Below are 72,089 nucleotides of genomic sequence, written 5' to 3' on the forward strand. Positions count from 1 at the left end.
CTAGACAAATTAGAAATCATAAGAAGTGAACAAAATATGTGGAACAAAAGCAGAAACAAAATTATCTATCATGTCCGTAAGTTTCTGCCTATGCTTGCCATCATATTTTTGTAAGCAACAGTGAAGTTTTGTAAAGAATAGAAAGTATCTTTTCATTATTATATTAACTCCATGTTCTCCTGCAGCATGTAAGTTGTACTTGCAGGAATCTGCAGTGCACTGCAGAGAAGGTGTCAGTGGGAGAAGAGCGGGGGAACTGACATCTAAGGTAGGCAGCATGGTACACATGACTCCAGCACAGACCTGCCTCACTGTCAACTGTCATGCTCTGCACACTGTCCCTCCTAGAAATCGTTTCTGGCTGGTTGTGTGAGGGATACACTGATTCTGGCGTGCGTGGGCACAACACAGAATTACTAAAGACATTTGCGGCCACCTAAATTGAAATTGAGATGCTTAGGATACTTAAATTCATATAACCGGAAAGCATCCCATGAAAACAATTTGCCCAATTCCCCACAAACTCTAACTTCACTAATGTCACAATAATAGACTCAAGAAAAAGACTGCAGAGCTCAAAAATTCTTCCACTGCTTTAACAGTGTGGTGCTGAGGTGTGTATTGTCTCACACATACACCATTCTGTCTTTGGAGTGGTACAATGAGGCATAGACTTAGTCACCAAGCTATATGTTTAGTACCTTTACTTAAATTCATTTTAAAATACAGGCAAGAGATTTTTTTCAAACTAAATGAAGTAACTATAACATCCTAGACCCTTAGAATATGCACACAAGCCTTCCTTCCTCATAGAGGATGCGTTACTGAGCCACTACTGCAAATGGAAAAGTAACTCCCTGGAGTCCATACGTCCCACGGAAAAGTGGGAAATACCATATTCCTTCTTTGAGAGATTCATGCTTCATCCTAAAATCTTCTCCCCTGTTGTTTTGGCCAGGTTCAAAAGAAGGAAAATGGTGGAGAGAATGATATGTAAATGTAAGAAAACAGTCACTTCTAATTAGGTAAAAGTGTGTAGTGATGCTACTTAGTAATGATACTACTACTATTTAGCCGTAGAAGTTGTGTTAGCATCATTAGTATTGATGGTGTACTGTAGGAGGAGGAGCAGTAGTATCACTCTGATTATCTCATAGCAGTAGTGGAGATTAAGGATTTGAAATGTTATCAAGATTAGCCCAAAGTACTTCTGGATTTCCTTGTGTTCATGAGATTTTGCTTAACTAGGAACATTTACTTTCAACTTCTTTTTCCCTGTGCTTGCTTCTACCCTTTCTGGTCATTGACAGACTCATTTTTTTTTCACTTGTACACAAGATTATACACTGTCAGAGGTCAGAAAAGTGGGCAATTTGGAAGCTTCATTTTGAAATATTATTTGTCTGTTGACCTTGTAATACTATCATTTTATAACTGTATATGATAGCAGCATTTAATACTCTGTCTGAACTGACAGATAAAATTCAAGGCACAAATCAGTAAATATCCAAGGACTTGGTCACCATAAAGACAGCCTGCCTCTTCAAGAAGTGCCCAAACTAATACTTCCTAAAGAAATCTGCATGGGCAATTAGGAGGGTTTCATCATGGTAGGTCACCAGCTCTCAGACCGATTCCATTTATAATTTGCCACAGTGGGAACTTGGCAACCTTGAAAGGAGTATGCAAGAAGCTTTTCTTTGCTTGTCTAAAATGCCTGGTAAATCGTATAATGTTAAACATCAGAAATAACATTTTATTTGACGATATGGGTTGCTTTGGCAGCCTGCAAGGCAACTTCTGCTCCATACTATACAGACAAGAACTCCAAAAATATCAAAATGCTGATTATTGTCTCAAAACAGGTTAATAGTAATAATAATAATAATAATAATAATAATAATAATAATAAACAGGCTTATTCATAAATATTAGTTAGATGTGAAATCTGATTATATCTTCATGTGCATCCCATCTACATACTGCACAGCCCTTTGCTGAAAAATAAAGGTGAGTGGCATGTGCTCAATGAAGCTGACCCGTACAATGAAATGGTTTATGAGAAATGACGATATATGATGAGAATACAAAACTTGATAATAGGTTTATTTATTGATTGAAAATAAAATTCATGAACTGTGAAGCTGAAAACTGCACCAGAGGGAATTGTTCCAAGAGGACATTAGGGGAGAGAGAGAGAGAGAGAGAGAGAGAGAGAGAGCACACGCACGCGTGTATTACACATAAACTAAGTTAAAGGTTGCCTAAAGGCTTCTGATTCCACAAGCAGAGCCTCTAAGGAGAGGATCTGAAAGCCTTTAATGCTACTAAGGCTTTGTCAGTAAGATATTTGCATATTTTGCCTACAAACCCAAAATGCTATATTAATACATTTTTATTTACCTTTCTGCTGCTTCCAAAAGAAACCTCGCAGGAAGCCATTAATGACACAGCTTCATAAGAGATAATTTTCAGAGAGGCTTTGCAGGTAGTGACTGAGGGGGAAAAAAAATGTGTGTCAAATTTAGGTTATTAACAACATAATCCTTAAACAGACAGTATCTCAAAGACTAATTCATCTTCAAATTTGACTGTAAAAACTGCATGATCCTTTGCTTTGTGCGCATGTGAATTTATATCATATGTCTTTTTTTTCTCTTCATGTTTATTAGGGGAATGTGGTTAGAAAGTGAAGCAGGAGAGTTTAGAAGCACTGGGCTGGAGGCTGAAAAACACAATTTCATCTTCATGCTACCACACCTCCCATTCAAATTTGGGTCCTGTTCTTAGGCTTGCAGTCCACCAGCAAAACTGCTGGGCGCAGTGCTTTATCTCACAGTACATGTGCAAAGCCATGCATCCTGCTCAAAGCAGCATCTGCCTGCAGAGGACTATCTGGGCAGGCAAGACTGCTGGGGAGCTCTCTGCAGGGCATCCCCAGCAAGTCACAGCCCAAAGACTTTTCTCGCTTGGGGTGCATGGAGGGGAGCATTTGCCTTCCCTGGCATTACATGTAGGAAAGCTGGATTTCCATAACAACTCTCTGTAAACACAATCATGCTGGAATCTATTTCATCTGGGTTTCTTCACACAGAATTGGACCTGGAGTCCCTACTTTGTCCATGTTTCACAGCAGTAGGTATTTGGAACAAGGCTGCTGTATTAACTTAAATAATCCTTTTCATTTAGTTTAGTGCCTGGTTCTCAGTGGACAAGCTGAATGAGAAGCAATTGCTCTGAAAACTGTGGCAGCAAGATACAATTTTAACAGCATGAATTGTTAATCACAATACAGCAAAAGCAGTCATGGACTATTCTCAGTCTCAACCTTTTCCCTACATAAGCATGATGTACCAAAACCTTTGTGTCGTGTCTTTCCACACTGAGAGAAGGAAAAAAAAAAAAGAAAAGAAAAAAAGAAGTCATTTTTCTCATGTGTATTTATAATATTCAGTATAAATTTCTTTTAAATTTTCCTGTTGTTGGAGATACTTTTTTCCTCCCTCTACTTGGATCCTTTTAAGATCTATAATTCATTAGAGGTTTCCTCTTCCTTCCTGTACTTTTCTGCTCTGGATGCTCTATTTATAGTTTCTGTAATGTCAAAATTACACTTTCAATCTCTACTGAAAGGCTACAGTAAATTACAGTTATAGTTTTCTTTTCAACTGCTGTTGTGTTGTTCTGGTTCTTTTCTTCATAAATCGAGCAAATGTTGCATCTGGAAAATCCCAAAGCAGGCTGGGGCCAGCAGCTACTGTTCCGGGGCACCCCTGCAACACATTTAACCAGGTCTCTTCTGAAGCTAATTAGCAACAAACCCTGAAGACTATTCATAGACCATGGCATATAATGATACTGGGGAAAGTAAGAACAGGAGATGTCTGAGTAGGGTTCTTCAAGTTGGGACATTTCCTGAAGCAACAGGGCAGAAGACAAAGCCAAGGAGATCAGAACTTGGCTGTGTTCTGTGGCTGCTGCTACAGTCCTGCAGGCCTGGGCCTTGCATGCCACCAGGCACAGCTGGCTCTGTGAAGTGCTCAGGGCCAGAAATTGTTTCTCTTTGCTGCTCCTCACAGGTCGTTGCTGAGGTTTAAGCGTTACTTGCAGTCCTGTAAAGCAAGCAGACAACTCCAAGTGACACAACCGGGCTCAGGGCTGGGGGAGAATTTAGGTGAGCCTGCGCAGCCTTGCCAGTGGGTAGTTGCTGGCAACCCCAGAAGGTGATTGAAGCCAGACATGGGCTGTGCTCTGCAAATGTCAAGACTCATAGAGATTATTGTGGAAGACTATTTACCTTACTCAGTAGCCACCTAAGTCAGTGGTGAATCCAACACCCCCAAAGGACTATGTGTCCTGCCTCCAGGGCCCATCAGGAGCAGAAAGTTTATTTGGATACAAAGATCTTGGCACGCAATGCACCTAGGTACCTACTGCTTCAGAAATAACCAAGTCTTTGATGCTAGTGAGTTGCCTATTGCTCATGGGCATTTCAATCATAGAATGAATCACAGAATGGTTTGTGTTGGAAGGGACCTTTAAAGACATTCTAGTCCAACCCCTGTGCCCTGGGCAGGGCTCCTTCCACCAGACCAAGTTGCTCAAAGCCCCATCCAACCAGACCTTGAACACTTCTGGGGATGGGGTTTCTTAATTTGGGTCAATTGCCTCCAGATTTGTTCTCATGCCAAAACAGCCATATAAAGTTTGGTCCGCCATTTTGCTCAACAGAACACACATACTCTGCTTAACCAAGATTACTTAGGGTTTTTTGTTTGTTTGTTTGTATTTTCTGTGTTCTGTATTGCTTGCTTTTTTGTTTTTGTTTTTGTTTTTCTTTTCTTTTTTTTTTTTTAATCAGAGATATAGCACAGTATTCACTTCACTGATTTAACACCTTCACTGAAGGCATTTGCCCATAAGCAAATATAGCTGTAACAACTAGAAAGCTTCCTGGCCCTTGTAAAGTCTGAATAAAAACAAGGTGGTTCTAAGCAGTTGCCAAGATTTTATTCAGTTTGCTTTAAACTGTTCTTTGTCAATGGACACAGTTTTAGTTGAAGTCACAGAAAGTTCTCCAGTGACTCCTCGTAGTTCTCTAAACTTGTGTTTCATTTTAACATGGATTTATGGTATTTTCTATTTATGTTTATATCTCTTCAGCATGAGAAATAATTTAATAGAAAAGGAAAAAAAAGTACATATTCTGCTTACAAATACAGGTACCACAGATAAACAGATACACAACAGATATAGCTATGTACAAACAGACAGCTGTCATAAAAATTTGGCCTCTTGCACACGCAAAACCCCACTGGTAAAATAAAGAAAACCTCAATTTGCTATAATAATGTCCAAAATAATTACTTCATCTGCTTGTGAATTCATTATATTAAATTGTTCATTTGATTTATCTGTGTTAATTATTCTTTAAAGAACCACTAGTAACAATAATAATAAAAAAAGAGTGGATGAGTCATATGCAAATGCGATGTCTAAAAAGTAGTCATCATATTAGAAAAGTATTAGCTACTCATAAATGGTCAAGTTAAATATACTCTGTATAATAGAGTGAAACATAAGCCATTTCAGGCAAGTTCCTCTGCTCCTAATAAGACATATTTTAAGTAGATCTGATATCCTAATTGCAATATTTTCCTTCAGGGTGACAATGTGTTGTTTAGGTTAACATCCCCCTTTATATTTGTTTTCTTTCTCATTATAATGTGGAAAAATAAAATTGAAATGTATTCACAGTTGCACTTGTAAAAGCTTTGGAAGTTATGCAGAAAGATTTTTGGAGACCTTCTCTCCCATCGGATTTCACTAACACACACATTTACCACTTCTCTTCTAGTGGTTCCTTTCAGATGATCAGCTGCATTAATTTAACTCCTCTACTGTGATTTGTATTTAACAGAGACTAAACATGGGATAAAAGGAGCTTGGTGACTGCTTCTGCCTTTTGCTATCATTTTCTTGGTCTGAAGATAATGGTGGCAACACTGACAACATTAAAAATAAATAAATAAATAAAATGAGAGTACTTCAAGCTTTCACTCTAAGAAACAAAAGGCAATTATCCAAAGACAGAGAGAAAAGGAGAGGTTGTTGAAAGAAAGCTAAGAAGTGGAGTCTGCTGAGAAAAATGTCAATTTTAAAAAGCATCTTTTTAACCTAATTCTTTCCTATTGGGCTCCTATTGCCATTGTTCAGTTTATTGATGTGGCTGACACAGCACCATGCCGTGCCCAGTGTACGAGGGTCACCATGACTTTCAGTTCTCCAGGCATGCTGGACCACCAGAACCAGCACCTTTCTGGTGACCAAAGGGAAAACCTGGGACCTGGAGACCCCCTGTACTGCTCCAGGTGCGGATGATTTCGATGTGCAAGCCCAGAGAGGGAGCTTTGTGTGCCTATGCATGCATGTGTGAGAGTGTGCACAAGAAAGGTTTTGCCTGCTTCCAGTTGACTACTATAAAAATGAAATATGTCATTAAATTCCTGACACTTACACCCACACACACCCTGGCCAGGTCAGAAGTACCCCCAGACCCTGGCAATCCCTCTGCGTTGCCCTCAGGTCCTTTTACCTGAGCAGCTCTTGGGAGCCCAGACCTCATGGGAGAGGCTCCTATCAAGGGTCTTGTCTCCACAAAATGCTTCCTTTGTTGTTTGTTTTTTTTATAATTTGAGTTTTCTAAACAGCAGGCAAAAGGCATTATTCAGTTCCTGCACACCAAAGAAAAACATGTGGCTAAAGTACAGTGTACTTAATAAATTGGCTTAAAAACAAAACACCTTAGTGCACACATAAGTGCCATTAAAAAAAACACATAAACACAGAAATTGTTTCAGAGGTGTCAAAGTCACTCAGGAGGGGCTGCGTTGGAAATGACAGGGGCAGGCTGGGGCATTGCTTGGCCAGTCTCCAGAGCCTGGGGGCACAGTCCCCTCCGGGACTGCTCACACTTGAGGTTATGAGGGAGGGCTACACCGCATCCCAATGAGACAGAGGACTGCATCGGGGCAGTCTGAACTGTCCTGGACACCCTGGGGACCTTTCATATTTGTCTCCCCAGTGCCTGCAGCTCCACAAGGAGCAGGAAGAGGCACTCTCCACATGACTGTGTGGTGATGGGCGCTGGTATGATTGTTTAACATTGTGGGAAATAAAAGCCATAACAAAAGGAAAAAGATTAACTGAAGGAAAAAAAAAATCTTTTTATAAATACATCAGAGCATCTCAGATTCATCACTGTGATCTATAAATTAAGAGGCATTGCCTAACACAGCTTGTACCACTTGGTGGCAACACTTCCATGTTTGATTTATTGAACCTTCTCATAATCATTCCTCTGATACTTGAAAGAACAAGGGTAGGCAATGATTTGTGCAATTAATTACTCTTGAGAACAAAAATAAAAGTTTTGAATGACTTTCCTACTATTGTCTGTCCAGGAGTCATACCTAACAGATTACACGAGCATGTTGCTTTAGATCCTACACATTTCTAATAGGAAACTTTTGCATGCCACGGAAACATCTCTGCACAACCTTATAGAGCAAGGTCATCTTAAATACCAGCAGAAAATAATTTCTTCCAATGTGCAACCAGAGCCATGAAAAAAAGAAATGACTAGTTGCTTGCAGCGCATCAGGTGCTCCGGAATGACAGTGTAGATGGCTATGACTGCACAAAGTTCTCCATTTCAACAGTGTTTTAAGATTGCAGGTACTATGCAAATGTCATTCAAGCTGTCGGTCCTGAAAGCTGCAATCTTGCACGTTGCCCACACAACAGCTATGCCATGGCCCTTTCTTGCAATCTAAGTTTGGTCTGCAAGACTAATTTTTCAGGCAAAGGTCATTCAGTGTCCCTGCCCACTCATCTCTGGGCCCCTCTTGCTAAACCTGATGTAATGTCAATAACATCAATAATTGCCGGAATTGCTGGATGTGCAAGAGAAAACTTCTGCTTGCTATAAGGGAAGAGTCAGCAAACTTAAGAGCACTGGACCTGTACATACAGTTTGAGGTGGCCACTTCTGCTTCTTGTCAGGACTGGCATGTGCTGCCCCAAGGCTATCAAGGGGCAGGCAGGGTAGTTTGGGAAAAAGCAGTCCAAAAACATGCAGCAGCCCCGTGTGATACCAGATGGAAAGGCAGTGGGTTTCCATCCCATCCAAAGAGATGACCCAGCTTGGAGAGGATATACACTCTCCTGAGGCTGGAGAAGACCCCACTTCCTCCAAAATGGCCCCATCTACATTTTCTGGCCATGATTTGCTGACAAGGGGAATGAAAGGAAGCCGAGACGCCAGCAATTTTCGTGTGTTCCCTGGGTACATTCACAGAGACTAAGCAAAGGAAATACAGTAACAATAAAGGGGGAAATGTTTGCCTTATGATATTAAAATATTTATAGCAGCAAGAAAACTATAGGTCTGAACCTTATATAAAATTTTGATGGACTGCCAGTTCTAAAAGTCAAAGAAAAGTTTGCAAGAATGATCCATGGTATTTAATATTAATTATGAACACATCTAGGCTCAAACACTGGTATTCCAACTGCTTGAATTTACGATCACATTAGTCAACGCATGGTCATTCAGATGTGTTGAAAGAATTAATGGCTCAAGTGAGAATTTACTTGCAATATACTTGGAAATTAACATAGCTTTGCAAAGGGGAGTAAAATGTTCAACAGAGGTAGCAAATGCTGACTTTCATATGGCTACAGGCATTTTCTCTTTAATCACAACATTAACTTGGGCAGAGAGTGAAGATTCCCACCTTCAAAATCTCACATGTTCTCAAAGGATAAAGTTTGATAATCCGCTGTATATATTTTTCACACACATGCACACACATACACACACACACACCAGGATTATTTCCATTCATAAAGAATGATTAAAGATGGCCGAAAATTCAATAGTTCCTAGAAAACAGAGAGCCCAACCAGCTCCACAGCTGCTGCTCTGAGGAGGAAGGAACATGGGACGTGATCCCTGCTCAAAATCTGCTCTCGGCTCTACCTTGAGGCTAGATCCAAAAGGAGTGAGTGGGAAGCTCTAAATGTAGGTCTCTGGCACGTGCTGTGACCCTTGGACACCCAGAGCCATGTATATGCTGGTTAGCTTAATGAGGAGTGTGCATTAGCTGAGCTGTGTGACCGATGGTGGCTCTGTTGTCATCCCCCATCCTGGGGGGATTCACACCCCAGGCCTGGCCAGGACGTGCTCCCAGAGGAGCCCTGTTCATAGGACTGCACCCTAGCTCACAGCTCTGGCCTGGATTCAACCCTACCACATCCATGCATTGGGATTGCAGAGCAGGGAGCTAAAAATAAAGCAATCAGCTTTTCCCAAATCAAGGAAAGAGACTGCAGGTGAGGGCCAACAGTGGGAGCCAAGTACAAGGGGAAATAAAATATTTGAAGAAAGAGAAATCAAAATAACTTTCTGTATTGATATTTGTTTTTAAACTAACGACATAATTATCCTGTTGCAAGCCTTGGCTGCAGAGAAAAACATCTTGTTGGGAGCTAAATTAAAGAATTAGCCAGTGTTTAGCTTCTCATAGATAAAGGAGCATAAGCTTTGAAACAGAAGTGTTTGCGGTGAGCTTTTGAAAACTCTCTGAAGGCAGCTGAGCTTAAGTCTGTTAAGCCTGTTCCCTCTCCTATTAAATGTCTGTTCAGACATATTTTTTTTCTTCCTTTCTTTTTTTTCTTTCATATGAGAGAAACCACTGGTATGTCTTAAGAACAGCCATTTCCTCCCTTGTTTGGAGCACTGCTATGCATGGAGTGATGCTGTACCTCACAGGGATGAACACAGAGCACCCAGTGAACCATTATAAAGGTGGGGCAAGCGTCAAAGCTTGCATGATGTACAGTGTTTAGTAAATAAAAATCAATCCACTGTCGCTGCTTGCCATGACACCACTCTGAGGTTACAGTTTGACCAGACCTGGTTGTCTTTTGCAGATGCAGTTACCCCACCTGTCCTGCCTGGTTCAGCACCATGTCCCTGGCAGAGACAAACTGTGGCTGCTATCGAGGATGCCCATGCCCTTTTAAGATGATGACCAACCTCTTGGTCATGTGTAGGGTGAACATTAATCCAAGTTTCCCTGCCTGTGAACTCCTTTTCCTTGCTGGGATATCTTTTATCCGTGAAATGAAAACTGTGCTTATTATGTGAGTGGACAATCTGAATGTTTTCCAGCTGCTGGTACTTTTCTGATGAGGCTGCTGGGCAGCTGGTGAGCTTGGCTGTGTCCCCAGCATGTGTACATCAGGTGCAACACTGTATGCAGTGCACCCATGTTCAATAACAGAAACACAGCCATGCCTTGCCAGGTGGATGTTACGGAGCTTGTTACGGTCAGGGATCTCAGAAAAAAATGTGGGAATCCCAAATTCATGCCAACAAGTACTTCAGTTTATTGCTATAACTAAATGAGAAAAGTATTTCATTTCTTAATTTTCTCTTGGCCACTTCTTATTGTAATGGATTGGGTCCTTGTTGTGGTGTAAGGGGACAATGAACCAGGAAGCTTTTGGTTTTCACTAGTCTGTGAATTCTAGGAAACGACTGTGTGTATTTGTCTCTGCCTGAGTCCCTAAGATCATTTTGGCCCCACCATCAAAGTGGTCCTCCTATTGTGGCAGGCAACCCACAGATGCCCTCAGTGCAGCCCAGCTCTACACTCAAGGGTCCTACAAAATGCTGTGACAGCCACTGCACTGGCTTTTAAACACAGAAGGGCAAACAGCAAGGATGTTGCCACTTTATCCCCTCTGTATACTGCATGTAATTATCTTGTATAAAAATGCTCTGCTCTGCATGTGGACTACCCAACAAGGCGGTGTGCTTAAATGCAGCGTGGGAGCTCCAATTCTCTCCATGCTTCAAGGAGCTGTTTTTCCTCCCTGCCAGAAAAAATGTCTCTAAATCCTCTTTTCTTACTTTTCTGGAAATGCCTTCAATTCAAGTTCAAGGAGGAAACCAAACCTTGATTGCTTTCTCTTTAGCTCCCATGAATACAACGTGTATTGAGACAGGAAGATTCTTTCCGACATAAAATGTGAATATTCTCTCCTTTGGGGTAAAACACAGCACCTTTGGTGAATTGCATGTCATTAGAAATAGCACAAATAGCAGTCCAATGTGATGCCTTTTTTTTCCTTTCAGATTAAATATGGAAGTATTATGCAGTTTTCCTGGATCTCAAAAGTTTTTGAGCTTCTTTGCAGCTTTGCACTCTGATGGTCCTTTCTCATCAGTGCCACGAGGTCAGGTCAGACATCCTGCTGACAGTTTTCCTGAGCAGGACAGGGGAAACATGCCATCCCACTGCCACATTCTTCTAAAGCAAACAGCCCTGAGATGCCAGGTATGAGCAGTAAAATCTTTGGAAAGAGGACTTCAGAGATGTATTTTCCAGAGCGGTAAGATCCAGCACAGGCAGCCTCCTGTAAAAGAGACCAGAGCTGTGCTTTGCACCAGAGACATTTGGTGAGCGATGAGCTGCAGCTGATTTAAATCCACAGACTGCAACCAAGTGGACATAGCACCCATTTTATTTCCTAGTTTGTGTGCTCCTAGGTGATAGGCAGTAATGCCATGCTGCAAAACAGCTGGCAGAGGACTGGGCAGGAGGGTGAAACACATGGAGCTGGGGAGGCCTGGCTGCCTGGAAGCACTGCCGTGTTTTACTGCAGCACTACACCAGCCCACGCCTTGTCCCTTACGAGAACAGCTCTAGTAAGTTTTAGTTATATCCTGAGCAGATGCTGTGCTTCTGTATTTTTCTAACTGCCTCTCCTTCGGTTTACCTAAGCCAAAAAAAAACCAAAAACACACACACACACAAAAAAAAACACACTTCAAAGATGTGCCTTTCTGGAGCAGTAAATGCTTTTAGCTATAGATCAGCTCCTATGTCAGCCCTGGCAGAGGGAATTAGTCCCTTCTGTGCACTGGAAACGTAGCATATTTTTCTTCTAGTAGCAGTAGCAAGGAAAAGAACCAGGAAGGTTACCTGAGCCATAACAAAGGCTTGATGGAAAAATTACTACTGTCTAAATTATTCTTCTTTCAAAAGATGCGCTATGTGGTTTTATTTTGCAGTCCTTTTAGGAAAAAGAACTGCTTTTTATTATCAACATTAGTTGCTAGCAGAGGAGCGACTTTCAGTTTTCTCAAATTAATTCCCCCTGGAAATCACGCTTCCCTCTGGCTGCACAGAGAAACAAACACTCGCTCACACAGCCCTCTGAGACTGGCAGAGCCTTGGATGCTTTCATCTTCCCACTTCCCCCAAGCAGTGGCTGCTGAGTCTCTGTTAGAGCACCGTGGAGATGTGGCTGGCTCCTTGTGCTGGTATTAGAGCAAGCAAGAGGGAACGATGACAGTAACGTCACCTTTCATAAACTTTAAGAGCTCAGCATCCTTTGTCAGGGAAGGGCCCACAAGCTCTCCACCAGGCAGGACAGCTCGATGTACCTGGGGCTTGGCTTCAGTAGCAGCTTTTCTCCACTGCAAAAGCCAGTTCGTGGCTACAGCAGGCAGCTGGCTGCAGCTGAGCTGCAGGGACAGCATCGCTCTGCAGTGAACACAGGAAGGAAGCGAAAATAAAATTGAAATAAAACCAGCTTTTTGTCATAAGTGAATCCCAGACAGATGTTGGCCTCTTTGCTGTGAGAGGCGTTCAGTGTGCCTACACAGACTGGTACCCAAGGAGCATTTGCCTCACCCAGTGAAGCACTCGTGGGAACCAGCGATGCTGCCGCTGCCCTCACACAGCCCATGCAGGATGTGTCTGTGCTCACAGATGGGCATTTGGGGTTCTCCCAGGGGCTGGGAGACATGTGACTGACCTGCACCCAGAAGTGAAGGTCCCACTCCTCTGGCTGTGAGGAATGCAGCAAGAGAAAAAAACTGGCCTCTGCCAGTTTCCACAGCCAGCAGCACGGGTGAACTTTCCCCAGCTGCCCCAGGCTCTCCCACAGCCCCAGGATGACTTTCCCAGCCAGGGCACACTGGCAGAGGGTGGCTCAGTGCCGGCAGCTGCTGTTCCAGGGTGCTGGGCAATCTTCTCCATCACACTAGGGAGCCCACGTCACTGTCCTGCAGTTAATTCTTGCGTCTGCCCTCACCTATTGCTGTCATATGTCCCATTAACAGACAAGCACAACCAAACCAGCCTGCCACAGCATCACCAATAGCACTATAGGGCAAAGTGGGGGGCCTCAAGTGGTTCCTCGAAGTGCTTTTGAACAGTGCTGTCCCTTCAGCTGCTTATTTGCTAGCTGAGGAGCTGCAGATTTCTCAGCTGAGATTCCTCAGGGCTGCACACAGCATTACAGTGTTTGAAAGATCATGCAGCAGCAATGCTTCATAGCTCATGGGGCATAAGGGAACAGTCCACTCACTATTCTGGAAGTTATTAAATAGTAAGAGTAACATCAGAGAGGCAAGGCTTGTAAGGTGGAATAGTGATTTTTATTTATCAAAGTGACACAGTTGGGAAAAAAGGGACATGCTCTGGTCCAAAAGCCTTTCTGTTTAAACACATTGGCTCCATTGTTTGGAGCTCTTTCTCCCCCAAGTGCTCTAGTTTAGAGCTCAGTTCTGGTTTTGCTACTCTGATGTGTTACAGCACAAGACTCTCAACAGGTACGAGCTGAGAAACTGTTAAAATTAAAGGAACTAAGAATAGCTGTGTGCAATCACAAGCAATATTCAGAGCTCTGTTAGCTCAGACTAATCCACTCTGCCTGGTCTTTCTCAACAAGCTTCTCACAAGCCACCCATACAGCAAGCCAGCCAGATCACCACTTACTTGCCCCAAACCCAGGGACTGGGTAGCTACGCTCTCACCTGCCTTCCTTCATGGTGAATCAGTCTCTGAGCTGTTGGCCAAGACTGAAGAACCACAAAATGCCTCCTTGCCCACCTGCAGGAGAAGATTTACCCCTTAGGACATCCAGGAAAGGAGCAGACAAGCATGTTGGCACTGGATGGGTTGGTCACCCAGCTTGCTGTTGCGACAGCCCTTCACCTATTTTCTAGCATCTCCAACATTGCTTAAAATAAGCAGACAGATAAAATGATCCTCTTTTCTGATAGGAAAAAAGTTTCTATTTGTGCTTTGTGATGGGAGTTTTTCTAACTCCCTGAAGGGGAAATATTCCACAGAGATGAAACTATGTGGGAAAGGAGAACCCATTTTTGCTACTCCCTCTTCCACTGTCATACTGCTTTGTGATTTTCACTGCAGCCTCCCATACAAGATGCATTCTCAGGAGGCATGGGAATTCTCAGTGCAAGTATATTTAGCCATATCCCTTTGGGTAGGTGGGGGAGGAAAGAGACCCCTAAATAGCTGTAAGATAACAATTTACTATAAACATATTCGTTTGGTCCAAGTTCAGAGAAAAGACAACGAAGTCCTTGGCAGCTGGATGGCCAAGGGCCAGCTTCATCAAGTGAAGAGCAAGCTCAGAAGAGAAACCCCTCTGCATTCCCTGGGTCTTCCCCATATGCTTTAAGCATGCCTCAGTGGAAGTGAAACATTTAAAGGAAGTGGCAAGTTATCTTGAATTCTCTCCCCTCTTTAGCAAAATAAGTAAGTCAAAACAAGCTCTCCACCACAGAAAGCCTGCTTTTACTTGGGGTGTGTGAAATCCCACCTTCCACAATATTGCAAAAGCACCAGAAACTTCCACCACACTTCAACAACTGAGTGAAGATGTCTTGGCTTTCACTCAGCTGCAACGCCAGTGGAAGTGGTGAGAAGGCTCCCCCATGGCTGCAGGAGAAAACTGTGGGCTTCTTCCTGGAGAAGTAGCAGGGAAAATAAAACCTATCAGATGACAAAGGGAGAATAAAACCTATTGTATGACAAATGAACCATGAGAATGTTGTCTGGTTCAACAAGACTGTGAAAACAAATAGGCATTTCAAGAAGAGGGTCACTAGCAAAGTAAATAACTTCAGAGTAGCAGGGAGTGACCAAGGGAATGTACCAAACTGATGGTAGCAAATGGAGCTCTGCCTTGGCAGCTGGGGACAGTGGCAGCTCTGTGCAGTGCCACCATACTTCACCCAGCTACATGCCACCACCTGTGCCCACCACATCCCTGGCCACAGTAAGACAAGACCAAAAAGATTTACACAGGACCACATTTAACACAACCCAGTGTTTATTGACTCCTGCCACTTTTTTTTTAAAGAGTAACAGGAACATAAAATGTGATGCATGATAAAATACTACTACAGGTTTCCATATCAATCCAATGCAAAGTGCCAGCATTGTTGACCAGCATACAACCTGACAAGAGAAGATGTAGTTATAACTCACTCTCAGATATCTGCTGGGAGTACATCACAGTCAAAGTAAAACTAGTTATTTGCCTGCAAATAGATACATTTTCTTCTAGATGCAAGTGGTGTTAGAGCCAGCTATTTTGCAACAACAAATATATATATTATATATAATATTCCAACAAATTTTAAAAAACTCAATAGTAAAGGACTAGAACTGTTTAAAGAGAGATAGAGAAGAAAACAGAGTGAATCTTGTTTTTAAAAACTACTTTGTTGAGGCCATTCATCACAGAACCATAAGTAATCTAGAGAAAATGAGATTAGAGGCTACTGTGCCCAAAAGGCCAGCAAGTTTGGTTACAGGTTTAATACAAATAGTCTCTTGATTTTCAGTACTGTCTCCTGGCCTTTTTCCTCACTGCACAACAAACCCCACCTGTTGGAAATTGTGGCTTAGTGGCTTCGTGTATTTTCCAAAGCTCCTTAGTTTGAATGCAATTGCACTTGGAAAGGCAACCGTAGTTCTTAAAGAGCCACAATAAATTCAAATGTCATGCACATGACATGTAACATCTTACAAGATAGGAATGTTGAAGGCACATTACCAAAAGGACTAGACATTAAATGCCTTAGAGGAAAATACTCTTTTTCACAACTGTATGACAAGTGCTGTTTAACCACAGGTGTTTCAGCTACCTCGCCATGAAGACAAAACCCAAAAGAAAGTCTCCTTGAAATGCCCTCTGTACCGCAGCACACTGCTGCCCCCACGATTCTCCAAGCAATTACGTTCTCGCAGAGCAGTTTGCAACAATTTCAGAGACAGGTAAGAGAAATCTACGTTAAAAACATCACAACTGGATTCCTACATGACCAACTCCCTACCACCACCACCACCCCCCCCCCCCAGTTAAGCTACAGCATCTTCAAGGAGATCATGCTACTGATCTGGAAATGGGGCAGAGGTCTGGAATGGAGGACAGGAACTGGTTTCAGCGCCCTGTGCCCTCAACTTTTTCTGTTTCATTATACATGTTAAAGGAAAAGGCAATGCTCTCTGCCACGGGATAATTACTTTCCCTCCTCTATCTAGGCCAGGAAGACATAGGCTAATAATGAAAACATGTAGTTTATTTACAATAAATGCACCTATATTGTTCCATCCTCCATCCACGACACACACTGCTGCCCACTGCTGAAGACACATGGTAGCTACAGTGGTAACCAAAGTACCTTTCTTTCTCAAACTTTATACAAGTCCTCTCCCCTTCTGGCCCATCATTTTTCCATTGTTCTAGGCTCCAATGAGATTTTTATTAACATCTCTTTCTAGTGCACTGTTTTAAAGTTTCTAAATACAAAGTAGGACTTGCTTTGCTCTGTTTTAGCTGTCTTTGCTCCCTTTAAAATCATGTAGGAGCTTAAAACTTATGTGCCATTATTAATTTTGCATAGTAATACAACAGGCTGGGATTTTTTTTTTCTCCTGCCTTTTAAATAGTAATTCCCTGGCTGCCCCTGTCAGAGAATGACACCTACCATCTTTCAGAGGGCTACCTCTCACTTTCGGGGAAGAGACCTAACTTTCTCCTGCAAACATTGCAGAATGAGAGTTTCAAGTTATGGTCAAGTTTCCTTCAAGTCTATGATGTGTTATTTAGTTGCAAGCATAGCAAAATAACTTTTTAACATCAAAGGACATTTATTAAACTACTTGTCTTTTTCTAGTTTTGAGTTATAAGAGTGTTTGTCACAAGCTCCCTCATATTCCTCTCTTAAGGTGCACAGTGGTCAGGCTGAATGAAGTCCAGTCCATACGACCACAGCTGGATCTCTGGGAGAAGCCAGAAAGGATGAGGGGTTTCTTAGCACTACTGTATTTACATTCAAAATTCAAAAACAGGCTGAAGGATGTCCAGCTTTTTCTAAGACAGAACTGCTTAAGAAATACTCCATTTCTATTACTCTTTTTTTTTTTTTTAAACATCCAGGAATTTATTTCTTTTCTGTCCTATGTAGCTGTTACCCTTCTGTCAGTACAGGTTAATAGCAGCCATTGCATGCTTACTGCTCATTCCCTAGCCGAGGTGCAACAGACTCAAGCCCGTTACCAGCACGGTGTGCTGGACTGGTTCAGGGACTGGCAGCTTGGGCAGACCACCTTTGCCACTGTGGGCAGGTGGCACAAAAATACAAGACACCAAAGAAGGGATCTGGAATAGTAGGGCCTGATGTACACTGACAACCTGAGACAGAAATAAATGCAAGTGCATGTGTATCAGTGAGCGTATTAGGCTGAGAACAATTAGTGTGAGTGATAAATACATCCACAGCTAGCTCTCAGCTTCATTAAGAGCTGTTCTGAACTGCATAGTAAGTGCTGGTTGTAGAAGCTTAGGCAGATAGGAGATGGACTCGATGAGCAACTGCTGAGTTAATAAGTTCTGAAAAATAATGGAGGAAAAAAGTGCTCTGCCAATTGAATAACTCTAATCTGTTGTATCTCTCATGGCTTGAGCATAACAGAAATAGTTACCTGGCATAGAAGACCAACTGAAACGGAATCACTGTTTCATTGAAATTACATACACATGCAAAAATAAACAAATGTGTTAACTAAGGATAAGCAGCATAGAAATCAAGTCTAAGTCAACCATTATTCATGTTTGTCAGACTGCCAGACATCTTTTCATTTCAGATTCACATCTGTCATACAAGATATAGTAGATGGAGAAATCATTAAAATGACAAACTCCGCATACTGTTGGCCTTTAGTGCCAACACACTGTGTGCCATCAGCCTTCCAAGTTCAGACTTTTGGGAGGTAATAGCTGCTTTACCAAACAGTGAAAATAGAAAACAAAACCAATCCAGCTCAGAACAGAAAGGAAATGGTTTTACAAAGCTGTGGACAGATGCATAAGCACTTCCCCCTCCAGCCTGGGACAGAAAGGGCAGTGCAACTGCACAGCTCTAACACGACTTTTCAAAAAAGTGATCAAACTCCAGGAAATGCGATGACTGAATACAAAAGTCTGTTTGGAAAGTCATGCTACAGGAGAGCTGAGCCAACGTTCTGCACAGCAAAGCAATGAGCAGTCCATCGATAGGCTCAGCTAGGACATACCATAAATGACACTCTACAAAAATCCACTTTAGTATCACATTTCCAATCTCTCTCCTTGCCATCAGCAGTCTGCCACAGATTATAAACTTGTAAAGCTCCTTCCCGTTGAGCTAGATTTTTCTTTTTTTTTTCTATAAAGTGCAAATAAGACTCAGGTTTTTCCCACTAGTTCCAATGATTGTTATCTTGCTTACAAAGTGATCAAAAGCCAGTTGGCTGAGCCACTACCTTTTTTTTTTTTTTTAAATTAATACCCTGGTTATTTTTTCCAGCAAAAGGTAAACAGAAAACAAGGGTTCCTTCTGCCAGATGCAGGGCATGACAGGAGGCTGCCTTAAGTACCGTCAATGTAAGATGCACACACTAGACAGAGACACAACCAGTGCATTCTTGTGCATAACAAGAACGTGTCATGATCCACTGGAAATGGAAGTCATCTTTGGGATCTTATTTCTTCACAAAGTTCAGAAACTTCAGAAACAGTTGATTAATCTTCATTAAGAGCTGCTTCTCTTTTCCTTGCGTCTACATCAAAAAGATACAAAAAGATGGTTAAGTCAGAGAGTTCTGGTAGTGTTTATCCAAAAATCAAACAGAATAAAGTTGGTTTATTTTCAATGGATAGCACTTCCCATTTGAGACTCTTGAAATAAGTTAATTACATGGACTGAATTGTTGTACAAATCAACATGTTAACAAGTTAGTCACACTGAGGTTTTGTATGTTTACCCCACTGAAGCTGAATACAAGTCATGCAGTATGCAAGTAGCCAATAAACTTTCAGACTCTGGACTTGCAATAATTTTTTCCCCCTCTCTTGGCCCCTTGCTCATGATGGGTGAAGCCTCTATCTGCTCTGCCTGCCAGCTACAGAAATGACAGCAGTCTATTCTGAAAAGTATTTGACTAATTATGATTTTGCTAGTCTCCAGCTGTGTAGCACACATTTGAAAAGAGAGGAATACTCTCAACACTCCATTTTGAGGAACTGCCTGTGGCAGTCCCTGAAGACTTAACCAGCATACCTTTGAGCATGAACATAGGGTATCAGAGCACATCTAGACACTCGTCCACTACTTGCATGCCAGTAGTGCAGTACCAGACACTGCAGCTAGGAAAGCTGCAGTCAGCTTGTCCTGGGCTTCTGCACAAATGTCTCTGAGCCTGAAGTCAGCCATCTGTGAAACCAGCTGAAAGTAGGCAGCTCTTGGAGTGCACCATGATCACAGCTATGCTAGCAACTGCCTGCCAAAAGATACACCTATATGTATTTCTGAACTTAGTTTCTTTCCAACTCATAATCTATACATTCTGGGGTTGTTATGAATGTGCCCACACAGAAATTACTTGTAAGTAAAAGACAAAACACTTTTGCATTACTGCAGTCCACAGATGCCCTTCATTAATACAGAAGACAGGCCCTATTCAGCTAGAAGATTTACAGAACATAATTATGAAATTGTTTATGCAAGTCTCATAACTGTGCTAAGCAACGTTTGGAGGAGATTAAATATGCTTCCAAATAACAAAAGAGCTTGGAGATTCCCAGTGACCGGAGCAGCTACCTAAGGTAAGACAATCTCAGCTGCACATTTGGGAGAAAAAAAAAAATCAAGAGCCACCTCTCCCACATTCCTCACCAGGGATGCTGAGGCCAGGCCTTAATTTTCTTCTTTCACAACTTTCCCACTTGGCATAAAAATCACTGACTGTTGATTAGAGATGAAAAAGCTTTCTAAAAAAGTGAATGCCATACCCATCTAGCTACAGAGTTATTCCAGTCTGTCTCTGCCTTGGGGGAAGAAAGTAAAAAAAAAAAATCAATGCAATTTGATATTTCAGGTGAACATTTTTTAAGAGTCATACCAGTTAAGTTCCTGAACTTTTTTTTGGCTTCTGCTCTTTCTTCAGCATCAAAATACCACACAGTCATGGCATACCTGTAAAAGAAAAATCTTACGTTTGTTTCAACTTTTGCTAATAGAATAGAGCACCATTCTGAAGTTTAATTTTCAAAGAGAAATCTAACAATAAAACAACTGGATTAGTAAATAAAAAATAGGATACAAATGTCACATATCTGAAGACAAATATAGGCAGCATTTTAAATGTCCATTTTATCAAGACAGAAATATAGGTGAGAATTTCTGCTTGGAAGCACAAAAGAGTGCACAGCCCCTGGTAACAGAGGGCAAAAGTAGCTTACAGACCTCTGCATGTTTTTCTGTTCTGGGATGCCTTTAGGCAGCTTGGGGGCTGCCCTACGTCACATCAGCTTTTCATAGCCTGCTGACAGATGGTAACCCCAAGAATCCCTGTAGTGTTACAAGGGCAAAAGTGTAACCCAGCATCTCCCAGCTAAATAGCTATGCCTGACTTGCAAGACTTCTCCTGTCACTGGCAGAGGGCTTTTTTTTCCCCCCCATCACATAAGGAACCTTATCATTCATGCCTGCTATTCCTCATCTGAGATATTTCCATCAGAAAAAAAAATACAAAATCTAATAATCTTTTTATGCACGTGTTTAAACATGATAGCACAATTTTAGATACAAAAAACATGATATTGGTCAAAGAAGTGCTTTGCTTTTTCCTGGCCAAACCTCAAATATACTACTTACCTGGTTGCATAAGAAGGCTGGACTTCATGTGGGTTCCTTCGATCTGACCAAAAAAAAAGCAACCTGTCAAAAATCGGCTCAACATCTGCTACATAGGACTTCCCTTCTGGGAATATCCGAAGAATTCCACCATGCAGCTGAAAGAGAAGGAAAAGGTTACTTTTTACACATATAAACACCCACATATTCATGCGAACAATGACTTATTTTTCCCTCCTCAGCACCCAACACACACAGAATAAACATTTAATGATAACCAAGACAGCTACATGACAACACTGGAACTGTACACTATATCTTCCTGGCCACCTCGATTTTCCCAAACAGTTTGTAATGTTTCAGCACAAACATCTGGCTAAAGTAAATGATTCAAGATAAAGAAAACATTGGCCCTGTCACAAATGCCCGGAAACTTCTATGTTCCCAGCCACATCTCTAGAAGCAGTGGATACCACAGGGGAGGTAAGGATGTTCCATTTCACCAGTGTGAGATCAGACTCTCACCCCAGCAAGTGCAAGATGCTCATGGTATTTCAGAGCCCATATCCGATCATATATGAGTTAACTTTTACACCCTAGGAAGAATGAAGTCTTTATTGTTGTTTTTGGAATTCACTGTAATAATACATTCCCTGAATCTTCCAGCCATTCTTTCCCCCTGCTTATGAAATAGCCTGGTTTCCCTACCACATCATTTCTCACCTTCCATTTGCCACCAGTTTCATGGAAAAAGTCTAGAGATCTGCATTCACTGTAGAAATTGTAAGAGATGCAGATGAGCCCTGCTGCTGTTAGAGGACTTTTTGGAGGCTTTTCCGCTGCACCACAAAGTGCAGGGAAGATGCTGTCAACCCAGCACTGACCTTACTTGGTACCTCCACACGGCATGCAAACCTCAGTAAGAAACTGTTAGGTTGGGTTTAAAGCCACACAGCTGCTTTCACATACCAACATGGTTATAGAGCATCTTATAGCACATCTCCTCCAGAATGCATTTGCACAGTATTCAGGTCACAACCGTGCACTACTCTCCACCTGCATCATGGGTTTCAGAGAGGTTTCTTACTGTCCACTTGGGTGCTTCCTCACTATTACAGTAAGCATGCAATGCACAAAGTAAATCAGATATTTGCATTTTCTTCCACATCTCCTTTCTTCATTTCATTGTATTGGGATGTTTCCTAATCACACTCCCTGTAAAAAAATGTGTTTTCATCCAGCACGTCATTTTTAGTGGCACTGTCTCTAAATTTGAGCTCACTTTTGGGAGTTCATAATATTTATGTTTCTTTAGAGAGAATCCACCTATACTAGGCAAAACAGGTCAGAGAAAAAAACAGGGCAATTTGCAGAAAGAACCATATAAATGGTTCTTTTTAGTAATGGTAAATGGTTGCACAGCATTGCAACAACAAATGTAAAAGGACATCTTGCGATTCTACAAACCCTTGTTTTGTTTCTAACTTCAAGGTACAGTAAATTCCAGTCTGACTTCACTGTTTTATAATACAAGCAGAAACAAGCACACTGCTGTGCCAGGAGACCCACTGGTGGAGTCAAAGATGCAGAGAACAAACCAAGCCACGTGCTTGTTCCCATCACATCATAAGGATGAAAACCACAAGTGCAGCTGACTGAAGACCCTCTGTAGGTCAGCTCGAAGGAACAGCATGAAGAATGCTACAGTCACAAATTTGGGCTGTCATTTTATTCTGCTCCCAGAACCCACTTACTCCTTAGTGGATTATGGTTCTTTCTAGTGCTTTGTTACTCTCTTCTCTAAACAAAGTATAAGTGCCAGCAGCCCAGTGCTTAGAAGCGTTATTCTATTACAACAAAACAGTATGTGTGTGGGATGGGATAGAGAATGATAAGGAAACAGTTCAGATTCTTACTTCCAAGGGGTTGCTATAAACACCACAAAAATAAATGTAAAGCAACGAAGAATGGACCAGCTGTTCAAGTTCACCACAGTTCACAGAAGCAGCCAACAGTTCCAAAGCTCTGTTTCTGAAGTAATTGTCCTTTCATGGTCCGCCTCAGCCCTGTGACTCACTCACCTTGGAGTCCCAGTTCTTATTCAGGTAATAAATACAGGTGATGCAGCGCCCGTCACCATTTGGATTGTCCACATGACGAACATACCCAGTTCCATTTCCAGGATAGCAAGCGACCATGGCCTGAAAGATAAAGATTGTGGAAAATAAATTTTCAGAGATTTGTTTTTTTCCTTTTCTGATCATCCCACCACCAATTTAGCTCAGCATTTTTCAGATGGTCAATCCAAAAGCTGCAGCAGACTCCACCAGAAGGAATTCTCACACAAGTTTCTCTCACTGGGTAGATCAGCCGGTGTGAAATTCCAAGTGGGAAATAAATATCCTTTGTATTTCACAGTATAAAAAATGAATGAAACTAAAATACTGTTATGTATGGTGCAAGCTTTTCGATCTTTACAAGCTACGTGACTTTGAAGCAGTTTGAGCTGAAGCTTGCTTGGGTTTCTAAAACCAAGCAGTCATTGCAAAACTGATTTGCCAGTCAAAATGAAAACAGAAAGTGATCCCAGGACATCACGTCTTATACCTCCATCCTTTATTAATATCTTCCAATTTCTGTCATATACAACCCCATGGTCCAACACAAAGTGAGGTTCCCCAGGATGTATGGGTAAAAGTCCACAGAACAAAGTCTGTAAAAACCTGCAACTCTTGTGCTGTTTGCACAGGGCAGCACGTTTGCTTTCATGGACTGAGCCACAGAACTAACCAAACAGCTTTCAGAAGAATACTTCTCTTTGATCATCTCCAGAGCTGCTGATATAATCGCTTAATTCACCGTTTAAATTTCACCTTGAATTGTGAGATAAGCTTAATACGAATTATTCCAAACCACATGACTGAATTCAAGACAACAGGTCTTAAAAGGGTTTTTACAGCAAAAATATTAAACTTGAGTTGACACCATTAGCACCCTTAGCAGGCTGCAGGGAAGAGCAGGCCAAACAGCAGGTTGGATACCACATCTTTGTCTCAGCATCGCTCCTTCACTACGGGGACTACTTGGTAGTGACACCAGTCACCTTCCATGGCGCTTACTCCACTAAAAATGTGGCAATAGAAGTCTTGTTCCCACCCCTCCAACATCTCCGTTTCTCCAGTATTAGCAGCAAGGGTGATGGGAGACGACAGGCTAAGTCTGGTTAGAAAACTGGATACAGCATTCAGATGTGGTCTCTCAGGGCTGAGCAGGGGGAGGATGATCACTCCCCTTGATCTACTGGCTGGGTTCCTAGGAATATTGCCCTGAATGCTGCTGTGTAGGCGCACACTGTGTGCTCCCTTTCAGCCTGCTGCCTACCAAGACCCCCAAGGTCCCCATGGAGCAGAACTGCCTGGAAGCCCCCAGCCTGCACTCTTGCAAGGTGCTCTTCCTTCTCAAGGGCAGGACTTTGCATATGTCCATGTTGAATTTCATAAGGTTCCTGTTGGCCTGTTCCTCCGGAACATCTGGGTCCCTTTGAGTAGCAGCCCTGCCCTCAAGTACATTAACTGGTCCACCCAGCTAGGTGTCATCTCACATTTGATAAGATTGCTCTCTGCCATCTGCTTCAGGTCATTGATAAGGAGGTTAACAGGACTGGTCCCATGACAGACCCCTGCGGTGCTGCATTTGCTACCAGCCTCTAGATACACTATAACTGACTAACCACTACCTTCCATCCCCAACCACACCTTTTACCCATTGTTTTCCAGCCATCCAGACCATAACATCCTAACTTTAGATACAGAAGTATTGTACGTGCCTTTCCCACAGGAAGAGGATGTAATTGTGCACCACTTGCACGACCTGTCCCTAATAATCCACCAAGCACCAAGCAATAATAGCATTGAAGATGTGGCAGCATAGGATTTACCAAGAACAATTGAAGTTTGTGTCTAAGAACCCCAGGGTTTTGTTTTTTGCTTCCTAGCACATGCTAAAGCCATGATGGGACTGGGACAGAAGTCACTGTCAGCCAGCACAATGGATCCTCTGCTGTACGAGCAAAAGGAGCTGGCCAGTTAGGATGTATACACACCTACAGGTGCAAAAATATGGCTCTGCATTTCAAGTGATGTAGGAATTGGCCTTGCTTCTTCCCCACAGCTGCCAGCAGAGCGGTACCTGCAGACAGCCGTAAGACAGAGCTTGCTCCTCACCCAGGCACCTCAGGCCACAGCTGCTTTGGTACTGGTGCCTTGCAGGGGCAGGAGATCACGTTGAACAACAGCAAAAGCATCTAATTCTCAGTAATAAATCCTCTTCCATCATGCCTTGCCGTTGGCAAGGTGCCTTGCCGTAGGCCCTGTCTGCTCTATCGTCATTCTGTCACTATAAACAGCTCCGTAGCTGAGCTTACACTCCACTGTCAGCCTGAGAACAGCTGTAAGGGCCAGCGTACAGCCTAGCACTGGAAACAAGTTTGTTATAGGGACAAGCCTGGTGGAAGCCATAAGTCAGCTGTACCTGCAGTGAAGAAGTGGTCTGAGGGGGCCAATCCCCCTCGTGCAACCCCCTGTCCCAGCTGCCAGCAAAGCAGCTCACGCAGGCCCACACCTATCGAGCTGGATTACATCAAACATTTAAAACAATAACCCTTTGCTGAACCTGGTCCCTGCACGCCAGGGCACAAGACCCAGGCAGCTGAGAGTGCAGGGAGAGGGGGTGGGGGATTTCAGGGCGCTGGCCTCCACCCGCAGCCAGCACGGCCACTGCCATGAGGACGTGCACCCACGCCACCAGCGCACAGTCTGGCTCCGCAGAGCTGCACCAATCCCACCAGAGGGGTGATGCACAGAGGGAATAAAACCCCATTGTTGACTGATGCACATTAAACAAGGTGTTAACACAAAGTTAGAGAGACCTTAAGGAAGCCTTTGTTTGGAGAGCAAACATTACTGCAAGATTACTGAACTGCTCCCCAAACTACCCTATATTGCTATTATTTCTTAAACACCATAATCAAAAAGATGCTGAAAAATAATAGACTTCAGGATAGATTGTTAAAGTGATTTAGGTGCTCTGCTTACCACTGAAATCTGCGCTTAAGGCCAGTTTTCCCTGGCCTCCCCTACACATAGTTCTGTTAGTAGAACTTGTGCTTCGACTCTGAGACATTGATGCATTATTTATTTATTTACTGCATGCACCTTTTGCAACCACAACATACAGAGCCCCTGGGGATGAACCGGTAGAACAATTCCCACAGAATCCAAAAGCTCTGGCCACACTCTAGCTTAACTGTAAGAAGGGAAAAAGTTTTTAGTAGTAGCAGCAGCAAAGGGAGAAAAGCAGAAGTGAAATATCCTTTTTCCTGGCATGGAGAATATTTAAAACGAAACCTTAAACAATGAAGGGAAATCATTCTGGTCCTCCTAGAGCCTGTTGAAACAATATCAAGCTTTATCAGAGCACTGTCTGGAGCAGCTCCAGAGCAGATCAAGCTGGCCTCAGCAGGGACTCCAGCTGTTAGCAGTACTTTTGGATTCATTCAAAGCAAACAAGAAACAGGAGATGAGATGCGTGACCCAGACTTAATTTAGGTAATTGGTGAACATCGGCATTTGCCAGTTTAGTGCATGGGCTAGCTGCAAAAGCTGGAGGCTGGATCATGCTAATCAAACCATCTGCCTCTCTCAGGTGAGGGAGTGTCAATGAAAACCTCTCCCTATAGTTTTTCACCGTCATGCCCAGACAAGCACACTCCTTTTTTGGGGAGCACCTCTTTTCATCAACCAACTCCAATCCTAAACTAACTACAGCAGACAGTGAACAGAAGTGTGCCCAGCTTCTCTTACTTGGCAATACAATCCATTGCAATAGCTGTTAGTTGGTTTAACATCCCACTGTAAGCACTCAGAGGAAGTTCCAGCAATCCACCTTATTTTGAGTTAAAATAGATGAGCGTGTCTTACACAACAGCTGAACAGTTAAAAACTCTGATATGCAGATGCCCATGTTTGCAGTCACACACACCATAGTTTGAAGACCAATGCTCTAGTGGTTTAGCTGACAGTCAGAAATTAAAGCCTACAAAACTTGGAAAATGAAAAGCAAATCATCAACACTGCAGTTTCTGCATTGTCATTATCAGAGATGTTAGCTTTCCCAAGAGGGTGCAAATCAACCACCAGTTAAACAAGCAGCAATTACCAGCTTTAGTAAGGAGCCAGAAATCATCAGTAAACTCCACGCTGCACAGAAGCTTGCAAAAATAAGTTATTCATCATTCAGTTTTAAGTATTACACTCAAGTCAGCCAGAGAAATCTGCAAGTCAAACAGCAAGACACCAACGAAATTTGGAGATGGATAAAAAAACAACGCTTCCATAGAGAGACTTTTTCTCCCCCCTGCCTTCCAATGCTTTTAGGAAGACAAAAACAACTTCTCTTAGCCAATAGCCAGGACCATGCTGTGAGGCATCATTCTGCTACATTTCATAAAACAAGCAGCGCTGGAGTGGACTGATACTTGGAACAAAATGCTTCAGAGAATACCCCAGCTAGAAGATGCTCATAATAGGAAACAAACGCACACTGCTGAACAGGAAACCGCAATGGCAGCAGGTATGCCTGCCTCCTTGCCTGCCTGCACTAAGCCAGAGCCCTGACATGCTCACAGGGCTGGCCGTGCAGGTGGTGGTGTAATCCCACACCGATCCCAGCCTCTCCTCTCCCAACTGTGTCCTTTGCAACCAGAGAAAGCTGACCTGTGCAACTCTACCTGGACAACACAAGCCACCTCTGCCCATTACCTAAGCACTCTAAAATATGCTTCTTCCATTTTCTGCACCAGATTCTTCCTGGACATTGCTGAATAGCTGCCATTTTTGATCCCTAGCATTGATGACATCTGCATACAGCTTGTACATCAAACAGTTAAATTCAGAATCACTTGTAAATTCTGTTAGATGAAAGGCACTCTATAGACACAAAGCAACGTTGACTCACAATATCACTTACTGTGGCTGTCTGGAAAACCAAGATATTAGTAAGAATTAATGGTGCTACAACCACCGCAGCTTTCAGGTACGTTTATTTGGCTGCATACTTCCAGGTTTACCAAATTTCAGTCCATAAGTGGTATTCAATCCTGAGCTCAAGAGCAAACAAAAGTCACGTGACCAGAATTTAGGAAATGAGGACTACTGGAGTTCACTTGATTGACTTAGGTCCGAATGCATATTGTACTCGAGCCGGTTTTAGTTTGCAGACTCACACAGCGTACAGCCAGAAAGCGAAAGGCACACAGCATGCTCTACATTAAAAGAACATGAGTAGTCTGACATTTCAAGATCAAAGACGAGAGATTCTCAGTTGAGGCTTGCCTGACACACAGGCACAACAGGGTGTTTCTTAAGTACTTGCTTGTTGCACCCAATTGCGCCCAAGTGTTTTCTACTGTGTAGCATATAATGGTTAAGTATAAAATATTCATGAACATTATTAAATATTAGTTTGCTTGAATTTATGAAAGTTAAAACACTCAGCTACTATACTGAAACAAGAACTAGGAAAATTGGTCTAATTTGATAGTCTATAGAGATGGGAGGGAACAGAGGGAAGAAAATTATGTTAAAACAGAGTCAGAGACAGCCTCGTGTCTCTTGCAGGGGGAATCAACAGTTCCAAGAGGAGGGTGGGAGGGTGAAATTCTGCTCACTTCAGTCACGCAAGACATGAAATGGGCTTCAGTGGCAGTATTGCATGAGAAACAGTACCTCATTTCCTCACCTGTAACTTGATTTTCAGTCTTTAGTAAATGAGCTGTTGGATTTACAAAGCTAAGCTTAGCTTTATCTGATCAGCTGGTTGCTCAGGGGAGGCAAGAGAGGGGGAAGGGTGTGAGGAAGGAGCCTGTTTCCAGAAATTAAAAAACACTGGGGAAAGGGCTAGAATTTGGCAGGAAAAGCCATCTGCATCTTTTCACTTCAGCTTTCATCTTCATACTAAGGCCTAAGTCCAGGCAGTACAGAAAACATCTAAAAAAGCGGGGAAAAAAAGCCACCAGAGATAACAATAAAAACCCCAGGGCAGCTACCTTCTTTCATGAAGCACAAAGCAGATCAAACTCCACAAATTCACCTTCAAGCACTGTTTGCCAAAGACTTTCTTCATTAGCTTGTGGAAACAGCCCCACAACATGAAGGTCTGGGATGCTGGTAGCAATAATCTATTTGAAGCTGGACAAACTAGATATGAAAGACTGATAAGACCCTAGGCAGCTAATCTATGGAAGTCTGAAGCACTATATGTTGGACTTCTTTAATAGTACCTTAATGCTGTGCAAGAACTTACAACTATACAAAAAAATCCTGTTGCTATGGTTAGCACTTTAGCCAGTTAGTCTGGTACTTGCTCCTCCCTACGTGCCTGTGACCTTAATCATCAGACTGAGATCTCCCAAGAACCAAAAAGTTCATCTCCCTTCTTACTCCATTTTGGTCTTTCACATGCACCACTGTAACTCAATTACTGTTTCAAGGTGCACAGTGACGTATTTTGGAGAATTTTTTGAGCACCAGCCAGAGATTGGGAATTGTGAGGGAGAGTATTGCTCTCATCTTCAGGGAAAAAGATGCAGAGATACTCAGGTTATTCTTGTTTATTATTCAGTTTTCTCTAAGATGGAAGATTACTGAATTTCTTCTGGGTGGAAGCAAACAAACAAAAAATTACCCATGAAAGCTCTGTTTATGGATTTTCACCATACCACACAGTTGTTGACAACTGGCATGCTACCCAGTGGTAGCTCAAGGAGTCTCTTTCAGATCTCATGGAGTTTGTCTGTAAGGAAGCTAGGTCATAGATTGACACTGCTTTAGAAATGAACTCACCATTATATGAATCTGTAGCGGGACTTAGGAAGCTTTTCTAATGATTGACAACAAAATTCAGTTCTTCATGAACTGAAGAGTCCTATTAATGTGAAGGAAAGCTTCAGCTTGTGCCTATTTTATTTCTTTTCTTAGCAGAACATCCACTTAGAGACAAATTTGGATGTCCTTCAATTTCAAGCTGGATGCCAGTGTAATGCTGCTGTGAAGCGGGAAGGCACAGAGCAGCCATGCCTTGTGTTGGCCATGGCTGTCTGTAGCTGCCAAGAGAGAGGGGAGCATTTGCAAACCAAGCTTTGGAGACAGCAGTGAGATTCTCTGAGATCCCAGGAAGTATCCAGCAACAAGGGGAGTTCAAAGTTAGACAGGCTATTCAGGAAACTGCAAAGAACCTGACACAGACAGAAGCTCTCCAGGCTCCAGAGGAGAGAAATCTGATTTTTAGTTCCCTGGGTGAAAGGGTTGCAGGCATTCACCTTCTTCCATATACTGTCCAGATAACTTTAAAAAAAAGACAAAAGTAAAATAACACCTCTTGCTTTCAGACCACCACCTAGATTCTGTCCTCAGCCTCTAGGCATGGCCAGGAAAAAAAATACTGAGGTTTAAGGAAACAAATCCAAAATTGCCATAGGATCCCAACTGTACTTGCAGTGAGCAGCTTTGCTTCTTCTAATCATTAAAAGGATTAACCTCCTTTCTTGTATGTTTAATTAATCTACATAGTCCTGCATGCATATCAATTAACACTTCTCTCCAGCTCCCCAGCACTCCTGTCTCGCATTCTGCAAGGTGAAAATCAGGTTAAGATTTTTATTTCACATCATCCTCTGACCTAAAACTACATTTTAGGCTGAAACGTTAGCCAGCCGTTGCGCCCTGCAACGCACGCAGCGACAATACAGCTTCCAAAGAGATTAACGTGCTGTGAAGAGCAGGCATGCCATCGCGGTAGGACCTGAAATTTAAAAGGCTATTGCCAGTGAATTAGTTCACTCAAGGATATTCAGATTAAGCCCCCAATTAGCAGCCGTAAACATGCGCAGTGCGCCGATGTATCAATAAAGGCTGCTTCAGTTTGGAAGGACCGCCCGCCCCTCGGCTGCCGAGCCCTGGCTGCCGGCCAGCGAGATGATGGCTTAATGACAGTGCTACGTGCGGAGCGTGAGGCTATCGGCAATCAAACGCAAACTTTACTCCAGAGTGCACTTCACGGAGAAGCTGCGGAGGGAAGAGGAAAAAACCCACGCTCACGGCACACACCATCGAGAAGGCGCTCCTCTTTTCTCGTTCCTGCTGGCCCCGCAGCGCGCCCGTACGCTCACGGTGCCATATCTGTGCTTTAAAAACACCCTGTGTGGTTGCACTTGAGGATCATTTATGCCTGTGCTTGAAGGTCTTTCATCACCCAGAAAACCACTTTGCTCCCCTTTCTCCCCCGGGAGGCAAACACGGACTACCAGCGCTAGTGAGAAAGCACCCCGCACATCCGATGCAGATGGAGAAAGCATCCTCTGTAACGGGCCCCCGGGGACAGGGGACAATTCCCACCCACGCAGAAAGGGGAATCGTCACCGCGGGCTCATTAAGGAAATCTGTAAGGATGTCCCTGGATGTTCAGGTTCTCAGTGGGGAATAAATGCAAGGTAACCAGCAAATACATTCTCTGCAGGGTATTAACACCTCATTGGTAGGAAGTTCATAGCTCCTTAAATTTTCTCTCCTTTCATCTGTTGTCAGCATTGAAGACCTTTTCAATTCTGCTAGGAATCACCCAGCAGATTCCACTGCATTTTTTCCTGAAACTTTTACAGACTTCTGTGTATCTTGAGGCTCTTCCAGGTGCATTGAGGCCACGAAAGATGGCCACCAGACAGGCAAGCCTACATCTTGATGCTATTAGGGCTGCCTGAGCTGTCCAAAGTCCTTTCTTTTCCATCACTATTCATTTACTTTTAAACCTGCAGGCCCAGGGCAAGTGAACAACGCTGCCCACAAGGCTTTATCTGTCAACACGTGGTAGGTGGCACCCACAGTGCTTTCTGCGAGCGTCACACCCCAGAGAATTGCCAGCAGGCAGAGGTGGCTGTGAGCCACCACCACTTTCAGGGGGACCTCGCTGGAAAGAGATGTTCTCCTTTGCCCTTTTCCCAGCAGTACACGTCCCTCCCTGCTGCCAGGGAGGGAGACAGGGTCCAGACCAGCACCATTGCACCAGACAGGTACCCCAAACGTGCCTCAAGGGTCCTCCCAAAGTTGTCTGGGTTTCTGAAGCTGCTGAGACATTCCCACAGTATATAAACAGAGAGATGAATGGTTCTCGAACATTTGTTTTTATGGCAGTATCACTGAATTAAGACTAATTAATGAAACTTGTTGTCTCCTATATTAACTTCACAGTGAAGCTGTCTCACTCGCCCTCCTCCCATCTCCTGCTCAACCCCCAGAACCTTCCTGGAGGACATTGCCGAGCTAGCAGTACACTTATCCCTGCACAGGATTTTGTGGAAATGAATATGGGTAAAATTTATTAAAGTTACCTATAATAAATTACCATCAGAAATAATTTATGTTGTGCTTAAACAACATGCGTAGTCTTTACTTCCCCATAAAGTTGTGGGGCCGTGACTGCACTTGTACCTCGCAACAGCACAATCTATTGAGTGTGTGTGCAATTAAAGGGGATGAACGCATGCATAATGACACAGCACTTTCCCCATGGAAAGGGAAAGAAGTCGTTTAAATTCAAGGCCATTTTGTAGTGATATAGCTACATACCTGTTCTAAGGTTAGGCAATAAAAACCATTAGTAAATACAGTTCAAGTGTTGTAGTGCCTGCCCTCCCCATCCACACAGTTGCTACTTGTATCAGCAAAACGTGTCAACACAAACAGCAAATCTGAGCAAAGAAAACAAATACACACGATGATGCACACAGCAAATCGCACTCCATCTTTACATTTGCAAACCCTCACAGTTGCACATCTTAAGGCTGTTGCCAAAAGCCCTTGACCCCTAGACGAGGAAGCCTGGCCCTAAACACAGCTGCCAGGCATCGTCAGAGCCCAGGTTTGAGCTCAGGCTGACAAATTCCCACTTTTTTCCACTGGTCAGAGCTCTCCCACAGATTTATGCTGCCACCACCTGACAGAAGGGCCCAACCCCACAGGCCGGCTGTGCAGCAGTGGCTGCCACCCACTGTGACCTGCTGGCCAGGGCAGTGGCCCCGTGCAGGGACACAGCAGCCATGGGCCGCTGTATTCCTCCCCTGCTCCATTCACTCTACTCCCTACTGTCCCTCTGCAGCCTTGCCCAGCAATTCCCACTGCAACAGTCCTTGAGAGGCTTCTCAAGACAGAAATTGGGGCTGGGTCCCAAAGTAATGATGGTCTTCAGCAAGAAAGGTGGTTTTCACAGGAAGCACAGCAATGGCTGAGGAGGGAGGTGGTCAGTCTGGTGTGAGCTCAGGATGTTTCCTGAGGATGCAGAAAGCCTGGAGAGGTCTTTCTGGCTCTGTTCCCTCCTTTTTCCTCTTCCTTTCTGGCAGCCAGCACAACGGGAGCGGTACGTACTCAGAGCTACCGCAGGGGCAACTCTGCAACGATGTGGCTGGTTGGGCAGCCAGGGCAAGCAGCCCTCCTCCCCATCCCTCCTGTTTGCCAGGATGGATGCAAGAGGTGGCAGAATGGGTAGGGTGGGTAGGAAACCCTCTGGTGAGGTGGTCAGCTGGCTTTGCTGGAGCTGTGGGGTACAAGTGCTCCTCTGTGATAGGAAGAGCAGAGGGGGAAGGAGATACAGAGGCAGAGATGGAGGGGTACACATCGGCATCATTAGGTGTGGGGGTGCAGTAGGCACTGGGTCTACCTATAGCTCTGGTCACCATCAGCACAACTGGTGCTTTTCCTAACCACAGCCAAGGCATCGCACTAATATAGCTCACCATTAGCAGCAATTCCTTCTACAGATGGTGAGCAGTGAAACAGGCTTTTAACTGAGCCCCAGCAAAAACCCATGTGGAAACTAAGAAAAAAATATATATTTCTTTCAGTTGCAGTCATCTTAGTTAAGTGTAAAAACAACAACAACAAAAAAAAGACAGGTCAACATTTTCATTTCATCCAGAAATTATCACTGTCAGGTAGGCACTGAGCCTTCAGATCACCAGCTAGATGCCAAGTTGTGCATTTAGGAATATAACAGCAAGACACACAACCCCGACACTTCAGCCTTTGACCACTATCATATGCTGAATTATAATAAATTTGGCAATGAGAACTGGCATTTGCAAATCCTCTCACTGCTCCTCTGTGAAGAGGAAGTCTGTAAAATACTTAACCAGGCAGTGACCCTTCCTGTTGGCCGGCCTCAGAGACACGATGCACATGCTGCACAGACAGAGGAAGGCAGAGTACACGTTCATTTAGGGAAACGGAAGCATTGGTGAATACTGTAAAGAACAGAATTATCAATACATCTTGAGGGACCCTATTCTGTTTATGCACAGCTAGTTGTATACCATGATTTACATGCCTCAACGGCAGGACGTGCTACAGCATTTACAGTGAAGCTCCTCCCTTTTCTGCCTCCAAACTACTTCTACCAGACTCCTGATGGGAAATCAGAAGGGAAAGGTGCAGTTACACTTTATATAGTCCAGCAGCAAACACAACGTCCTAAGACTTAACCTCAGAATAGTCAAGTTGAGGACTAAGACTTATTTAAAAAATGAAGAAAAAGCCCACTCCTACCAAATTCCCCTAGTTCTGCATGTTCTCCCTCCCTGAAGCCTATGGCAGTCGGCAGGCCCCATGCCAGCACCCACTGCCTGACACTGCCTTGCAGCCCAGCACCATTTCCCTGTATGCATTACTGCAATAACTGCTTCTCTTACTGGCATAAGGCAGGTTTGCCACGAGATAGTCAATTGCAAAGGTCAGAAACAAATCGTAACTGACAACTATAACATGAACAGTGCTAGTACTAGACCTTTCACCAAAAAGGGTTCTTTGCTCCCTTCCAAGACACCGTATAAGTAAAAGATGTTCCACATTGCAAATCTAAAACAAAACACAGACGAAAACTTAGGGCAGCACAAGAGATCACTGCAACTTTTCCTGAAGTATTCTAAACATTCTAGTACAGTCCAAGCCAAGTGCCAAAGGATGTACTTCAGACCCATTGATTTCAAAGAGTCTTTCAAAAAAAAAGTACTTAAGTGAGTTCCTGAAGCAGAGCCAAAGCTTTAAAAACATTTGTCTTATCAAATTGTATAAAAAAATGACAGTGCAAGAAATAAGGTCTACGCAAAGATTAATTATTAGTATGACTTAGACATGAAAAATGTAAACGTTTCTTGTTTGGACAGTCAGATCCAAAAAGAAAGCAAAGAAAGACAACTCTGACCAAAGGATTCATATTAACTAGATACATATTAGACTCAAAATAATGATAAAAAGAGTTATCTTTTTGCTACAAAGTAGGTTGCAATTCCCTGGTGTTTGCCAGAAGTTGTGGTTACCCTGCCCTTTCCAGCTTACAAAGCTTTGGACAAACTGTTTCCAGTCTGTGCAGATAGCCTGCTATACTCTACTCCTCTAATTTACACTGTTCATTTCAGACTGGGTGGCTAGTGGCATGAACATTCACTAAGCCTTCACAGAACCATTATGTTCAGTAAAATCTCTTGCACTGTTTCATTTGTGTGAAATCAGAGCAACAAGCAGCTTGTTCAATGAAGTGCTTTCCATTAAGTGCTTTTCATGGTGGCACTAAGTTTCTTTGTCTATGTTATCTTGCCAAAGCACAATGACAAGAGAAAAAACAACTGCAGAGAAAAGCTCTACTGTCAGAGAGGCAGGAGATGCATGTGTGAGTGGGCGATGGAGGGGAAATGGGGCGTAGAGCTCTGTCCAGATCACAGCAGGAGCAGTAGGGAACTGCACGCCTGTGAATAGTTAAGCAGTAGGAGACAGTCTTTTTGGCAGGAGCCTCCATCATTTTTCTTCCTCCACCTCACTGTCTGAACAGCCAGAGAGACCTTCCTGCTTCTCTGACCAACTCCCTGTCATCTCTTTTCAGAGCAATGAAAGGTCTAAAACAAATTGCTGTGTAACATCATGTGTAAATCAAAACCTTTTGTCAAGCCACCCCATGTTCTGTGCTAACACAGCAGTTATTTATCATCCCGAGCCCACCAAGGGGGCCATCAGCTGCCCTCAGCACAGATACCAAGAACAGTTCTTGAAACACCTCTAGCCTAGAGCTCCTCTACTAATCCAATAAAACCTTTCCAGAAGCTGAGACTCTCCTGTTGCTGGCAGCCTTCTGACAACATTGTTTCAGTCTTCAGCTTTGTGAGAGAAGGATTACAGTTATGATAAATCCAACCCAAGGCTCCAAATTCCCTCAAGTTGTTATGCACACAGATAGCCTCCTTCTCCCTAAGTCTAAAACCAACAACACTTACTCACTGGCTTCCCTTCCTGACCTCCTAATTCTCACAAGCCACCCACTGCAAAATGGATGAGCACTATGTGGCCTGCTGATGCCAAAGGACAAGTTGCCATTGACCTATTTCACAATGGGAAAAGGCAATCCAGTTGAAACAGAAGCAGGAAAATATAAAATTTTTTTAAAAGTGAGTACCAAAAAAAAAAAAAAGTACTTTGACTTCATAAGAATCATCTTGAAACACTTGGTAAAAGTATTGATCTTTTCCAAGTGTGTCCAGTCTGCTCAGCAAACATCGAGATTTCATCTGATTAAAAATGCCTTTATATTTGGGTCATTGTGATTTTATCTTCTTCCTCTGCCCCACCCCTTCCAGATACAGTAAGGAACTGCTGAGGGAGTTGCTGAACCCCACCACCAGCACCACCACTGCAGGAAAAAAGTCTGTCTGGAAAGACAAAATGGTGCAGTGGAGGAGACAAGGGAAGGAGAAGAGACTTCCACGGATTAAGTCAAGAATTGCTTGGGATAAGGCTGTATTACTTCAAGCCCTTTTCCAGGTAAGTCTGGAAGTCAAAGAGCCAAGTGTTTACTGTGTAATCAAGTAAAAACACTGGGTTAACAAAGACAGCTTGAGTTCTTAATGGAAAGGAACAAGTTCAATTTTATTGTGCATATGTTGTCCTGCATCAGTGTTACGAGCATCAATGCATCTTCATTTAAGCATGTACTGTTATTAGCACTGAGCTGTAATGAACTCAATTATTCATTAATAACCACCTTGGAAAAAGGCTGTGTACAGATTCTAGTAGCAGGGACCTGCTCCCCTCCTTCCCAAAGTGCAAGCTCAGCCTGCTTGGTGAGGCAAAGACGGGGGACACTGAACTCTGAATCTTGCAGCTTTCCCCAGCAGCTCTCCCAAGGACACTTTGCCTTGCAATGCCGCACACACCCCTGGGAGTCCAAAGGACAAACACGCCGTGTACCAGGAGGCACTAATGCCACCTGCATCATCCAGCTGTGCGGGGAGGAACAGGGTAAGGTTTACATCGACATGCAATGAGCCCTCATACAAAAACAAACCAAGAGGCACCTATTTACTTAGGGCTTGCAATAGGGATGTTGGCAGGCATGCCAGTACAGCTCCTGCAGCAAGTCTCCAGCTTTACAAGCTGACATAGTGGCACTGGGATGGACTGGTACCAGTGCAGTTATCGCAGTGGATGGGAAGGTGCTGAGGAAGATGTCCTACAGGTATGGGATGGACTGTGGAAAACCTCACTGCTTTGCCATCATTACATAGCTCAGGAGTCCAATTAAGACCCATCAAACACTGCATGACTGCAAAGCTACAGACAACAGTAAAAAAGTCAAGCAACCTGCCCTGACACTATAAACGTGCACAAACTAAGGATAAACAGACTGCTTTGCACTCTACACTGTCTAGCCCACACTTATCTTCCTGTTCTTACAGGATTAGCCATCTTCTGCCCTCCTCTGCAACTGTGACTATGAAGCACACAAGCATGCTCCTCGAGGAAGGCTGCTGGATGGTTACAGTGCTCTTCTCCACAAGAGGAGGACAGGAGGACCAACGGCAGCCACCCAGCTGGCAAAGCCTCTGGTGCAACATGCACTGACAATGGTGAGATTTTTCCCAAAATGTTTTTTTTTTTTTTTTTTAAAACAGTCACCAAACCTAAGATCCTTCTAAGCCACTTCACTTGAGTATGCGCTCACATACCACCCCACAGAGGCCACCCATGCTCCTGAGCTTGCTTGTGGGCATGTGCATCACTGACTGTAAAATATTGACCCGTTTTGCCAATACCCTGTCCCTGCCGAGTAAAGAAGCAATCTGAAAGATTCTCTGTATAACTATTACCAGAAAGAAAAAAGCATCTTTTGAAAGTTTTAAGAAGTCATTGAGAATAATCTGATGACGAACAAAAACAAGAGCTAATATACCCAGGTTTATACTCATTTATTGCTCTGACTGTCAAGTAAAAATTATACATTCCTGTGTATAATTAACCAGGCTAACTAATCTTGCTTGACAAACACAGATATAAACATCAGTTTTGACACAGGGCCAAAGCAACCACTCCAGGATCCCTGCCAATGCTGAATTCCTCAGTCTGATATCATAAAACGACTTGTCTGTTGTATTTACAGTTCCAGTGGCTCTGGACTCTGCCGGCAGCCGGCCAGAAGAACAGATTTGAACTTACCCATTATGCCAGAACATGTGCATTTGATTAGAAAAAAGAAAGAAAAATTATGCATATTTCTTCTGGATGGTGGTATTCATCAGACATCCCATTGTAAACTAATTGCAAGGCATGCTGCTACGCAAGTACCAAAAATCCTTTGTGAAGTATAATGAACTAGTATATTTCTATAAGCAGCACTGCTCTTCAGCTCTGCTATCCTGCTCCTTACATCCACACCTCAAGTCAGAAAAAGCAGTGTGTTTCACATTATTTTAATTGCAATGGACAGAATTTGAATTCTGAAGAGTATAGAGAATAGAAGCTTTCTTCTTTCATACATAAATACAACAATATTTTACCTCATTACCTGAGTTATGAGGGATGTGGTAAAAGCCACTCAAGCCCAGCCTGTGACATTTCATGTTTCTTAAATCCTCAGGAACAGAAATCTTGGTAAAAACCTGCTAGGCAGGCCATGTGTTAAAACCTGCCAAAGAACACCCCATCTCATGGCAGGCAAAAGGAGCCACCCCATTTTTCAGCTGTCACTCGCAAGCCACCAAGTGCCACCACCACAAAGTGCCAGCTTCTCCTGTGACATTTAGCAAGCCCGTCAGTGTGCTGGTGAACAGGAAAGCGTCACAACTACAAGTGGAAGATGTGAAAAGTGTCCCAGAAAAAGTGAAAGGCTCACATGAAGATTTTGAAGCATGCATTTCAAAAGAGTTCACATCCCACAGGGACTTCTAAGCAAATGAATCACATATTGGAAACATATTTTTTAAACTTCAGGCCATATACTTGATACTGAACAGGAGCAGTTGGATTCTGAGCTAATAACATCAGTCACAGGCTTTCCTCAGAAAAGATCAGCTCCTGGAAAATAAGGCAAGGAGCCTTAATCCCATTTCTAGCCAGCAGGACTCATCAGCACCCAGCACATGCAAGGTGAGCTCGAGGTCCCCAGAGGCAGCCCTTATGTGGATTTCAAGCCATGACAGCACCTGAGAGGGTACCAGTGACACGCAGCGGGACAGGCCGCAGTCAGGACCAGAGTGCAGAGTCCAGGCCGAGCGCTGCCACGCCGGTTCGAAGTCCCCTCCACCCCTCATTGCAGGCACCAGCGCTTCCAGCGCTGACAGGGACCAGGCTGTCACACGGCTTCTTTTCTGGAATATTTTCCCACCTCTCCCATTTTTAAATGTTGCTGCTTTCAATTATACGTTTATAATACAGGGATTATTCTCAAGGGCAGACATCTTACTTCCTACAAAACTTTATAACTGCCCTCCCCTGAAAGTTTTACAAGATGTGGCAGGCCCCTGTGCCACCTCTGCACCTGAGCAGCACCCAAGCGGGCCCAAGCTTGACTCAATCAGGGCCATCTCCACCGCCCCAAAAGCCCCTGCAGAGCCCAGCTAGCACCGAGAAGGGACTCTGGGAGAAGGGACTTTGGGACAGGAGGAGCTCCAACTCATGGTGCTTCATGGGCAGCCCCTGGGGGCACTCCAGGTGACTGGCCTGGCAGGGCAAGCTGCAGCCTTGCTTCCCAGCCCCTCCACTAAGCACCAGAGCTCCTGCAGCATGGAGACAGGTCCCCAGGACCAGGTTGACCTCCTCCTCAGGTCAGAGCATCCCTCTGTATGAGGATGTGAATCCTCTTGCACCAAGAAGGCTGAACCCTGGTCAACTATGCCTTGGTGAGGTCCTCATCCATTTATCTTCTGTAAGTGGGCAACCCTTGTGTTATTTTACTAGTAAACAGAAACTCTAGGAAAATGCAGAAGCCAACAGGCACTATGTTGGGTCTGCAACAGAGTAGCACTCTGGAAGGATGTTGTCTGGTTATTTTTATCTTTTAACTGTGTCAGCTAATATTTTTAAATATGGCTCGTTCCAAAGATAAATTTGGATCACTGCTCTGCAAAGATGAAAGGTTACATTTCATTATCAGCCCTCAAATACCAACCAACAGCTCTTAAGTGTATCCGGCGCTGTTGTAAAAACATATCTTCCACCCATTCTCTTTGACGCAATCTTAACTTTCTTGTAATGGTGTTGAAAGTCATATGGAAATGGCAAAGTCCTAACTGACTGATTTCTCATATGTAGCTGCAAGGAAAGCTTCCTTTAGTGTACAGAAGTCTTTCTTGTCTCCTTTTGTTTTTTTCTGTAGCTTCCAAAAAAAAAAAAAGCATGAAGCACATTACACTAAGCAGACAATAAGTTCACAGAAGTTCATTTGCTAAGCAAACCTCTCCCCCTCTTCCAGTATTTAGGCTGAAAATTAAAGACATACTTTTGTTTTAAAAAGGCTCACACTTTCAACATACTGCTCTGGACACTTAGTCCCATCTGTCTAATACCCACACATCCCAAACCAATAAATTATAATAGCACATGTCCATCTACACAGTGCTGATCCAGTGGCTCAGAAACAACTCCCTTTGCCAAACACGTGGCAGTTTTTTGGGCATCCAATTCTGCTTCTAGTCTAATCGTTAAAATAAAAGAAAAATACATTGAATTTAAAACTGATTTTTATTTTATTTTTTGCATATGCACTCACAACTCTTCAAAAGATAAGCAACATAGGCTAGTTTAATGGCAGAAGGGAAGTGTCCATGGGTGACGTGGGAGCCTGCATGCACTGCAGTAGTCATTTGGTTAGTCACAGGAAAAATCTTCCTGCTGAAGGTGTCCCACATGCCAGCTACAGATGACAGCTACTACTCCCATATCCATGGCATTTATTATTATTATTATAATAAAGGGATTGGTTACTATTAATTTCAGATGGAAATTCCTCTGCACGCAGCTTTACAAATTATATTGAGTCCCTTTCAATCCTGGAGTGTAGTATAGCATTACCATTTGTTTGGTGTCCGACACCCTTCCCAGGGAAAGAACAAGGGCCAAAAAACTCACTTTACAGCAAGTAACTTCGTACCCATTTATAAAACAAGCTCTGTCCTGCATTATTACTATTGGTACAAAAATGACTGCAAGAACACAACTCAGTTTTAAAGTCACCTCTACGATCCAAATTCACTCCCCAAAAGACCCTTCTCCTCAGCCAATGCCAACAGCCCTCATGCACACGGTTGAGTTTTTCCCCCAAACACCTTACAAAACAGCACTGCACTTTCAGCAGTGCTCAGGCACACAGAAAAACAAACTAGGATGTTCTTACAGGCATGCCAGAGACGACTGGTTATTTATACCTCCCTACACCAAACAGGCGCCTTCCACAACTAAGTCAACTTCAGTTTGCTTCCATTTAAAATGAAATCTACTCAAGCTCTAACTGAATTGATCAGTACTTCAGTGGGGCTAAGCAGTGGATCAATGCTCCAGCTTTATTCTCATCACTGCATGCAGGTGTGCAGGGGCGGAGAGGTGCATGCACATGCACAGGTCTTAAGGTGTTCCCAAGCAATTGGTAAGCATACTGTTTTTTTTATTATTTTCTGTTAAAAAAATAATATATATATATTAAAAAAAAAAAACAAAACACAAACACAGCACCTGTCACATATCCCTGTAGTTCAGTGCGAGTTAGGACGAAAAGAAATGCCTAACTCTTCACTTTTGTCATGTTTCTTTGTTGGTTTGCTTTTTTAAAGTTTCATCATTACTATTTCTCACACATCTCAAAAAGATGTGAATGTTTTGGAAGTATGCTGTCTATTACAGAATTCAAGTCAGAAGAAAAAAGAAATGGGGACATTTTCAGCATTCAGGACAATGAAACAAAGTTGGTTCCAAGCCAGTCCACTGCAAGACGAGGTACGAAAAATAAAGTTAGCCCAAACTAAAGTAGCTACATGGCAATGGCAATGAAATTTTATTGGGAAAGACACCTATGATGGCAATATACATGTGCCCTCTCCACTCCTGAGCAAGAAAGCCTACAAGAAAAATAACTCTTCCCTTCCAAAAGGAAAGTTTGCCGCGCTCAAACAGAGCATCCCTTATTTTGTGCCACATCTCCGATGCTGCAAGGACAGCCTCTTCAGCTGCGGGGCACTGGCAGGAGGCAGAACACAGAAACTAGTTCGGAAAACACCACCGCATGGGCGCCAGCAGCCAAGCGAGGCGATGCCAGCCGCGTACGTGCACACAGAGGGGTAGGGAGCTCTCCCGCCCACCTCAAACAGCCCTCCAAGGGAAAGCCATGGTCAAGGCCAGGCCTTTTCTGCCGCGGTGCTCCCAGCCCCGGCGGTGCCGGCTGCCCGCAGCTGGGAAGCACCCGGCGTGCCGCCGGCAGCCGCCCCGCTCCATGGCGATGCCCGGCGGCACATGGGGGCACAGGGGTCGGCCTGACCGTGGTCGGCAGCGACACGTGAACCGCAGCGGAAGGCGAGGGGGCTCCTATCCGTTTCCCGGTCCCCGGGCACGGAGCGGCGCGGCTTGCCCGGGACGGGCACGGAAAGTTTGTGCGGCCGCGGGGCTCCGCAGCCCCTTACCTTGGAGCGCTCCTTCACGTAGTACTTGCCGAGCCGGCTCCCGCAGTACATCACCAGGCGGTCTATGAGCGTGAGGAGGAAGTTGATGGCCTCGCAGCCCTCCTCCGTGCCCCCGATCCACTTGATTTGGTCGCCGCGGAGGTGCCGCTTGGCGACGCCGCGGCTGGGGCCGGCCAGCTGCCCATCGGCCAGCTCCCCGTCGCGGTGCATCCGCTTCACCCGCTCCAGCACGCAGTCCCCCACCACCTCCCCCAGGAAGTTGTCCAGGTAGCAGAAGCCGATGTCGTGCAGGCAGGGCACGACGTACTCCAGGGCGATCCTCTCCAGGTCCAGCCGCATGATGTGCCCCAGCGGCATGGCGCGGCGGGGACGCCTCGGGAGGCGACGCCCGCCGGCGCCAGGCCGAGCTCAGCGGGGGCTCTGCCGCCGCTCGGGGCCGGGTCAGACCGGGACAAAACTTCCCCGGCGGCCGCCCGGGCTGCGCTCAGCTCCGCGGCCGGGCACCGCGGGGACAGCGGCGCCGACGGAGCCCCGCGCTGCCGCTACTGCTGCAGCTGCCGCCGCCGTGCGAGCAGCCTGCTCTACTGGGGAGCCGTGCGGGAGCGGCGGCGGCGGGCGCCAGCCCCCGCCCGCTTTAAGGAGCGGGGCGGCAGATGGCCCCGCGCTGATTAATACGCCTGCTACGTGCGGGATGTGTGCTCGCCCGCCCGCCGCCCGCCGCCCGCCCGCTCCCGCGGCGCCGCCGCCGCACGTGGGTGGAGCCCGCCCGGCGCGCCGCGCCGCGCCCGCGCCACGCCCCCTGCCGCCTGGGCAGCCAATCGGTTGCCAGGGGGCGGGGCCAGCCCGCGGGGAACGAGCGGCGGGGCTTTCCACACGTGCGCGCGGGGGGCGGGGCCTGACAGACGTAGGCCCCGCCCACCTGCTGGGTGGGCGTGGCTATCGCCGTTGAGGAATTCCGCCAGGGACCCTGGTGCGGGGCGGGGGCTGCGGGCGGTGGGGGGCTGCCGGGGTGACATCTGGCCGTGGTGGGAACATCGCTGCTGTGCGGCTGTGTTCATGCGTTTGTACCCTGTAGAACCCCCGGTGTGACAAAATTCACGTCTCCTTCTTGGCTGCTTTCCCCCTCAAGTTCTTTGACCACACGCGTAGAATCGCAGAATCATTAGGGTTGGAAAAGCCGTCCAAGATCATCTGGTCCAACCATCCCCCTACCACCAATGTCCACCACTAAACCATGTCCCCAAGCACCATGTTCAGCCTCTCCTTGAACACCCCCAGGGACGGTGACTCCACCACCTCCCTGGGCAACCTGTTCCAATGCCTGACTGCTCTTTCTGAGAAGAAATGTCTCCTCATTTCCAGCCTGAACCTCCCCTGGCGCAACTTGAGGCCTTTCCCTCTAGTCCTGTCGCTAGTTGTCTGCGAGAAGAGGCCGAACCCCAGCTCCCCACAACTCTGTGAGGAGAGTGGTGTGCCAGAATCATGGATGGATTGGTAAAGGCCGAACACCAAGCCTGTCACATGCCATGCTACCACTTTGACATGTCAATGGCTCAGAGATACATCTTTTGGCTGTAGCTGAAGTCTGTCATTACAGCTCTGTTCTTATCCCTGTGAGAGTTTGAAGCGGTTAGGCATCTACCTGAAAAAGCCGTCCTAGAAGAGCTAGAGACGAGTCTTAAAGGCTGAGCACACAGCCCCACTTGCACATCGATGCTCACAGAGTTGTAAATATTTTTATTCCACAGGCATCGATAAGTCGTGGCTTCCTCGTAAAGGAAATTGTGGCTTCCCTCATAAAGGCATAAAACGGGTGTGAAGTAAGGCAATCCGCAGCGTCGCCCACATCTTTGGGTATCATACCATAGAATCGTAGAATGGCTTGGGTTGGAAGGGACCTCAACGACCGTCTAGTTCCACCCCCCCTGCCATAGGCAACGATATGTACAAGCTTTATTTACAGTACCATGTATCACGGGCATGAAGGCATCACCATGTCTTAATTAAAATTTTACATCTTAGGCTTATATATGAGCTATTCCTTTGCCATGTGAAGTTCTGTTTGCCCTTATGCTGTAGAAACTTGCATTTTCCTCTCTAAAATTAATTCTGTATTTTCTTATTTTCTTTTCCAGGATCTCATTTTTCAAAACTCTTCCGAGTGGTGTGCATCTGTTGCTTGCACCTGCCCCTACGGTATGTTCTGGGAGAGCTTGGGAGACTGTGACAGGGTGTTATCATTTCAGCAGGTTGTTTCTGAGATTTGTTTTAGGGGACAGGAACAATTGGTAAGTGTCAGTAAAGTCTGGGTACCTTGTTACACAGTAATGTATTTTTTGACAGCAGTTTACAGATGCACATTTTTTTAGAGCAGAGAGTTGTAAACATGGAGAGTAGTGTTTTCGGATTTTTCTTCTCCAGAAGCCAGACCACTTCAGTGCCAGAAGCTGAATTGCCAAGGCCCCAGAGAAGTGGGAAAGGGGAAGAGTATTTTTTGTATTGGTTAGAAATAAAAAATAAGTTTTTCATACCTCACAGTATGATTTGAACAGCTGAGGCCTCGCCATCTAGTTAGACAACATTTGAGCCCCTGCCTACAAAGGGAGGTTTTCTGATAGTTTTGGGGTGGCTGTACCCACCCCTCCTGCAGAGGCAGGCTGTGGTTGTATGGGACCAACACCCCAGCACTAGCCAGCCTTGCTGTGCCAGCTCAGGAGGTTGCTATCCCCATCTGCCCTTCCCAATCCTCTGCTGGAAGCTTTGACCTCCCCACCGTGGGGCTGACAGAAGGGACCGTGTGTTTCTGACTCTGCCACTTCAACAGGGCAAAGTCCAGAGCCTTAGCACCTCCTTCACTGGCGGCTTAGTTTTATCCAGCGGCCGCTGAGGCATTGGCACCCGCAGCCACTCTGCAGCCAGCAGCTCCTGGCAGAGGGGCACAGCAGCTCCTTTTGGTGCGGTTTTTCCTTCACCTACAACACCAAGATTTGCCAGGGCTCCTTTGTCAGCACCCTTAATATTATGTCACCCTCAAAGCAAATGTGAGGGCAAAGGCACATGTCATGGCTTGAGCTGATCCAGGAACTTGCTCAGCGCCTTTTCCCCCACACCTCCTTCTGCACTTCTCTGGCACACTTTGGGCTCATCCACAGCTGGTCCCGCTTGCTAAGGTGGCAGAAAAGCAATCCTGAGCAGCACAATTAAATGTACAGTAATTTTCTGCCAGGTCCGTGAGTTGAGTTGTCTGGGGTCAGACCCCATGAGAACCATGTGAAGGATGGGGCAGAGACCTGGGGGGACCACCAGGACCAGCCGGTTTTGGGCAGGCATGGACAGTTTGACAGCTCAGCCCCAGCTGGCACCTGCCCTTCATGGCCATCCTCCTGCAGCCTGCGTTCGGGCTCCAGGTGGATCCTGTGTTCTGGATTTGGGGTTAGTTACACAGGATAAAGTCCAGGCTAGGCTTTGGCTTGATCAGCTTTACATCTCCCGAAGATTGCCTGTCTGTGGGAGGCTGTTGACGCGTGTTAACAGATGCACCAGTAAGGATCTTCCAAATCCTCATCTTGGGAAAAACAGCACTATAAATACCACAAGCCCCTGATGTTGTTAGCACAAAGGGAGCTCAGCTAGCAGCAGGGAAATTGTATCAAAGCAGTAAACTTTGCTAATACAATATTTCTGTAAACCAAAAATTCAGTGGTTCTTAAGTTGCTGGCTTCCTTTAGGAATCTGACTGTGCCAACACCCACATATGTATTTTCCTGCTTTAGAGAGGTTTGTCTTACCTTTGTGATTTTGAGTGATAAGCACTTCATTCAGGGCAACTACTTAGATTTGAAAGGAAATAATAAACTACCATACATAATGTTCTGATTGTCTAAAAACTGATTTCTTTTAAAATTGATATTTCTCTCCAGAGACCATATCCCATGCTACCAAGGATAGCAACGTTTTTCTGGGATTGAATCCCAATGACAGAGAAGTGAGTCTGCCTAAAATGGTGCATTGTAATAACACAGAGGATCCATCCAGCGTAATACCGCTCCACCAACCAGAAGACTGAAGCTGGAGCCTAGTTAAGATTCATTGTCTGGGATTTCAAGTCAGAAAACCCTCAGAAACGTAGAGTTTGCCACACCAGAAAGCAAAGTTCTTAGCATTAAAGAGATTTTTACTGAAATGATCAGCTTTGAAATCTTTACTGTCTTTTCTTTCTCAAAGACTTTAAACGGTCACTTAACATCAACATAGGTGATGATGAAGAAGAAAGTCATAGATAAAGTGTTCAAAACAATTCTCACCCTCTCCATCTTCCTTGCTGGTTTGCAGTTGAGTTTTCACACTTCTAGTTCTGCCACAGCTTCCAAAGAAAATTAGAATCGAGTGTGATATTAAATATTTTTTTAATTATTATTTTAAATAAATAAATAAATAAGGACCTCTGGACTGATGCCGAGGACAAATAAATATCTACAGCAAGTCTTTCCCCACAGTACACTCTTCAGTGGGTCAGTTTTAGGGAACAGACTTCCCTTTTTCCAGTTCTGTTAGCTCATGAATGAGCAATAGCTTATTATCTGAATTTTATGATATAAGCCTCCACTGTGCAATTGTCAGTACAGACAAACTTCATTTCAGGGAAATCTTTAGCTCAAATGAAAAATGCAGTTGGCTTTCACCAGTCACTGTCCTACTGAAATACCACTAAGATATTAGAATTGTCTTGGTTGGATTTCCTCTCTTTATTATCTTGTCCATTCTGTTGTGGTTTTGGTTTGGTTTGGGTTGGGTTGGGTTGGGTTGGGTTGGGTTGGGGTTTTTTTGTAAGTTGCTGAAGCAGAAAATGGCAAAAGTCCTTATAATTGAAAAAAAAAAAAAATCAGAATTCTGATTCTTTTCCCACCTTTCTGATCCAAATGGCTACAAAAACATTGTGTTCAGAATGGTGAGCAGTGATACTGCTCAAGTTTATTCCATCTTCTTGCCTTTTATTTAGAAAGTTCCTACCTACAACTAGAAAATTTGGAGGGGCTCAAGAAATAAGCTTTTTAACTGTCATGCCTTACCTGAAGTATTATGGTGCTGAAGAACTATGGCTTTGTCTTTACAGTACTGTATCATCCAAGTTAAATCCATGCTAACAAACAAATGAAAAGAAGGTTTTTCAAACTGCATGAGCAAGAAGTCAAAATGTCTTGCACTGAATTACTTAAGATAATAAAAGCAGTCTATTTCTGCCCTTTCTTTTTATCCCATAAGTATTGGTGAATTTATATAGCTAGTATGTAAATTTCTTTGAATTAGAAAGAGAATAAATTCAATCAAATATAAGGCATGTTTGGGCTGCTGTAATTATATCCACACCAGTAGTTGTACCAATATAATTATTTTGTCAAAAAATAAAATAAAATAAAAAAAATAAAGATTATAAATGTTGTGCATAGCCAGGTCATGAATAATGTGTTACCTCTGCCTACCTAAGTGCTTATGTGTTTCATAAAGATTTTCTCAGTTATGTTGATGAAAATATGGCATATACTTTGCTATTTTTTATTTTATAAAAAAAATAAATTTGACATTTTTGCATAAAGATCACAATAAAAAGTTCTAGATTTGGGTTTTTGTGATACAAAATGAACATAAACGTAAGCTTTTTCTATATTCTGGGTTTGATGATTAGGAACAGATGTTCATGGACTTGGACATCTTACAGTATGTGTAATTACTAGAGCTGTCCTCCTAATCATAGCATGCAGAATTGATCACATACCATATCTAATTAAAGCAATTTCTCCTCCCGATGCAGAACCATGAAAGTACTGTTCCCTAAATTCTCTTCTGAATGGCTTGCTAATAAAACTTACATCAAAGATTTGTTTTCCTTTCTTAAAATGTTTCTAATAAAATTTTTCACGAAATTAAAGTAGTATTTGGCATCTATTTTGTAAGATGTTTGCCAGATGTTATTCTGAGCAAGTACTGTCTGAGTATTACTTTGGCTGCTTAAAATGTAAAATACATGTTCATATCAAGTTATAAAATTAACAATTTACACATACAAACAGTTGCAGAGTCAGCCTTAAGACCAAACTGCAGCCAGCCTCTCCTGGGCTCAGTTCCAAACACCCTCATGGCAGGACATATGCTTTATTCAATTTAAAATCTGAATTGCTTTTTTGTAAGTAAAGTTCAATTAAGATCTCGACACTAAAGCACTTCTGAGGATCTTGGTGGCTGCCTCTTGTTCATACGTTTGATCCTCTGATAGACAGTTGTTTTTTTTTCTTTTAATCTTTTCCTGCCTCAGGGGCTGATAGCAACCTTCCCAGCCCCGTATTAGCAACAAAAATCGATGTTATTAGGTGATTATCGTGAGCTAAAAGTTTAACAGTCAGAATTCACACCAGCTTCTACACTTGCACTGCTCACATCTGGCAAATCCTATGCCCGCTATTCCTCTTCACCTCCTAGCCCCATCCTGGTGCCTGAACAGGGTGCAGTCTCTGACACGGGGCTCCCACTCTCATTTGTCAAGTCAAATGATGGCACCTTTATGCAGTGAGCAACCCACTTGCAGCTCAGCAACAGACACCAAGTGTAATTAAAAAATGACTTTTCAAATATACTTTGTTGTTTCCACTTAGCCAGTAGTGTCTTTCCCCAGTGAACCTTTCAAAAAGCAATGCAGAAAAGAAAATCCAAAGCAAAAGAAAAAAAGCAAAAGAAATGCAAAATACTACAACCAATGCAAGCCACCATTTATTTAAAATGCTGATTTTATTTATGATTTCATTCATACACTTTTAAAGCATTAATCTGGTAGACAAGACAGTGCTCACACAGCTAATCTCGTGGCCAAAGCAAGTTCCAGTTACTCCTAAATCATTCTTACAATGGATCGATTGTCCTTAATTCACGTTTTCCATCATCTTTCCATAGAGACCAGTTGTAAATTATCAGCTTTTTTTTTTTTTTTTTTTTTTTACTGGCTGCTTGGCAATGAAACATTAGCATATTGCAGTGCTGCGGTGTGTCCAAATAAAACCACTAGACCTGGTGAACACAACCTGCACTTTTCCTGCACAAAAATTGCCATAATTAGCCTCAGTTCAAAATTTTATTATTATTTAATGTCAACAAACAGATCAATCCCACTTTGCAGTTCCTTCATAGCCTTGGGGGGGGGGGGGGGGGGAGGGAGCAGTTCAGAGGGTAAATAGCTATTTTCTGACAAAAGCCCAGTGGAGGTTCAATAGCATCCTCAAGGGAGCTCAAGCCCAGACAACACACAGCAACATCACTTTTGGGAATCTGGGTGCCCAAAGCAGATAGCAGCAGTTAATGTCTTCAGTGAGCACTTACTGTCTTCAGTGAAGGCTTCCCTTGACTTAAGATAATACGAGCAGACACCGGGTAATTGCCATATGCAGAGACTGGAGCAGACAGGCACATGTTCAAGGCTGTAGGACCATGGTGAGCTACTAGATAATACATTCCTTAGCAATTTTGAGAGAAAATATCTATTTTTCTGGGTGTATGGAAGGAAGAGAGAAACACTGGAAGAATGCTCATGACTAAGCTTGTCTCCCCATTGTGTGGTGGTGTATGGAAACTTCATCTGAGTTCTTATCTGTCCTGCTGAGCTCTGAATGGTCTGACGTTATGACCTGAAAAAGAAGAAAAAGAAAAAAAAAAAGAAAAAAAAGTCTGAAAATTGTTCCTTTTCTCTCTTCCTTAAGGAAGAAAAACTTGTTTATGTTTTGCAAACAAAGATTTTAGTAGATGACCACGCCCTTGCTTAACTAGGAATTATTACGTGATTATGCCTCTGGCTTGAGGGTGAGGAATCAGAGAGATCTGTGCCACATTGTGCTGTAATTTGAGAGGCTGATTGCACTGATTTCTTGCGGCTTGCTCTAGGTACGAGTCTATCCTGGGGGCCCTGTCCTTAGGACCACAATATATTCCAGGAGTTACCCTGCTTCTTAAAAGAACAAACTGCCTGAAGAAAAGCCCGTTAAAGTCTTGCATGTGACCTCAATAAAGTCTCAGTGAGGAAAAGCACGCATATTTCTTCTGGAAGAGTTACTGCTTTTCCTAGAGGCCAGAATCTCTATAGATTACAATACATTGGTCACAGAGTGGATCGATTCATGTTCGTTTTTTGTTTGTTTTTTTTTTTTTTCCTCAGAGATTCTGTTCAAAATTCCCATGCCTTTACCCATGAAAGACAGAAAAGATAAATCAACACTTTAAAGATCATCTTACACGGTAAGTTGCTATTTCAGCAACAAGCTGTCTGAGCACATGTGTATTAAATATGTGACCGGGAATAGTTACAGCATTAATTATAAGGGTAGGCTGGTTTTACAGAGAAAAGTGGATCATCCCATTAACCTGCCTCATTTAACAACACGTTTTAGTGCAGATGAAAGTAAACTCATGCACTAAGAAGCAAAGAGCATAGGTGAGATCAGGGGGCTGCGTGTGCATGTATTTTTTTAATGCATAGAAGTTAGACTATATATATTATTTTGTCTTTTAGGATCTATATATCCCAGCAATTTTTAAAAGGCCTTAAAGGTCAGGGAAAGTAAGTTTGCTTTGCAGGGTCACAGCTGAGAAAGTGATACAATCATGGCAGAGCTGTTGGTCTAAGCCTAGGAATTACACCGTGAGTATTTACTTTGCTCCATTAGGGACACATGTACTCTATGCTTGCTACTTGCTGCTGACACATCCTGCTGACAACTTGGCAAGCTCCTTTCTAGGAGCAGTGCAAACCCTTACCAGTGGGTCACATCAGAGCAGCAGAAATGGAGACTCACACTGATACAACCTGCCGAATGCAGGTCTTCTTACGTTCAACAGGCAGGTGTCTGGTAACCTTCTGGAGCACTACTACCTGAAATCCAAAAGCCCCGATGATACTGAAAGAGCTGCTGCGCTCCCACGTCTATTCCCTGCCAGTGAACAGGCGCAGCATGGCTGGTAGGGTGCAGAGAGGAAGCCATGGCTTGACTTTGACTAAGAGGCAAAGAATGAGTACAATGACTTGTCTGAAAGTCGAGCACTGGTCCAGTCCAAATCCTAACTTAGGGACAGAGCCCAAAGTCAGGTGCCTGAATATTCATTACTCCACAAGAATGGAAACTCAGCTAAACATTTGACATGCACACAAGTCTCTGTCAACTTCCTGAGCAAAAACCTTAAATTCAAAGTAATATTTACTTATTTAAACGTCAAGTGAGCATCTCTGAGCCCTACCTTCACAGCCGGTGAAGGTAGTTAAGAGTAAAAATGTGGGAATCCTGTCTTTCCCCCAGCTCATTAGCATGCTTCCAAATCATCTTCCATTCCTCTCTGGCAAGTTTTTTTCTCTGATTCACTGCCTAAAAAAATAGTTTCCCGAAACTGGATCACAAGGTTCCTCCAACTCACGTCACTCCTCTTTTAAACTTCAATAAAATCTAGCAAATGGCCTCCTCCCTCCTCACATAAGCCAATAAGTCACCTTTATTATTGCCAAAAGCATAGGCTGAATGCAAGAGCAAAAGACAGCACTCATGGCAGCATTTTCATTTCAGTGATACAGCAAATGATAGTTTGTTGATCTCTGTAAAGCTCACAATTCAATTCAATTAATGAAACATATTAAACCCATATGTAGCGTATTATGCAGTATTTGTAATGCAGTCAGTATGACAAAACTAATTTACTGTAATGCCATCATATAGAAAAGTAGAGGAGTAAATTATAAGCGCACACAGAACACATTCATTCGCTCATGAATGAACGTGTGGTATGAAATGTGATACACATATATAGTAACTAAGAGAAAACGCATGTAGGATGGCTTACAGAAATTGAACTACATTATTTTCCAGATAATATATGTAATTTTGAAATACAGCAGGATTTTTTTTTTCTGCCACAAACTCAGTCTCAGTTGCATAAACTTGTCTTGTGCTTGTGCATGTTGTCAGAAGCCCACCTTTTTTGTTCAGACACAGATTTGAGTACATGATTGTGCCCCACGGATTTCAGGTTGTCACTCTGTCTGTCTTGCCATGTGATAGAAAAAGAACATATAACAGTATTATTTATTTAGGGATGGGAAAGAGCAGGAAGGAGGTAGCTTGGCAGAAGCCTGTAAAAAAGCTCATGGGAAGTAGCCACACTCCAGCCCGTGGCTTACAACTGCTGAAGCCTGTTATCACTCACGTACTTAAAGGCAGTATTTCACAGGCTGCTTAACACTTTGCTCATATGGCACAGAGGAATAAAATTCATAGTGCCAAGAAAACACTCCTTCATAATTTCACTAGCACTTCTCAGAAGGCTGTAAACAATATTGGCTGCATATTTTCCCAGCTTGTGTCCCACCACTCAGGGATTCCTCTTGAAAGATATTCCCTCAAGGATTCTGTCTGGAACAGCTTAACTTCCTTCATTAAATGTTTCCTCTGCTTTCCCTTTCCTATCCCTTTAATTCAGTATTCCCAGGAGAAGTTTTACAAGATGCTGATCTTGCACAGTAAAGAGAAAAAATACTCAGCACCCAAGGCCTTAAATGGAGTGTTTGCTTCAAGACTTTAATTAAGTCTTAAATATATGTTTTTAAGTGAGGAACTAAAAGGCTAGGAACAATTATCTGTCCTGTTTTTTTTTTTTTGGTTTTATTTTTCATCTCATTTGTAACCTCAAGGAACAAATTTCTGCAATATCTTTCCACACCCCCTGCAAAATTTCTGGTGATTGTTTGAACCATGGGGTAAAAAAGGAGTGGTGAGTGTGTATTTTGTAAGCTTAAATCCAGAGGCCAACAAAACACCAAAAGAAGCAGAAAATCCTATGGTGTTGACTGTGCCAAGTTAGGATGGTATACCTGGGAAAGGATCCCTCCAAATATGTCCTGTTATTGTGCTCTTTCCCAAAGCATCTACAGCTGCCACAAGGACAACGAGGAACTGGTCTGCTCCCATCTAGGAGCATCCTTATGGGAACGGCAAAGTACTGAAAGAGAAGAGGAAAGGCAGAGATATGCTGAATGCAATCCAGACAGTGAAACACACAACAGAACTACTGGAAACAATGGTAGGGAATGCACTGGCAACCACAGGAAATACAACCTTTGAGCTATAAAGCTGAAGGAATGCGAGCCATTGCCACCAGCCAATATGTACCTCTTGCTCCACTGGGTTGCCTTTTCCTCCTATGGAGCTCTCAGTAGACTTCTTCATCCCACAACAATTCCTCATTAATAAATCTCAATTGTTTTGTAAATCAGTGTCCTTTTATTTTAAGTGATAACCATAACACTAGACGGGAGATGAACAATAGAGACAGAACAGATAGATACCAGCATGCAGCTTTACAATCACTGTGTCAAGGAAATACTGTATTGCTATCACCTACTGTCAAAATAATTCAGTGCTGCACTCCCCATCCCCATGTGAAATGCAGTATACCCCCACGCTAGAAGTGAACAGACAGCCTCTTTAGGACTCTTCCATGGGTTAGTGACAGCACTTTTGGTTTCACAAGCTTTATGTACCAAAAACCAGGTAGTCTAGTAATGTTCTTGCTGAGCTTAAACCATATTATGAGATGCTTCCACTTGCCTGACGACTTTCCCCAGACTTACTCCACACCCTCTGCGACTACTTGTCACCTGTGGACTCTGAGCAGGAAGAGAGCACTGCATTGCATCAGCCTGCAAATGACAGGACAGGCAGGGCACCTTGCTTAGCATCACGAATATCAGCGAGGTAATTGGGGATGGGAGGTGTCCTTGCTAACAGCTTCGCCAAATGTTTCCTGAATGCTCTGCTGCCAGGCACTTCTCCAGCCCAGGTAGATGGCATGGAGGCATCCCCTGTGACCTGCTGCAGCATGTGAGATACCAGCTCGCAGTTATCTTCCTGGCAGGTGGGTGAGGATGACACAAAAATTAGCACTCATGATCAATTAGGAACTTGGAATGAGTCCTAATGGGACCTATGATCTTCATGTACATTTTCTCACTGGAAGTACACAGCTTCAAGGACGTGATGCACCGTGAGGTTTCGTTCTCCTTGCAGGCTAATATAACAACTACATTCACCAAATGTATGTCTGTCCTGCCAACACAGCACTCACAATCAGCCATGCTGCTTCCTCTCACCTGTGTTCTCTGCCTGCCCCTGGGCACAGACAGCAGCGTCCTTCCCACTGCAGCGGGGTCGATCCTGACATAACAGGGGGAAAGGGCTTCACTGCTCCATCCTCATCCACACAGCTGATGATAGGGTCAGGAATGAGACAGGAAAATAAATTAACGGATTTAACAAAGCAAAGGATGGTGTTTGAACCTCAAACTCCCACTATGGTGATGAGAACTGGTATGCATTTTTAGCTAATTTCTGAGTAGATGCAGAAAGACAGAAGCATTAGCATCTGGCATGAGTTAACACAGGTATGTCTGAAGACACCATACACAGCAGTAGACAAACCTTGGCTGGAATAGTACAGTCAGGCATCCATAGTTTCGGAAGAAAATGTAAAAATAAATAAATAAAATTGAAAGATTTCTGAAGAGAATGACAAAAATAGCAGAAAACCTGCTTTACAGTCAGTGCTTTAGAGTCTGAGCACACTGTATTACTTCACAGTGAGAAAAGTCTTTGATTTGGCATACAAACGTATGTATATATATATATATATATATATATAAGAAAAATGGCTAGAAGCCAAAGCTTCAATTTCAGGTTAGCAATAAGGGGACACAGCAAGGGGGAAAACTTACAAATGCAGAAACAAGTGTTCTGCAATTTGAAGTACATAAATGAGGGTTAGAAACTTTCCAGGTAATGTCCTGTCTTGGCCCAAGCTAAGGACAAAGCCATGAAGTACCACTGTGAAAGTTTGATGGTTTCTACTACACCTGTGGGCAGACAAGATACTCCCAGTGAGCTGGCCCAGCTGTGTAAAGCTATTAAATCATTTTCTTCCAGAGTTTGAGAAGGTTATTTTATCCTCTTATAAGAGTAAATATCTTTAACCAAATGGGGATGAAGACGTTGGAAAGTACAATGCCCTTGATCCTGGTTTGAGGAAGAAAACAGAAGAGAAAGGCAATGGAGAACAAATGAGACTGAGTGGGTCATGACATGGGGCAAGAAACTTGGATAGCTACCGGCATTGCTCGCATGTATTATTGAAAATTATATCATATGAATGTTTTGCACTTGTATCAGAGATGGTTCTTTCCCTCTGGTGAGTGAATCTAGGCTTTGCTCTGTGTTTTATCAGCAGGGTCTGAAACCAGATCACTGTAAAGTACCTGTGATCTGGTGTCCTTCAGCTAATCAAAGATCCACCTTCTGACATGGTGACATTTGGCCACGAAGGCAGAACGGAGTGGAGCTAGTTTCTGCCAAGATTCTTTTCAGGAAAAAGTATTAACTCCTTGAAATGGATGAAAACATTTAATATGAAACATCAGACCCAGTTCTAACACTAACAGGTTTAAGCCTTCTCATCAGTTACATTAACAAAAGCATTGTTACTATTTCCTTCGTGCTTGCCAGTGAGATTGCCTCTGCAGTAATATCTGTGATACCACGGAATTTTTCAAGACCTTATTAGTATCATTAAAGGAGAAAGTTAGCTCACCAAGCAGTTTGGGGAGTAATGGAAGTTTTACAGATAGATGTGCGTGTGTGCGTGCACGCTCATGTGCATCTTGGATCTTCCTCACATCCCCACAAATGTTGTGTGGTAGCAGCCCTGGAATGCCAAAATCATCTGGGGAATTCCTCATTCCTAAGTTTAGCGCTAAAGAGCTAATGGCTTCAGTATGTTTCATTGTTCAGATGTGAGGTTAAATGCAGAGATCAGACTCAGTTTCTTTTCTGGAACACCAGTCTAATTCTGTTAGGATGTGCAAGTCCCTTTCTTGGCTGCCCTGCACTGGACCCTGGAGGCAGGGCCCTGGAAACTGCAGAACAATTTGTTTAGCAGAGCAGTAGCACAGGTAACTCAGTATTTCATTTCTTTTTCTCTGATCACTAAAATATAATCTGTCACCAGAAGAAGGAGCAGTGTGGAAAAGGACCACTGGCTTTAAGGAAAATACATTCATTGAATTCTTCAGAAAAAAGAGACCCTGCGTGTAAATTTAATCCCCCTATCTTCAAAGGAGACAGCTTATGTAAACTATCATATATACAACAAGGTGCAAAGGATCTAGATCACTGCAGTTCCCTAAAACCAAGTATGTTCCACCTTAATTTTCTAAATTATTATATCTAGAATTTCTTCTCCAACCTACATTAATGGCTCTCTTAGTTTGTTCAATCCTTTTTAATCTCCTGACTTATTTTCAGTGGATAAGAAATTGCCTTTTGGTCATATTCCCACATCACTGAGGTGACTGATGAGTTTGGCCAAAATTCCCTGCCTTTAGAATACAAGAGCTCAAATCTGCTATTAATGGCTACAGCTATGCCTAGAAAGACTGTAAAGAAAAACCAGCGTTGTACAATCCACTAGACTAAAATAAGTAAATAAAAAGGAAAATAGGATTACTATCACTGGAAATAGCTGGCCACCATTGAGAAAGGGAACATATAAATAATTATTTTAGCTGTATGTATGCAACAAGAAAAAAAAAGAGTTCATCCAAAAACAGTAATTTAAAAAAAAAAAAAAAGTCAAATCAAGCCTTTTATTACTTTTGCCACATTCCAGGAATGAAAACACCTGCATTTCAGTTTATCAACAAGTATTGTAAAATCAGCAAACCCTATAAACCCATATTCCATTCAATTTCTTGGACGTAAACTTGGTAAACTAGAAGAGTCAAATGCAAAGATGGATCCATAAGTTATTAAAAAATGGTTCCCATAACAGAGCAGCACCTCACAACCAATTATCCCAGTTATCTGCCAGATAGGCTGGTATTTTAGATGTCTGCTCCTCTTGGGTAATCTGAGAAGATTCACTAAATCTATAGTACAGAACATTTTTTTCTGAATTCTCTTGCAAGGCTGAGATTCTTTATATGCCATACCCCTGCAATCAGCCAGGACCATCATCTATCTGACTAGGCAAGGAATGGAAAAGGAATTTTGCTCCCATATCCCAGGTCCTGCACTAAGCACTCAGACAGGGCTAAGAGCAGGACTGAGATACTATTAATAACAGTAGGGTCTTTTTAGTCCATGCTAAACAGCAGGGGCTGTATGGTAAAGAGAATTTTCATGTTGATTTGATAGTATACCATAAGCTTTCCACAAACTATTTTTAAAATCCTATGTTTTTGAAGCTGACAGCATGTTTGTAAAAGTCATATAGCATAGACTTAATATTATACATAGAAATGAAAAAATAAAAAACAGTATATATGAGAACAAGTTTTCCTACCTATACTGTTTAATTTATGCTGAGAATTGTTACAAATAAATAAGGAAGATAGTCTTCCAGTGTAAAAACACATACCTTAACATTTCTAAGTAGATAGAGATAGACACAGTGCAGATCTTGAACACCTATTGACAGATAAGCAGAAATATAATATGGCAGCGAAACTGGTAAACTCTAAAGAGATTACCTACTATTTGATCCAGAATACTTTTAGTGATCAAAGAAAACTGTAAGTGAGATAATTTCGCAAAAGGTACTGTCATTTTCCACTAGCAGGATATAATGCTTTTTGCTATTTTTATGGGCACTATTTTTATGGTGCCATTCCATCATTTTGTTGACAAAAATTTACAGAATTGTCCATTTCTTTTTGTGGTAAGGAAAAGTTTACTACACTAAATTAAGATAGATTAAGATTGCATATTAAAAAACAAATAAATTTGCTTCTGATTCTATTTGAAAACAGCAACAGGCCGCAACAACCATTACCATTTTTTTATATTTAAAATAACATTTGTATAGCAAAGGTAGCTGACAATAGCAGTTCAAATCAGTTGTCTTATATACTGGAGTAGGAAGTCAGAAGTTTATAAAGGAACAGAAAACCAAACAAAAATTCCATAAACTGCATTCTAATGTGACAAGAAAAAGTTTAGCTTTACAGTGACAAAGACCAAGAAGAATATGCATCCTAGAAACATTTTAGTAAATGTTCACTATGAAAGCAGAACATTGGGCATAACACAGGGATTTTTCTGTAATGACTTAAAATTTCTTTCATCCTAAGGTGAATTTGATGCTGAAACATTTTTCTATGCAGAATACTGTGGTTCTTGTAGAACCTGAGATAACTATAATGACTCTGTAATTATTAGCTGAGACTTATGACAAAATCTTTCTGCATCCAGTGTTGCTAATAGCACCAGATTGATGTAGGTCTTTGTTCATTCCACACAGCTCAAGTCACATGAGGATAACATTGACCTTATTTCAAGGAAGAGTTATTCATGCCACTTCTTTGACTTAGAGAGGTTGCTCACCCAGTCATGCCTGACTGAAATAGAAAGGATGGATTTACAAATTCAGTGCCAGATACACGGAGTTGACAAACACTATAGTTAATCTGTAAAATTAGTTCCAGAGCTATAAAAGGCACAGGGAGAGACAGATCCAGCATGATCACTGGAAGAACTCTACTATCATTTACAAACTCAAGCAGCCACCTGTCAGCTTCTGTAGTCTCTTCTCCTCCACAGACTTTTTCTCTCTGTCCCTAACGTAGTCCATATACTTGTCTAGCCCCACGGTTCTTTTTTTTTTTTTTTTTCTTTTTCTTTTTAACTTTCCACTTCCACTATCATCTCTGTGCAACATCTTTCACAGAGCCCAGCCTCTCAGCTCTTTCAGGTCCTTATTTCTGCCCCCCTACCCCCTCCCCCCCACATAGATACCTGACGATCTTGAAGATGCCTTCATAGGATTGCTCTCTGAAAAGTGCAGTTATTCCCAATCCTCCAGTCACTCAAAGAAAGAAGAGAGAAACTCTGACATGCCAAGGTGACAAAGAAAAGCTAAGTTTAAGCAGAGAATTAAATTCAGGTTATCAAGAGTCTTTGCAAGAGGACATGTCTCATGTCTTCCAAATCCCCTTCCTTAAATCCACTCTTACTACTGCTTGGAATCTAGCCTGGGCAAGTGCGAACACTTGTAAAACAAATGACCGAAATTGTAAAGAGTCCAAATATTTTCAGTCTTACTTGTCAAGTGAAAGATATCACTGTCTAGCAGGTAATGCTCCTTACACTTGAGACACGGGTCTTGAAATAACTCTAGCTATACACTTCTAAATCCCTGTTTGAATCTAGCCCTACGGGAAGAAATGATGTTAAAGCCACTTTCATTCCGAGTAAGAGCATCCATACAGGGGGATAAATACTGTTCAGCCTCCACACTTAATGCAGATTTGTCAAATATCCTGATATACAGGAACATTTCTGGATTTTTCCATGCAGGTACTAGTCCAGTCAAGCCCTCTTCAGCATTAGAAGTGTGCCTCATATCATAAGACACCTTATTTTGCAGCTATATTTGCTGTGTTGTTCATTCTTTGTAGGATATGTTATGGGGCATATTGCTGGGTGCCTGTCGCCTGAATGTTTATTGACTCATGAAGGTTATCAAACGACTAGAATTACTTGCTATGTCATACACCATTACTTTGTATGGACATTATAGTGGCCAGTGCTTCTACTCCCATTTTAGTTCAATGTGACTGCTGCTTTCCCCAATGATACATAAGCAGTAACAGGTAATAACTACGCCACGACATACTTATTTCGTAGAGCTCAAGCACCCAAGCAATGAAGGAATTGCCAGTGCTGCTTTTATAGTCCGTGTTCACACTGGTATGGCAATTAGCCAAACTGACAAAATGGCAGTATTTCACTTAAGTATCTTTTTATTTTCTCTCTTCCATGTAAGTACATCCATTTCCACATTTATTCCATTATCTTTCACTAATACAAGAAATAATTGTGAGACTGAGGTTTTCCTTCATAAATGTTTCTATGCACCATTGATTTTATTTCATCTTTGTTGTGGTTACACTAACAAAAAGCAAGCATTTGAGCTACGAGTGGTTTTGTCTGAGCCATCATCTTTCACCTGATGGCTTTTTTGGTTTAACACGGGCTATTTACATTCAGCTTTTGGAATAAGAGTAATAAGAGCAGGAAAGGACCTCAGGAGGTCACTCATTGCCTCCCCCTGCTGCAGGGCAGAGCCAAACAGCTAAACCACAGCTAAGCAGATCTGAGTTCTCCCTAGCTGTTAACACCTGACCGATGCCCACACAATATCCACTGGTGGCCATTTACCTCAGCTTCAAGATCTGATCTACTTACAGGTGCTGTAACTGCTAACAGGTGATGTGATTCATAGCGTCCATTACACACACAGCTCTTTTCATTTCATGCTTTTACTGTGTCCTTTCACAACGCTCTGCATCTTCTGCAGGTCTGAAAATCTACACGTTGCAGTAGAAAGGACATTTCCACTATCCCTCTACCCAACACTATCATCTGCAAACAGTTTACATCAGCCTCTGTGCTCTGTGATAAATCATCTGCTTTCACAACCCAGGGCAGTTATAAATAGCAACACATGATTTCACATTTTGTAAAACCCACAAAACTTCCCAAGAAACTGATTGCCCAACTAAAATGCAAGAAAAAGGGCAAAATTAACTATAATGCACCAGGTAGGCAAAACGTCTTGAGACTTTTCTTTTCTGTTTCCTTTCATTTGGAAAGCACTCAGACACAAGTGTCATTTCTAAAACGATGAAGTTTGCTGAGGCTGCAGAGAGCTTTCCTTGAAAATCCTTTTGCTCAGCAGGAATTCCACTGGGAGAATGTGGCTTAGATAATGAAGTGATCTCAAAGTTGGTGGTCTGTGTTCTAGGAATACATTACTTATTCATATGTGGGATTTCTTTGTTGTTTTTCCTGCAGCATTCATCTTCATACTGTCCTGTATCTTTAAAATTTCCATGGAAAGGCACGTATCTTTTGCAGGAACTTGTGTGTAACTATACAGAAGTTATCTACAGCAAAATATGCATGGGAGAAAAAAATATTTCACTGAGCAGGAATTTTGCTATCAAGTTTTGGATTTCATCCTCAAGACTGTGCCTCCCTTCACAATAATGGATGAGTTAGAAAAATATTCCCAGCTTCTCTTCAGAAGAGGAACACCAGCCAATGAGCATATTGCCCTATCAACTGCTGCACTGGATCTCAGTAATAACCCCAGCTCATTGCCCCAGAAACCTTTTGTCTTTGTGTTTTTTCTGACAAAACAGCATTAACAAATTCTACAATTTAAAACCTTCGAGAGTTTTTTTTTCCCCCCTCTGAATGGGAGTTATCTGGTGCAATGTGTTTACACAATATAATCAACAGTAAACCCTAACTAGGGTAATCCCAAGAAGAGGAACCTGATGGTTTGGAACAGATTTAAAATAACCAGAAAGGGCACAGATCTGACGTGCAATGACATATTCCAAGTGCTCCAAATACACAAGACCTTTCAACCCATTAGAAATGATAAGCTTCATCCCACTGCATCATAAGAAGAAAATAAACCACGCTAACCCTAATGCCTGCGAATAAAGCAAAGCATCGTAGCTGCTTTGTCAGAAGTTGTATGACCTTCCTCTCTATAAAACATGCCTCATAACAATGGTGGGGTTAAGAATCAGAAGTAGGATACAATTTACATTACACAAAAATAAACTTAGAGATATTCAGCCACTGAGATACTAATTTCCTGATGTAAGTCCCAGGCAAAAATTAGAAACTATCGTCCATTACTGCCTCAGGACGGTGCCCCTTGATATGCCCTATTATAAATCCCAGGGTAGCGCAGCATAGTAGGCTGAAAGAAAATGCTCTTGATGATGTACTGGAAACAGATGACTCTCAGTACCCCAACACTAAACAGTTGTGTCATACTAAAAAATATTTCCAGGCATATTCACAGATGGCAGGCATATATCTAACTGCCTGTTAGTACAAGGACACGCAGAGGAGCATGTCTTGGGCTCTTCACCATTAGAAAGTGATTGAGACAATGTCCTAAATTCCAGTGGTACAGCTGGAATGGATGTATATGTAGGACCCAATGCATATGAATCATCGCACCAGCCAGATCCTGACCCTTCACTCAGTTTTTTCAGCTCCTCTTCAGGCAACATTCCCATTTACATTAATGTGACTACTTTCACAAGGGAAGGTCATAAGCATAAGAGTCATTGCACCGTTCCTAGAGGCAGATCATGACCCTTAAGTACACATTTATTGTAGAGCTGATAGGTAACTGATGATGTAACATAGCTGATTGAAGAAGACATTTTTTGGCAAAAGAAATTAAGTGGAGTGAATTAACTTTATGGATCGAAACACAGTAAAGCAGAGGAGGCCTACTGAGGAGTGGAAGTACCGATTATTGTGTGTTTCTGCTAATGAGAATCTAACATACAACCTGCACAAGAACAAGCTAAAGCCTCCATTACTCAGAGGAGATCAATTAATGTCATTGGGATTGTTTCTAAGGATGGTAGTTTTAGACAATTTAGAAAAGTTTAGCTGAAACTAAAAACTCTCCTTAGATTTGAAGGACCCAAAGGAGTTATGTATAACAATCCTAAAAAGACTTCCTAAAACAGCTAGGTAAACCATCTGTAACAAATGCATATTGTCAAAGTAAAAGCAACCAGGGAATCTGGCCACATCATGGATTTCGAAGTTTCAGCCCAGGAAGATGGAAACACCGAGGAACTATCTGCCCAGCTAAGCACATGTAGCATGGCTTCCAGAAAAGGCTAAAACCAAAAGACATTGGAACTTTCTGGACATATTTTTAACGGTTGGGTTGGGAACAGAATTGTTGAAGTCTTAATTAATGCTGTTCCTCCTTATTCTGCAGCTATGTACAGGTAGTGTATATATATGTTGCAGCAGTACTGCTCTTAGGAAGGGAGACTAAAGCAGTGCCTCCAGGGAGTTTTGGAGTCTGGTGAAAACAGTTTTGTGCAGAGAGGGATTTGTCATTTTCAGAAAGGAACACGAGATATTTGCAGAGGATGCTCAGCTTTGGAATGAGAGGGCAGAAGAGACAATGAGCATGCAGTTTGGCTGAAGGTATACAGCGTGATGGACCAAGATTACACTTCTTCCCTTGGCTGCACCTGTCTCCCAGCTTGCAGGCATCTCCAACACCAGACCTTCTGGCCTTTCTCAGAGCAGGTCTCATCAATAAGGATCTGAAACTGCCCACAGAATCCAGTGACTCATCTTATATAATGACTCAGTGTTGCAAGCTGATGGAGCTTAGCCAGGCTTAGCAAGAGTGGAAAGTTTTTAATTTTTATTTTTTTTATACATAGACTTTTAGACATAGATTTTTGAGACTAGTGTCTACCCCTCTGCTTACAGATCCCTGTTTAGAGCCCACTGACCATCAATTTCACAGATCTCACTGCAGGGTGCTTCAGTTCCCACAGCAATTCTATTCCTAGCATGTGAACAACATATTCAGAGCATTCTTCCTGGGGGACGTCCCTCAGAGCATATGATGTTTTTTAAGCAAAGATGGGGATCAGAGTACCACAATCAAACTATCAGATGTGAACTTAGGAGACTGTCCTTATGAGGAAGCATGATGTAGGGAAGCAAGCTGCTCATTTTAGAACCAGAATGTTTATGATACGTGTGTTGCAAGGCAAAAGTCTGCACAATCAGACATTGGGTAATGTAGGTTCAGTGGAAGCTGTGCTACCCACGTCTAAACATTTTCCTCACTATTACACTGCAGTAGTTTTGTTTCCCAGGGTCAGGCCTCCTGGAAGTACAGACAAGCTTTGTGGGATAGATTGCTGATACTCATGCAGAAAAGCAAGACCACCAAACCTTTGCACTTGTCAATATTTGTCCTCCAGCCGTTGGTGACTAGTGGCTTAACACATTGATTCTTGTTTCCACCCTCCCCCTGTCTTCCAGTCAAAATAAGATTCAGTTGCCCAACTGAGGGAACTAGAAAAAAATCAAAAAATGTTGCCCAGCCCCAGCCTCCAAAATATTCTTCATTCTCACAAAGCCCTTTATATCCAAATACACCCCAAGCTTTTATTAAAATAACAAAGACAACAACAATGAGCTCAAAACAAAAACAACAACAAATCCAGCAAGGACTGTGATGTCTATTTTCGTGGCACAGACTTAGTGTTTTGCCTGAGCTCCCATGGGAGATCTCTCCTTGACCTGGAACTGGAGCCCAAGGCTTCCAGACTCTCACCTCAGTACCCTGTTGTCAGTTCGGTCACTACAACCTACCTAGCACTTCCCCACCCAGCTCTTGCCTGCAGGTGTTTGCACCCAGCTTGTAGCTTTTCTTGGCAGAGGTGGGAAGGGGAGGTTCAAGCAGCATGCTTGGTAATGAAGTATCACCTCCTGCATCTCTGACTCGCATTGCACCAACTTAGAGGAGCTGCCTCTCACCACTTCCACTTAAGTAAAAGCTGAAGTAAACACAAACCAAGTTTGTCCTGTGTACAAGCATGGCCAGCACAGACATACTTCTGCAAAACAGCCTGGCAGGGGTCAAAGACCTGGAGTTTGACTCCTTTGACTGCCAAGGTCAGGCCAGCTGGCCACCTCACCCACCCAACTTAGCATTTATCATTACAGATCGTGTCACTCCTCTTTATGAAGAAGACTGTTTTTTAAGTTTTGTTGGTGGTGGTGGTGGTGGTTTTAGGTAAAACTCTTTTCCTGGCAAAAAGAAACAGACCCGTAATGCACAAAGGAGTCAAGGTTGCATTTCATGCTAGACCAGGGTAGGACCCACCAACAGTTAAAGTTCAATTTACTCAAAGAATCTCTGACAGAACACAGTTTCAGTTTCACACTTTGTAACTCTGAGAGAGAGAAAAAATAGCGATGGGAAGGGGAAAAAAACTGCTCGAGGAGTTTTAAATTCTTTTATGGTGTGAGTTTTCTACCAAGACTATCCACAGGAACAGAAATGAAGGACAGACATTTATGGTGAGGTAGTGCCTCTGCAGACTCTCCCTTTAGAAAAAATTGGCTCTGCCAAGAAGTCTTAGCACAATTCTTGGTTTATGGCAAGATCAGGGCAAGATTACAGCATGTTCCTTCAGCTCAGGAGTCCCAGTTCGTCATCCTGGTACTGCCAAGAGATCCTGTGCAAAACCTCTCCCCTGGCCCACAGAGAGTCCCAGGTGTTGCTGATGCTATCAGACAGTCACAGGAATAGCAGGGGATCAGGTAAAATCCAGTGCGTTAGAAGCCAGAACTTGAACTCAGAACAATCATCTTCCAGAGTGGGCTAGAGCAGGACAGATTTTCAGCCTAGGTTTATTTATTCATATGCAATCACTTGCTTACTTAATTGTCTGTCACAGTTACCTTTACAAACCCACTTACACAATCTTTTAATCAAGTGTAAACCAAGAAGGCTACTTAATTGTTCTAATAATAAAATATTCTAATAATAAAATGTTCTAAAATAAAAAATCTGATCTTGCATCTGAAATGTCTTTTTATTTTCTTTTTTTCTTTCTTGAAAACAAAGAGTCTTTCAAAGAAAAAAATTGTCAATTTTTGCTGGAAATATTTTTTCCCAAGTTTAGGCAAAATAAATTTACAGATCAGTGTTTTGGCTTAAAATTTACCAAGATCTGAGGCTTTGGGGGGATCCTTTTACCCCAAAATACCAAAATACAAAGCATTGTGGGTCTTTTCCTTTGCCTATTATTTTCAAAAGTTCTTTCATAGAAATCTCTTACAAACTTGCCACGAAGACAATGCCCGTGAGTATATCAGCCGTATCACTCTGTGAACTACAAAGACATTACTATTCATAGTGTTAAGCTTGCAGCTTTTAAGATAGACATCTTAAACTAGAAACAGAAAAAATTAGCTAGAAGTCCTCACATGAACTGCAAAAATCTGATCAGGTAGCAGAGTGAAACAGCCAAGTTATCTGAAGTGGCAGAAAGCAGTTGGTAAGGATCCAAGATGATAGCGGTGCTTCAGTTAAAAAACAAAATACCTGACCACTTGAGCTGTTACAAGATATTGCCAAAATAAACCACAATTATTTATTCAGATGATGTTCCTTGGCTTTCCTTTCAGCAAAACTGCCAGAAAATAAATGAAGTATTCCCTGAATCAACAATCCAGAAAAGACACTTAAAGAAAGGTCTGAAGTTGGAATATGCAACACACTCTGTTTAACTAAGCAATATATTTAGAGTGAGACTTGTTTTTCTTTAACTTGCTGAGATTGCTTTTTAACATTTAAAATATAACAGGCTTACTCAGAATGAAAACAATTAAATAGTGCAGTGAATTATGCCACTAACAAGAAAAGGTACCCAAATAACCATTTTATTTCTTTCCTCTTCAATTTCTTCCTTTCTTATCAGTGTTACTTGGCCAATTTAGTCTTCAGTGATTTTGCCATATGATTTATTATACACCAGGGAGAATGAAGGTGGTCATTACCTTTTAACTGTCTGCTTTTTTTTTCCTTTTTGTTGTTGTTATTCATTACACATACCTAAGAGGCTGGGTTCTGACTGTGATAAATATGAATAAGGGGTACTGGTTTGGGGTTTATCAGCCACGACCGATGTGGTAAACCACACAATATCAAAAGCTGGGCAGGTGGAGGGCAAGTACCAGGTGCTAACTGCTGCTGTGCATGGGAAATGCATGGGAATACCGGGAAGACTGATTTGCCTTGGGCCACCCTCTGGGAGATGGGCACCAGTGGAAACCAAGTCCCCTGGCCTTTGCTCTCACGATCCAGTGCCTTTGTCAGAAGTCAGACAAGTACAGGGGAGGCTGTGGGAAGGGGTGGTGGTGATGCTGACAACCACGGGGAGCCCAGTGGGGAGGATGAGAGACAGAAACATGCACAGCATCTCAGGATATAAGACCCGTGAGCCCGTGACATGCCTGCTTGTAGTTGCCGTGTGTCTGATGCTGTGTGGTTGATGTAAAACAGCCCCTGAAACAGGAAGGCAATATTGCCTGTTGCTGTAAGAGAAACTGCTGTAAAGTTAACATACTTTCTAGCTGAAATCATTTAACCGATGCATCTCAGAGGACAACCTGCTTCTTAATGCCTAAAGCCTGACTAATGCAAAGCATATGAAGGCAAGCTAAATTACAGCCTATCCTGTCTACAGCTTGTGTGTTAGTTACGTAGATTAGCTCATACCTACAAAAATAGCGACACAACTCTCTCCCCCTACCTTTTTCCTGAGGAGGTATGTACCTTCGGCACGACTGGTATAACCCTGTACATGATTTCTAGTAACTGCCTGGTGTCAAATGAAGCTCACAAAATTGTCTCATTAAACCTGACTAAAATTTGGGTCTAAAGCACTCGAAATGAGGCATGAGCCAATTTCTCTGTAAAAGACCTATTAACAATGAGAGAAAACATGAATAGAGAAGTTTTGAAGAACCCTAACTTGCTTTCTGTTGCCAAGGGATACACTTCCTTGGTCTATCCCCATGTTCTCAGTAAATCTGACTCACAAGAAGTCTGGCTTTCAGTAAATAATGAAAGCCCTATGCTGCTGGAAACAACGTTAAGAAGGGATAAAAATCAAATCAAATAATGTGCAAATTAAACTTTATATACCGAGTTCTAGGCACTAGGTATGGTGCTTTACTGCTGAAGGTCTATCTATAGGCTTCATAATGCACCAGGAAAATGGATGTTAAGACAAACTATGTGTCTTTATTCCATTTGAAAACTGGTGATTATATCAATGTACTCCCCATTCTACCAAGCCCAGACAGCTCCTTGCTATTTGTGTCCTTTTTTTTTTCTTATTTTCTTTTTCTCTGCAGCAAATGCCACTGCCAAATATCTTTCTCCCACGATATCTCCCTGTTCCTCTCACTTTTCGTAACCTTTCCTTGTTATATGGAATGGTTTCAGAGACACAGAGGTCAAGGCCAGGACCTACCCAAGTGACTTCCACTTTTGGATGTCTCCATACTGTGTGCCTGAAACAAGTGACATGTTGGGAATGGAGTTTTTAGTTCCCATGACGTTCAGAGAAAGCTGCTGGTGGTCAGAACTTCTAAAATTAGGAATTCTTCTAAAAAATTTCACTAATCTGATTCAACCCAAACGTCACTGTGGGAAGCAATTCCAAAGTCCTAATGTTGGCTTTGGCATTTTCTGGCTGGATTACAGAGGAAAGCCATAACCTCCTTGCTCCTCCATTGCTTACTTATATGCTTACCTATTTTGTGCCTATAATTGCAAGATCCTCTCCCTTTTTGTGTTTGTTATGCTCCCACTAGTGTGACCGCTGGAATGACTGGCTCTGGATTTTCTAATACATTTCAATGAAACTATTCACATGGGTGAAGACATTCACAAGTTCAGAGACTGATCTTAACCAACCATTTCAAAATAACTTCACTTATGGAAGCTATGTAATGAAAATGCACAAAATGTCTGCATTTTAAAACCAAAATACAGCATATTACATTATCACTATATAATTGGGATATCTGATTAACTATAGACTAGTAAACAGAACATCCAACTTGATAAAAACGTGACAATTATGCAACTCATTATAGTAAAGGAGGAAAAAATACTGACTAGGGTTTTCAACATCTGTTTACCTGAAAACAGGTTAAGGGAAATCTTCCCACTGTTTTCAGTAGGTAGACTGAAGAGCTATTAATCCTCTGACTCACCAGTCAGTAAAAGGTCAGTGGTCTTTTCATATCAGCACACTAACAATTATTTTCTAACAAAGTTAAAAGAAAATCCCCATTGGGGCAGGATAATAAAAACCGGAAAAGAAATGTGAGTAATAGGGGAAGAAAAAAAAATTAAACAAGCTAACGTTAACATGCAACATTGTTTTTGATTATCACAACACAGGTGTTACAAGAGGGGAAAAAAGTTAAAAAAAAACCACAAAACACTAGGATAATTTTTTAGGCAAACACAGAAACTTTCTTGAAAGTCCTCTAATCCAACTTATCCCACCCTCACTTTTTTTTTTTTTGTCATTACACTTGGTATTAAACTTCATGCTAAAATAAATAGTTACTCTGAAACCCTGTGTACTTGTAGTACCCTGTAGTTCTTGTTCAAGCAAAAATTCCCACTGACTTCGGTGGAAATTGCATTTGATCAACTTACTTTATATTCCAGATTGTTGCAAGTGGAGCAGCAGGGAACTTTACCAGGCAGAGGAAATCTGAGTTTAAAAGTGGTCCTTCTATAACCGGCTCTTCCTAATGCACTGCGCATCTGCAGAAATACCCGTGCTAAACAGCATTTTGTTCATTTAAGTTAAAACATCTCTGAAGCTAGGAGTTTATATGTTTTCTTCTTTGTTGCTGTAATGCAGTCTGGGAGGAATGGATGCGTGGGCTTAGAGAACATTTTATGTTACATGTAGTTAATTTAGCCATGTTTGTTAAATAATGGAGTTTTTAATGTAAAAGGAGTGCTGGTGGCTTAAGAAAAATTATCCGTGAGCTGTTTCTCTTTACTTTGTCTGAATCTGACTGAAACTACAACAGTAGTATCAGTGCTTTTTAACTGGATCCTGCTTTGGGTTTCAGAGCAGACTGAAGTACTTTATTTTTTTTAAGCCCCTATGCCCAGTACTGTGTTGAAGTTCCTACCTAGACAAGCCACATTGGTACCTTCCATTTTAAAACAAGGAAAGCAGTATTTTAAGAAACAGAAATTGCTCTTATCAGCTTTAGATGAAAAATTTGACCCACTGGATGAAAGGTGGTTGACAGACATTTTGCTTTTGGCTTAAATAGAGTCACCAGGTCATCTAGAATCACTCTCTCCAGGTTGAAGGGATGAATCCAATGGTTCCTTATCTGTACATGAAACTTGTACCGTGCTTGCTGTTGGACACCAGAGACAGTCATCAATAATTGGAATAATCTGTTGTCTATTTTGAGGTAAGTGACTTCTGCATTCAAAGGGCATGATTACAGTAGCAAATAAAAGCAGAGAAAAAATTAAGAAATTCACATTTTCTCAGTAAGCTGTGCTACTAAATTTAGAAACTATGCTTTGTGCCAAAGAGATTTGCACAACTACACTAGGAGGAAAAAGGCTGAAACATATATAAACCATGTAACACTTCCTGAGTGACTTCCACATCTATGAAGTTCTATCTTTAGATCTTAGATGTTTCATAAATCAGAAAGAGGATGATTAATCACTAGCCTTATCTCCTTCAAGAAGGATCACAAGCAGCTCTTTCCATACTTAACCAGAGTCTGACGAGCTAACCGTTGTATCTTGTAACTCAAAAGTATGGGGGATCTCTGCTGCTCAAAGTGGATTTAAGGCTATATGCCTGTGAGAACTCTCATGTATCCTTCTTCCAACCAGAGCGCTTTTGTCGTCTGAGCAATTTCCTGTTCACTTAATTATGCTTTATATACCGACACCTTGATGTGAGCTGGTACTCACTACCTAGTGCTTCTATCATCTACTGTGAAATTACTGCAGTGCTGCCCTTCACAAACCTTGAAGTACACTGTCCTACACATACTGAACCTCAGCGGTTGACATTACAGCTTGAAGATTTCATTTGCAACTCAGTGGGATGAAAGGTCTCATATAGTTGCACAGTGACATCTTACTACTGTGACATTCAATTGGGAAAAGACACACACAGAGAAAACATTCACCTGGATACTTGATAACACTATCAAAGAACCCAACGGGGTATCAAATTTCTAAATAATTACAATTAGGAGATTTACTACCATTCAGAGAGTGCTGCAACTCTGTTGTCACAGTAACAAGGAGCAGCAATACCACTGCTGAACCAAATCACATTTGCAGTCTCCCAGCGCTGTATTCAACAGAATATATCTGAATGCTTTCTATTTGCTAGCACATGAAAGAAGCATGTTAACTTCAATAACAAATAGTTTGATCTCATCTCATATTTAATGTGAA

At 42.7% G+C, this 72,089-nt stretch overlaps 1 protein-coding gene across 1 annotated transcript; it reads right to left on the reverse strand.

The window, feature by feature from the left end:
• Positions 1-17,332: 17,332 nt before the first annotated feature.
• On the reverse strand, positions 17,333-43,854 carry EGLN3 (egl-9 family hypoxia inducible factor 3). Its single transcript, XM_040558862.1, has 5 exons — positions 43,107-43,854; positions 23,155-23,274; positions 21,095-21,231; positions 20,340-20,413; positions 17,333-18,998 (listed from the first exon to the last, which is right to left on the reverse strand). Exons 1-5 carry the CDS (start codon positions 43,461-43,463, stop codon positions 18,961-18,963), a joined length of 726 nt encoding a protein of 241 aa, XP_040414796.1. The 5' UTR covers positions 43,464-43,854; the 3' UTR covers positions 17,333-18,960.
• Positions 43,855-72,089: the final 28,235 nt, after the last annotated feature.

This window comes from Cygnus olor, chromosome 5 (genome assembly GCF_009769625.2).
Source record: "Cygnus olor isolate bCygOlo1 chromosome 5, bCygOlo1.pri.v2, whole genome shotgun sequence".
Lineage (NCBI taxonomy): Eukaryota > Metazoa > Chordata > Aves > Anseriformes > Anatidae > Cygnus > Cygnus olor.

Excerpts from the sequence above, each read along its gene's own strand:
- EGLN3 (XM_040558862.1), bottom strand. The coding sequence starts at position 43,463 with ATGCCGCTGGGGCACATCATGCGGCTGGACCTGGAGAGGATCGCCCTG. Across the intron at positions 23,275-43,106 it reads ACGTGAAGGAGCGCTCCAAG|GCCATGGTCGCTTGCTATCC; the intron begins GTAAGGGGCTGC and ends TTTATCTTTCAG. Across the intron at positions 18,999-20,339 it reads AAAGTTCAGGAACTTAACTG|ACGCAAGGAAAAGAGAAGCA; the intron begins GTATGACTCTTA and ends TTTTTGATGTAG.